At 40.8% G+C, this 72089-nt stretch overlaps 1 protein-coding gene across 4 annotated transcripts; it reads right to left on the bottom strand.

Moving 5' to 3' along the window:
- Nucleotides 1-38865: 38865 nt before the first annotated feature.
- Nucleotides 38866-61802, bottom strand: LOC140516101 (uncharacterized). 4 transcript variants are annotated; one of them, XM_072627054.1, is made up of 6 exons: nucleotides 61439-61526; nucleotides 60386-60524; nucleotides 59504-59574; nucleotides 56336-56462; nucleotides 55559-55654; nucleotides 38866-41779 (listed from the first exon to the last, which is right to left on the bottom strand). In XM_072627054.1, the coding sequence occupies exons 2-6, from the start codon at nucleotides 60417-60419 to the stop codon at nucleotides 39699-39701; spliced, it is 2409 nt and encodes an 802-aa protein (XP_072483155.1). In that variant the 5' UTR covers nucleotides 60420-60524; nucleotides 61439-61526; the 3' UTR covers nucleotides 38866-39698. The 4 variants fall into 4 exon arrangements, with proteins under 4 accessions (XP_072483155.1, XP_072483152.1, XP_072483153.1 ...); XM_072627051.1 differs by lacking the exon at nucleotides 60386-60524 and having other exon boundaries at nucleotides 61373-61802; XM_072627052.1 differs by lacking the exon at nucleotides 60386-60524 and having other exon boundaries at nucleotides 61439-61789.
- Nucleotides 61803-72089: the final 10287 nt, after the last annotated feature.

Genomic DNA, 72089 nt, shown 5'->3' with positions numbered 1-72089 from the left:
ATTCAGTCTTTTAAGGACTCTACAAATACATACTTTTAAAAAATTAATTTATTTGTTTTCAGTTTTCTACAATCAACTTCCTTAAGTCTTCAGTTTTCTCCCCCTCCCTCTGCCAGAATGCATGCAATCTTATATGGGCTCTAGAAATACATTTTTTTTAATAATTAGTGTATTTGTTTTTACTTTTTACGATCACCTTCCACAAATCTTAAGTTTTCTCTCCCTCCCTCCCCTCTCCCTTCCCCAGATGGTATGCAATCTTCTATTGGCTCTACAAATACATAGTTTTTTTTTTTTAAATAAATTTATTTATTTTCAGTTTTCTGCAATCACCTTCCATAAGTCTTAAAGTTTCTCCCCCTTCTTCTCCCATCTCTTCCGCAGATTGGCATGTAATCTTCTATTGGCTCTACAAATGCATTCTCCTTTTAAAAATTAATTTATTTGTTTTCAGTTTTTGACATTCAACTTCCATAAGTCTTAAGGTTTCACCCTCTCCCTCTCCCCTCCGTTCCCTAGATGGCATACAATCATCTATGGACTCTGCAAATACATACTTTTTTTAAAAAATTAATTTATTTGTTTTCACTTTTCTACAGTCAACCTCGCAAAATCTTGAGTCTTCTCCCCCTTCTTCTCCCCTCCCTTCCTCAGATCATAAACAATCTTCTATGGGTTCTACAAATTCTTGCTTTCTAAAAAAATTAATTTATTTGTTTTCAGTTTTCCACAATCAACTTCCATAGGTCTTAAGTTCTCTCTCTCCTTCCCCCAGATGGCATGGAATCTTATATGGGCTCTACAAATACATTCTTTTTTTAAATTAGTCTATTTTTTTTTACTTTTCTGCAGTCTACTTCCATAAAATTTAAGTCTTCTCCCCCTCCTCTCCCCTCCCTTCCTCAGGTGGCGTGCAATCTTCTAGTGGCTCTACAAATACATACTTTTTAAAAACATTAATTTATTTCTTTTCAGTTTTCTGCAATCAACTTCCATAAGTCTTAAGTTTTCTCCCTCTCCCTTCCTGTGAAGGCATCCAATCTTATATGGGCTCTACAATACATACTCTTCAAAAATTTGTTTGTTTTCAGTTTTCTACACTCAGCTTCCATAAGTGTTAAATTTCCTTCTTCCCTCTCCCCTTTCCCCTCAGATGACATACAATATTCTATGGACTCTACAAATACTTAATTTTTTAAAAAATTTATTTATTTGTTTTCAGTTTTCTTTAATCAGCTTCCATAAGTCTTAAGTTTTCTCCCCCTCCATACCCCAGATGTCATGCAATCTTATATGGGCTCTACATATATATAATTTTTTAAAATTAATTTATTTGTTTTTACTTTTCAACAATCAACTTCCATAAACCTTAAGTTTTCTCCTTCTCCCTCTCCCCTCTCTTCCTCAGATGGGATACAATCATCTATGGGTTCTACAAATATGTATTTTTTTAAAAAATTAATTTATTTGTTTTCAGTTTTGTGCAGTCAATATCCATAAGTCTTAAATTTCCTTCCCCTCCTTCCCCCACGTGGCATGCAGTCTTATATGGGCTCTACAAATACATAACTTTTAAAAATTAATTTATTTGTTTTCAGTTTTCTGCAATCAACTTCCGTAAATCTTAACGTTTTCTCTCCTTCCCTCTCCCATCTCTTCCCCAGATGGCATATAATCTTCTATTGGTTCTACAAATGCATTCTCTTTTTAAAAATTAATTTATTTTTTTCAGTTTTCTACATTCAAATTCCATAACTCTGAAGTTTTCTCCTCCTCCCTCCCACACATGTAATTCAGTCTTTTAAGGACTCTACAAATACATACTTTTAAAAAATTAATTTATTTGTTTTCCATTTTCTGCAATCAACTTCCGTAAGTCTTAAGTTTCCCCCCTCCCTCCCCCAGAAGGCATGCAATCTTATATGAGCTCTACACATACATGCTTTTATAAATTAATTTATTTGTTTTCAGTTTTCCACAGTCAACTTCCATGGGTTTTAAGTTTTCTCCCCCTCCCTCCCTCAGAAGGCATGCAATATTATATGGGCTCTACTCACACATCGTTTTTTAAAATTTATTTATTTGTTTTCAGTTTTCTACAATCAACTTCCATAAGTCTTAAGTTTCTCCCTCTCCCTCTTCCCTCCCTTCTCCAGATGGCATACAGTCTTCTATGGACTCTACAAATACATACTTTTTTTAAAAAAAATTAATTTACTTCTTTTCAATTTTCTACAGTCAACTTCCATCTGTCTTAAGTTTCTTCCCCCTCCGTCCCTCAGAAAGCATGCAATCCTATATGGGCTCTATACATACATACTTTTTTAAAATGAATATGTTTGTTTTCAGTTTTCCACAATCAACTTCCCTAAGTCTTAAGTTTCCCCCTCAACCCCGCTCCGTTCCCCAGGTGGAATGCTGTCTTTCATGCACTCTGCAAATGCATTCTTTTTTTAAAAAATTAATTTATTTGTTTTCCCTTTTCTGCAATCAACTTCCATAAGTCTTAATTTCCTACCCTTCCCTCTCCCCAGACGTCATGCAATTTTATATGGGCTCTACTCATACATACTTTTTATAAACTAATTTCTTTTCAGTTTTCTACATTCAACTTCCGTTAAGTCTTAAGTTTTCTCCCCCTCCTTCTCCCGTCCGTTCCCTAGATGACATCCAATCTTCTGTGGACTCTGCAAATACATACTTTTTTTAAAAAATGAATTTATATGTTTTCAGTTTTCCCAATCAATATCCATAGCTCTTACATTTTTTCTCCTTCCCCCACATGGTATGGAATCTTATATGGGCTCTACAAATACATTCTTTTTTAAAATTAATTTATTTGTATTTACTTCTCTGCATTCTACTTTCTTAAACCTTAAGTTTTCTACCCTTCCCTCTCCCATCACTTCCCCAGATGGCATGCAGTCTTCCATTGACTCTACAAATACATACTTTTTTTTAAAAAATTAATTTATTTCTTTTCAGTTTTCTGCATTCAGCTTACATAAGTCTTAATTTTTCTCCCCCTCCCTCTTGCATCCCTTCTCCAGATGGCATGCAGTCTTCTATTGGCTCTACAAATGCACTCTCTTTTTAAAAATTAATTTATTTGTTTTCACTTTTCTACATTCAACTTCCATAACTCTTAAATTTTCTCCCCCTCCCTTCCACACATGTAATGCAGTCTTTTAAGGACTCTACAATACATACTTTTAAAAAATTAATTTATTTGTTTTCCATTTTCTACAGTCAGCTTCCATAAATCTTAAGTTTTCTCCCTCTTCCTCTCCCTCAGATGCTATACAATCTTCTAGGGGGTCTACAAGTACATACATTTTCAAAAAATTCATTTATTTGTTTTCACTTTTCTGCAATCAGCTCCCATAAATCTGAAGTTTTCTCCCTCTCCATTTCACCTCCCTCCCTCAGATGGTGTACAGTCTTCTATGGGTTCTATAAATATATACTTTTAAATAAAATTGTTTATTTGTTTTCAGTTTTCTGCAATAAACTTCTATAAGTATTGTTTTTCTCCCCCTCCCTCTCGCATCCCTTCCCCAGATGGCATGTAATTTTCTATTGACTCTACAAATACATACATTTTTTAAAAATTAGTTTATTTGTTTTCAGTGTTCTGCAGTAAATTTCTATAAGTCTTAAGTTTTCTCCCTCTTTGTCCTCCAGATGGCATGCAATCTTCTATGGGCTCTACAAATACATACTTTTAAAAAAATTAATGTATTTCTTTTTAGTTTTCTATAGTCAATTTCCATAAGTCAAGTTTTCTCACCCTCCCTCTCCCGTCTCCCTTCCTCAGATGGCATGCAATCTTCATTGCCCTCTACAAACGCATACTTTTTTTAAAAAATCAATTTATTGTTTTCAGTTTTCTTCATTAAACCTCTATAAGTTTTTAGTTTTTTCCACTTCCTTCTCCCATCCCTCCCCCAGATGGCATGCAAGCTTCTATGGGCTCTACAAATACATACTTTTTAAAAAATTGATTTGTTTTCAGTTTTCTACAGTCAGTTTCTGTAAGTCTTAAATTTTCTCCCCCTCCCTTCCCTAGATGGTATGCAATCTTATACGGACTCTGCATATACATTCTTTTTTAAAATTAATTTTTTTTCTTTTCAGCAATCAACTTCCATAAATCTTGAGTTTTCTTCCTCTCCCTCCCCCAGAAAACATGCAGTCTTATATGGGCTCTACACATACATAGTTTTTAAAATTTAATTTGTTAGTTTTCAGTGTTCTACAGTGAACTTCCATAAGTCTTAAATTTTCTCCCCTGCCCTCTCCCTTCCCTTTACTGGATGGCATACAATATTCTATGGACTCTACAAATACGTACTTTTTTTAAAGATGAATTTATTTGTTTTCAGTTTTCTACAGTCAACTTCCATAAATCTTATGTTTCTCCTCCTCCGCCTTCCCTCCCTTTCCCAGATGGCGTACAGTCTTCTTTGGACTCTACAAATACATACTGTTTTTTAAAAATTAATTTACTTCTTTTCAGTTTTCTGCGATCATCTTCCGTAAGTCTCAAATTTTCTTCCCCTTCATTTCCCAGATGGCATGCAATCTTATATGGGCTCCTCATATACATTCTTTTTTTAAATTACTTTATTTTTTTCACTTTTCTACAATCAACTTCCATAACTCTTAAGTTTTCTCCCCCTCCATCCCCAAGATGGCTTGCAATCTTATATGGGCTCTACATATACGTTCTTTTTTCAAACTACTTTATTTTCACTTTTCTACAATCAACTTCCATAAATCTTAAGTTTTCTCCCCGTTCTCCTCCCCTCCGTCCCTAAGATGATGTCCAGTCTTCTATGGGTTCTAGAAATACATACTTTTTAAAAAAATCATTTATTTGTTTTCAGTTTTGTCCAATAAACTTCCGTAAGTCTTAAGTTTTCTCCCCCCCCCCCCAATCCCTTTCCCAGATGGCATGCAATCTTCTATTAGCTGTACAAATGCATTCTTTTTTTTAAAATTAATTTATTTCTTTTCAGTTTTCCACAATCAGCTTCCATATGTCTTAAGTTTTCTCCTCCTCCATCCCCCAGATGGCTTGCAATCTTATATGTGCTCTATATATACATTCTTTTTTTTAAAATTAGTTTATTTGTTTTCAGTTTTCTGTAATCAGCTTCCCTAAGTCTTAAGTTTTCTCCCCATCCTTTCCCCTGATGGCATGCAACCTTCTATGGTCTCTACATATACATGCTTTTTTAAAAAAATTAATTAATTTTTTTTTCAGTTTTCTACAATTAACTTCCATAAGTCTTAAGTTTTCTCCCTGTCCCTCCCCCAGAAGACATACAATCTTATATGGGGTCTACTTATACATAGTTTTTAAAAATTAATTTGTTTGTTTTCAGTTTTTACCTTCAACTTCCATCAGTGTTAAGTTTTCTCCCCCTCCCTCTCCCCTCCCTTCCCCAGATGGCATACTATTCTATGGACTCTGGAAATGCATGCTTCTTTTTTTTTAAAAAATTAATTTATTTGTTTTCATTTTTCTACAATCAACTTCCATAAGTCTTAAGTTTTTTCCCTTCCTTCCCCCAGATGGCATGCAATCTTATATGGGCTCTAGAAACACATTCTTTTTTTAAATTAGTTTATTTGTTTTCACTTTTCTACAGTCAACTTCCATAAGTCTTAAATTTTCTACCCCTCTCTCCCTGAGATGGAATGCCGTCTTTTATGGGCTCTACAAATACATCGTTTCGTAAAAATTGGTTCATTTTTTTCAGTTTTCTACAATCAACTTCCATAAGTCTTAAGTTTTCTCCCTCTCCATCCCCCAGATGGAATGCAGTCTTATATGAGCTCTACAAATACATTCTTTTTTTAAAATTAGTTTATTTGTTTCACTTTTCTACAATCCACTTCCATAAATCTGCAGTTTTCTCCCCCTCCCTGTCCCCTCCCTTCCTCAGATGGCATACAATCTTCTATGGACTCTGGAAATACATACTTTTTAAAAAATTAATTCACTTGTTTTCAGTTTTCTGTAATCAGCTTCCATAAGTCTTATGTTTTCTCCCCTTACCTCCCCCACATGGAATGCAGTCTTTTAAGGATTCTACAGATGCCTTCTTTTTAAAATTAATTTATTTGTTTTCAGTTTTCTGTAATCAACTTCCATAAGATATAAGTTTTCTCCCCCTCCATCCCCCAGATGGCATTGAATCTTATATGGGCTCTACTCATAGTTACTTTTTTGAAATTAATTTATTTGTGTTCAGTTATCTGCAATCAGCTTCCATAAATCTTACATTTTCTCCCCTTCCCTTTTTCCATCCCTTCCCCAAGTGGGTATGCAATCTTCTGTTTCCTCTACAAATCCATCAGTTTTTTAAAAATTATTTTATTTTTTTTTTCAGTTTTCAGCAATCAACTTTCATTAGTCTTAAGTTTTCTCCCCCTCCCTCTCCCAGCTGGAATTTGGTCTTATATGTGTTGTATACATACATTCTTTTTAAAAAATTATTTTGTTTTCAGTTTTCCACAAACAATTTCCATAAATCTTAAGGTTTCTCCCCCTCCCTTCCCCCTCCCTCCCACAGATGAACTGCAGTCTTATACGAATTCTACAAATACCTTCTTGTTTTTAATTATTTGTTTTCAATTTTCTACATTCACTTCCTTTAGTCTTAAATTTTCTCCTCCTCCGTCTCCCTTCCCTCCCCCAGAGCACACGCAGTTTTATATGGACTTTACAAATACATTCCTTTCTAAAATTAATTTATTTGTTTTCAATTTTCTAAAATCAGCTTCCATAAGTCTTGATTTTTCTCCCCTTGATGGCATGTGATCTTCCATGGGCTGTACACATACATTCTTAGGGTTTTTTCATTTAATTTACTTGTTTTCTGTTTTCTAGAATCACTTGCATAAATCTTAAGTTTTCTTCCCTCCCTACCCAAGATGACATGGAGATCTCATATGGACTCTACACATACAATCTTATTAAAGACATTTTCATATTAGTCACATTGCATAGAGGAATTATAAGAAGTTGGCAAACCATGAGAAAAAAACAGCATGAAACTTTATTATTTATGTATTTCTTAGCCCTGATTGATGGAGGGGCACGAGTGAAGGAGAAAATTAGGAACTCAGAATTGGAAAAAAGGTTAAAAGTAATGACTTTGCAAAAATATTTTAAATACAAAAATGTTTTACTAACTCCTTTCCTTTGTTATCTTCTCTAGGCTTCACCAGAGTCCCCTGAAGTTCCATGACACAGAAAAAGGTAAAAACCCTGCCCTAGTCCAGGCCAAGCTGTTAGCTCCTTTTTCTGAGGCAATTCCTCAACCAATCAGCAAACATTTACTGCACAGTCACTGATTTAGAGCAGTGTATTAGCATCTGGGGGTACGTACATAGACAGTATAGTTCCTTCTTCCCCGAGTTTACTATGTGGTAAGGGAGATGATGAACACATTTAAGTAACCATATAAGGCTGTGAATGATTATTAGTACAGACAAGTGCTAGACGTGTTGAGAAGATGGAGAAATTACTTTGGAGAAGCTGTCATGGAGAAAGTGAGTTTTTGATGATTCTCACAAAGAAAAGGAAACGTTAATTTAAGCAGAAATGAGCGAATGATGTAAGAAAAGACTAAAATGGGGACAGGAATGAAACCAGCTTGCATAGAAGTGAGAGTTTGTGTGGGAGATAAGATTGGAGAGCTTGGTTTGGCCCAAATTGTGAAGGGTCAGGAATGCCTGACTAATGTTTGGATACTTATTGAATCCATCGTTTTTATCCTGCAGTGACATGATAGGCCTCTCTCCACTTCCTCCCTCACCCCCAATCCTCCCTTTTTGGGATAGACTTAGTTGAATTGTATAGGTCTGAGGACCATTAAAGCTGGGAGATTTCAGACACTTATTCTCAAGTATAAAGAGTTAGCTTAAAGTAAAGACAGGAAAGCTATTTGATCCTTCCTTGTCCAGGGTAGCTAAAAGAGGTTGTGGGACTTGAAGTCGCCACTAGCAAGAGAAATCAGACTTCTCCAGAATTATGACAAAATAAAAACCTGAGTTGAGAAGGGATGAGCTCAGAGTACTGGACTATTGAATTAATGAAATTTCTTAATGAGACCTGTTTTAAACTAGACTATGTTGGACTCTGTAACGAACCCCATATTCATGTAATTTGTGTATCTGTATACGTACCTGTTTGTAGCCTGACTTTTCTCCTCCTTTGGTAAAATGCAGTTCCTTGTATTGTGTTATTCAGCTGAATGTGATGTGCCTCTCGAATCAAACTGAACTGGCACAGTTGCAGCAGATAAGGGATAAAAACATACTGCAAAACATAGCCCAAGAGGAAGATTCTGGAATCTTGGAGATAAGGAACATAAGTGATGAGAAGTAACAGCCAGGAGACAGTCATTTGTCCTTGGAATTCTTTCACACAAGTCAAACAAGAAAGTTAGACCTAGTTTGAACATAATTGGGCTCATTATAAATATTAAAGGACCATCAAAATCCGAATCTTATCCTAGTCATTTGTAAGTATTTTGAAAATGCTTGGATGTAATAATATAATACTATCTAATATTTATATAGCGATTTTAGGTTTGCAAAGCACTTTACAGTTAGTGTCTCCCTTGATCCTGACAGCCACCCTGTGGTAGCACCTACCACCTACCCATTTTACAGATGACGAATGAAGCTGAGAGGTCAGTCTGCTTGTCCAGGATAACACAGCTAAGGGTCCGAGGCCAGATTTGAACACCAGTCTTCCTGACTCTTATGTCCAGCATGAATCTCTGTTCTAGTGAAACAAATCAGTAGGCAAACTGCAACTCTCCTGTCTTTTTCTTATTTCCAACATAGATTTTAGTCATAGATTTCATTAAAATAACTGAATGACCTTAGGAAACATTCAGTTAAAGTGATGCTTAAAATGACTCCTTCCTAGAGAGTGCAATGCAAGGACATTAAAAAAAAATGGTCTCAATGCAAAATGCCTTCCACATCCAGAGAAAGAACTATGGAATTCGATCGCAGAATGTAGCAGATCACTTCTTCAGTATTATGTTTTGATTTGTTTTATGATTTCTCCCATTCATTTTAATTCTTCTATGCAACATGACTAAGGTAAAAATGTATTTAATAGGAATGCATGTGTAGAACCTATATAAAATTCTATGCCATCTCAGGGAGGGAGTGGGGAGGTAGGAAGGAAGTGGGGAAAGGAGGGGAAAAAGTCTAAGATATAGGGAAGTGATTGTAGAACACTGAAAACAAATTAAAAAAAGAATACCTGCTGGGCGTAGACTTCTGTGACTGACCCTGATTAATCCTTCAATTACTAATTGTTAGAACATCCATCTTGGTGGAAAATATAGAGACATAACCTGTGTGAATATTTTCATACACATGGGATTTGCTCACAGGTGCATTCCCAGTAGTGGGGTAGGAGGGTATGTGTGATTAATAAATCTTTCCTGATTTCAAATTGTTTTCCAGAAAAGTTGAACCAATTTATAGCTGTGTGGATGGTATGTTAGTTTGCCACGCTCTGACTAGCTTTTTTCAGCTTCTACTGACCAAGTGTAAATATTCAGATAAATCAGCAGGAACAACAGGAGATAAGTAAACAGACCAAACCATAAACAATTATAAATGATTTTCCATGTCTATAAACTATTACTTACAATTGTAAGAGAAGAAAAACACTCAGATGTGTTTATGTTGGCTTTAGCATGGTAGTAACCAAATTCTTGTTTTTCTGACCCTGAAAAGAGCAGTATTTCTTTTTTTTATGTTTTCTCAGTTGTTTTCAGTGTTCTACAATCACTTCCCTGTATCTTAGACTTTTCCCCCCTCCCTCCCTACTCCCTCCCTGAGACGGCGTGCAGTCTTATATAGGTTCTACACGTACATTCTTATTAAATACATTTTCACCTTAGTCATGTTGCATAGAAGAATTAAAATGAATAGGAGAAACCATGAGAAAAACGAAACCAAAACAAAATACAACACAAGAGAAAATATTCTGCTTCATTTTACATTCCAGTTCCATAGTTCTTTCTCTGGGTGGGGAAGACATTTTGCCTCAAGAGTCTATTGGGAATTTTTTAGGTCATTACATTGCTCGGAAGGACTGAGTCTACCAGAAAAATTCCTCACACACTGTGGTTGTTGCTGTGTACAAAGTTCTCCTGGTTCTGCTCCTTTCGCTCAGCATCAGATCATATAAGTCCTTCCAGGCGTCTCAGAAGTCCTCCTGTTTGTCATTTCTTACAGCACAGTAGTATTCCATTACATTCATACACCACAATTTGTTCAGCCATTCCCCAATAGATGGGTATAAAGAGCAGTATTTCTAAGGGGACTTTTCCATTAGTTTTTGTTTTACAGCCTAGTTTGTCTTAACACATAATCCTAAAATTATGGTTTCATTGTATTAAAATTTTTTTTTCAAAATTTTTCATTCTCAACTTAGTAACCAAATCATAATTATGTACTTTATATATAATTTTGTTATATAATAATGTTGTTATTATACTATAATACATAAATATGTATTTCATATATAATAATATATATTTGCTTTTATATAATGGTTTTACATAAAACCATTGTCTGCAAATTATAATTCATTTAAAATGTTTGTATTAATTTTCACAAAATAATAACAAAAAACGCCCTTTTTGTAAAACTTCAAATTAGAGAGAATATTGAAAGGAAGCCATAGGGTATAGAACAAGAGCTGTGGGCCAGGAGCCCTGGGTTTGAGTTAGAATTCTCCCAAGAATCATCTGGTGGGTGACCCTGGCACAGTCACATAAAGCTATAACATATGAAGTGCCTCCTAGCTCTGCTGTTCTATGGTGTGGGATTATTTCCATCTGTGCTCCCTTTTGTCATCTACTTATTAGTCTTTTGGAGGGTTTTATTGCCTTTTTTTTAATCCATAGTTGTAGTTGGTGTATAATCTGAATGTTGCATTTTTGAAAACATTCATAATCCCAAGGATACAGAGGACCAGGAAGAAACTGCCTGGAGTTATTGAAGAAAGTCGTTAGGTTTGTTCTTGTTCTTCCAAGGATCCGGAGTTGGACCGTTTGTGTTAAATGATGTCAGATAATGGTTGGTGAAGAAGGAACTGGTGGCCCCTGAGAGGTCCCTGGAGAGTTGCAGGGCAATAGTTGTAGTTGATGTGTGTGCTTACTCAGAAATGATAAACACTTGATCTTCAGTGCCATGATTCCAGAGCAAGAGGGATACCTTCCATGCTTAGGAACCCCTCAGTGAATGTTGCCCAAACTTCCCTGAACCTGCATGAGTAAAGAACGAGTCTTCCTCTTCCCTGGCTGCCACTTCTCCCACCTTCTCTTGGGCTGCCTGTCCACATCCTTGGAGTCTCTAAGAGGTGTGAGCATGAATTGGCAGAGGTCCAAAGCAGTCATATGTAGAGTGGTCCTACGTGTTTTCTGGGGCTGTAGAATAGCTTGGGTTGAGAAACGACACATTCCTCGCTGGCAGTCCATGGGGCAGCACTATTTGTTGCTTCTGGATCATCTTTATCCCCAACTGTTCTTAGCGTATGTGGGAGGTGCCCTTGGTGACCTCTTCTTCCTATCACTTGAACTTAGTAGAGAGCGACCAGTGTTCTCCTTTCCTAGAGCTGGTCCCTGCTCGAAATAAGGTATTAGCTAGCAGAGTTAGTGTAGAAAAAATATTTGCTGAGGAGTTGGGAAATTTACATTTTAGTCCTGGGTCTACCAGAGCACTCACATCATCTAAGAAGAACATTTCGAGAGAGCTTTGCACTTTCAAGATTGCTTTCCTTACCACAGCGTTGTACAGCCATTTTAAGGATGAGGACACTGAAGCTGAGATTTTGTTCCTTGCCCATGGCCCAGGCTTCTTTTCCGTACCCTCTTGGGTCTCAGTTTCCTCATCTGTAAACTGGGAGGATTAGACTACAATTCTGCTGTGGTTCCCTTATAGTTTACAGCTATCATTCAAGGAACTTGAATCCTTTAAAACATGTTTTTTAGAATTTAAAACTAATTTAAAGCAAACACTCAGTTTTCAAAGTAGGCTTTAATGTGGTTTGGTCACTGAGAGCAGTGGGGATCTTAGGTCTTTGTAGCGAGGAAGCCCAAGGCCAAGTTTGATCACACTCATGGCTCTTTTCACCTTCCAGAGCTCCATCTGCTCTGTAGGTTCTTATCCTTCCCCACAAGGGGCACACAGGAGACCAGGTGATGGCCTCAGGTGAGCTGTGGTTCCCTCCATCCTTCCCTAAGATTGCATTGCTACTCCCTGAGTGTTGGCTTGTCTCCTTCCATCAGCATCTCTCCCCAGCACTGTGCTATCCAGGGGCTTGAGCCCCAGCTTCCTCCCTAGGAGTCTGGGCTCTTCCTCCTGGGTGATAGACATGGGCTGTTATCCTTCCCATTTCAGAGGTGGGGAAAGTGAATTGTAGAAAGGTTGTGACTTGCCTGCAGTATCTTGATTGGTTAGCGGGAGGGCCCTCCTGATTGCTAATTGGCTGCTCTTTTTCCTGTGCCATGCTCTGTGTGCCTTCTTCCCTGCACTCTAATATCCACTTCTGCTCATATTATGAGCTGCTAAGCCTCACCCTTGCTGCCCATGTACCGTATCCTGGAGCCGACTTCTAAGATTGTCCATGGGGCAGTAGGAACCTGTTCTTTTAGGAGCCGGTGACATTTGAGGATGTTGCTGTGTATCTCTCAAAGGAGGAATGAGGGCTTCTGGACCCTGCTCAGAGGAGGCTCTACAGGGACGTGATGTTGGAGAATTATGGGAATGTGGCCTTGTTGGGTAAGAACCTCCACCCACCGACCCACCCTTGCCATCCACCCCAGCCCTGTGGTTGGATGGAGAAGAATCTCTTTCTTGATTTCGTCATTTGTTAATTACTGTGAACATGAGAGTGTTCCTTAGAATGCTATGCAACTGTGAATTGTTACAATGACATGAGCGCTCCTAAGTGTAGGATTTTGTGTCTGGACTGGGACATAATGAGACTTTTTAGGCCAGTGTGGTTGGTAATTGCCCTCTCTGTGTGGACCTCCCTAAAGTTACATGTATTCTCCAGTATCCTTCCCCTTCTTTCTAAAAGCTTTTGTACTACTGAAGGGGAAGATATTTAATAAGCAATTGTAAGTTAAATCTCAGTTCTACCTAATTGACTTCTACCGAGTTTACCAGGGTTTTGTGCTCTGTTGTTTGTATGCAGAATGCTGCATATAGTTCCTGTGATCCTGTCAGAAGTAAGGTGACTTAATCAAACCAGTGGCATTTTTTCCATCATCCCCCAATAGCTCTCTGTAGTTTCTGATGCTGTCGCCTACCTCTTCTTGAAACGAACTGTTCCCTGGATTCTCTGACTTCTGTGATCATTCTTTGTCTGTCTCTGCTCATGCCTCTTTCCATCCCTAAATTTAGATAGCCCTGAAGATTCTGTGCTCAAACTTCCCTTATAGTCTCTCTTTTCTCTGCCTTGGAGATCTCCTCTACTCCTACTATTTCCAGCTGCCATGTAGGTATTTTTACCTGGGGATCCAGTGCTGTTCATCTATAATTCCACATGTTTCAAACAACTCATTTTCTCCCTCAGATCACCTCTTTCTGACCCTGTTTGTGTGTCTTCTTTCCCTAGGTTCATTCCTCCCAAAATGTAGTCATTTACCAAGTCGTATTGATTCTTTCTTCACAAACATTTTCCCATCTGCTCCTTTCAAAGGATTGGGTTTCCTAACTGACCTTCCTGCCTCTGGTTAATTTCCCATACCAGTTTATCCTTTCTTCCTAGAAGCTATGTGATCATGTCATTCCCATGCTAAAAAACCTTTGATGGCTCCCCACTTCTTACAGGTTAAAGTGTCAAGTCAGCTTACATGCACAGGGAGGATCAGAAGGCCAGCTTCCCAAGCTGACCCTTCTCTTACTTTATTATCCCTCCACAGATCCCATGAGGAAGACAAACAGGACCAAATCCTGGGGTATGCTTTCTTTCTTCTCTCCCCATCCTAAGACCCACCTCTGACTGTCCACATCCCATTCAGTCTTCAAGGTCCCGATGACCCCAGCCAGAAGTTATTTCTCCCTCTTCTAAATTCCTGCAGCATTTTTCACCTCTGTCACTCCTCTAACAATGCATGCCATCTTGTATTTTAAATTCTAATGTTAGGCTTAGAAGTAGCTAGGATGCAGAGACTGTGTTGTCTATGCTAGCACAGTGCTTTGAATGTAGTAGAGATTCAGATGGTCTTGGGTGAAGTTGCATCATTTAAGTCTTCAAAGACTTGAGGGCAAGAGAAGATATTTGAAAAGTTTTATAGTCACAAGGAGCACAGACAGTGAGTATGGCTTCCTTCCCCAAACCTTCTATATTTCATGGTTGGCAAGTCATCTTGGGAGAAACAAAACAGTGTTTCTTTACTTGCAGGTAGTGAAATGGCATCATAACAAGCTCAGTCACACCAATGGCAAAAGTAATATGGGGGTTTTTATTTCATTAAAGCATGACCTAAATCAAAGAATTCCCAACTTAAAGGAAGCCTTTGCTCATGTTTTCTTCTCTCTGGTCTGTTGACACTGGCATAATGGCATCTTCATCTTGATGAATCCTTTTCACTTAGGACCTTTTGTGCCTTTCCTCTGAGGTGTGTGAAGCAGCAGTTAGGTTGAAGTTCAGAGAGCAGAGATTTTCAGCTGCTTCCTGGTGTTGATTTGTCTGTTCCGTGCACAGATAGGAATACGCAGCTTCCTGAAGCTTGCCCTTCGGCTGTGCCTTTCCCATCTTTGGGAGGCCCATGGCTTCCCAGGGTCCAAGTACAGATATGATCCAGTCCTCAGGAATTTCCTAAAATTGAAAAAAACTAATCATTCCATTCTAGATCAGTGTGCTCTTCAAATCTTCTACCCCTGAGGTGGGGAACCTGTGACCTCCAGGCCACATGTGGCCTTCTAGGTCCTTGGGTACAGCCTTTTGACTGAGTCCATACAGAACAAGTCCTTTTATTAAGGGGATTTTTTCTGGGAAGTTTGGATTCAGTCAAAGGGCTACACTTGAGGACCTACAGGGCCATGTGTGACCTCAGCTGTAAGTTCCCCACCCCTGGTCTATCTCAAGCCTTTGCTGCATCATCCTGTCTTTCTACTCAAGATATACCTATGAAGAAACATAAGGTTCAAAGAGATTCTGTCTCATTCTCTGCAGATGTACCACCTCCGGAATTTTCCTTTCCTTTCACCATTACCTGAACACAGTGACTGATTTCAGAATCCTCTTTTCTAAGGCACTATAGCTATAACCACCTTCTTTTCTCATGAGCAGGAGTTCCAGTTTCCAAACCTGACTTGATATCCCTGCTGGAACGAACGGATCTGCCATTGGTCCTACGTCTGCCTCAGACTGAGATTGAAGAGCTCCTTGATGGTGAGTGAGGCAAAAGGAATCAGAATTATGGGAGTCAAGGGTAGTGTCAGCCCTGCTGTTGAACAAGAAGAGGACAGGGTCTAGTTGTTTCTATGTTGGATGGGCACATTCCTCAGTGTCCCAAGAAGGGCTGTGGGAGCCGGCATGAGCAAGGGGTTCCCCTTTCTCCTCTCCCCAGACCTATCTGTTCCCTCAGTCCCGCTTGCTGGTTCCCCACACCACCTGCCCCTGCTGAGCCCTCTGTCTTAATACCGTTATTCACTGTTATTCCCATATTACAGTTCATGCCTGAAGAAGCAGCAGGGCACAATGCTTGGAGGCACAAAGGCTTGGGTTCAGATTTCTGCCTCAGGCACTTCAGAGCCATCTGCCCCTGGGTAAATCACGGAACCTCCCTGAACCTAATTTCCTCATCTGTAAAATGGGAATAAAACTAATACCTGTCTCCTGGGGGTTGTTTGAGAATAAACTGAGCTAAAGCATGTGAACGGATGGGGACTGGACCTGGGCTTTCACTGCTGTAGTTAGCTTGTGGTGAGGACCTCCTGCCAGGGCACTTAGAGTCATGGGGAGTTGCCCAGAGTCACAACTGTTATGTCCCAAAGGTAGAACTTGAACTTTGGTCTTCCTGGCTCTAAGGCCACTGTCACACTTTCTTTCATTGTATATAAAACATAACACTTGGCAACGCTTAAGGTGTTATAGAAATGTAAACTAAATTTATTAATACGCTTCTGGAAATAAGACTCCTTTATCATAAAACTTTTAAGAAAATCAATACAAAATTCTTCTTTAAGTCATAATGGAGCAGTGTTAGTGTATGACCTCTGGCTCAGCACAACTGGTACCAACTGTGTTCACTTTCTGAAGCTTTCCTGAAGCTATGATAACTTGTAGTTATCATAGACCCTAGAGCTGGAAGATCACCAATATCAAGTGCTTTCATTTTACAGAATAAGAAACCGAGGCCCAGAGAAGTTAAATAGGTAACTGGATAGAGCACTGGACCTGGAGTCTGGAAGTCCTGACTTCAAATCTAGCCTCAGACTAGCTGTTTGACACTGGGCAAGTTGCTTAACCATTCTCAGCTGTAAAATGGGGCTCATAGCACCTACTTCTCCTAGGTAAAATGGAGATATTGAGAACAGCTCTCTCCCCCAGGGTGTTATGGTGAGGATCAAATGGGATAAAAATTGCAAAGCACTTCACACAGTGCCTGGAACACAGTAGGTCCTGTGTGAATGCTATCATTATTATATTTTGCTTCAGATACCTCTTAGCTGTATGATCCTAGGGAAGTCATACCCATGCTACCTCACTTTTCTCACCTACGGAACGAGTGGGTTGGACTTGATAGCATCTGAGATCTTGAACAATTTGTTTCTTGGCTAGAAAACTTTAAGGGTTTCCCACTGTGGCAATGAATCGATGATGCGAATGATGAGGATATGACCAAATCCAGAGGCCTTTATTCAGGCCTCCTCCTCTCTTCAGCCTTTGATGCTTTCCACCACCCCTTTATTCTAAACAGATATTGTCCCTTCCCTTGGTTTCCCAGAAAACTTTTGTTTCTATGATCTTTTTATGCACTTTTCTGTCTCCTTCACTGTCTCTTTCTGCCCTCCCTAAATCTTTCACTTGCTTTTTCTCTGGCTTTTGGACCTAGCTCTTTCTTTTCAACATTGTCTCCTTTGGCATGCTCATTTATTGTATCCCTTCAGCTTTGGCTTTTTGCATAGTACTTTCAGACTTCACTTGGTCATTGTTTGGGCTCTGGTGGCTCTGAGTAAGTGTAGAAGACCCTGAGGGTCTTCCCCTCCCGGATTGGTGGTGGTTGTTGGGGAGTTTTTTGGGGGGGATGACTAGATAAAAGAGGCCATTCTTTTCCTCATTTCTTGGTAGCCTTTATCACTGAATGGGCTTTGCCTCAGTCAAACTGAGACCTGGGAAAGACCTTAGCTTAAAAGGGCCAAGGTCTCCCACAGCATCTAGGGTCATCTTCAGTTATCCTGATCTCTATCTGGCCACTGGTCCCAGATGACTCAGAAGGAGAGAGTAAAGCTAGTGACTTTGCACAGCCCTGCCTCACTTAAATCCAATTCAATTGCAAGTCATGACATCACCTTCCTGATGTTATGGTCCTCTTCAGGAACAAAAGACAAACAGTGATCTATGAGTAGTACCAGCTGTCCCACAGGGGACCCAACTGGCCAGTTCCGGTTGGGCAGTGCAGGTTCCTTCCTTCCTTCCTTCCTTCCTTCCTTCCTTCCTTCCTTCCTTCCTTCCTTCCTTCCTTCCTTCCTCCCTCCCTCCCTCCCTCCCTCCCTCCCCCCCCTCCTCCCTCCCTCTGTTAGAAACACACTTCACACTGAAAAGTATCAAGGAAAATTTATTAAAGTGGAGTTCAGAGGAATTGAACACTTTGACCAAAGTGAACTCCACCCTTCTTCCAAAGAGGGAAGAGGCAGATACAGAAGTGAGGGCATTTTTATAGTTAGTACAGGACAGATCCTCTCATCAGAGGACAGATTGGTCCATTCTCTTTCGGGTCACAATCTTTTGACAAGCCCACTGTGTATCATTAAGCAAATGCAGTTGGATTTTTAGGTAGCCCTTACAGTGACTTCAGCTGGTTTAAGTTGTATTAGTTCTGTCTTCTTGGGTTTTTTTTGAAAGCCCCTAACCGTTTTCTGATTGGTCAGGGCCACTTGCAGTTTTTATTCAGCAGCCTTAGGGACTAATGACCTTTGTGAACACTTCATTCTTGTTCTCTCTTACGAGTTTCTTTACCTGACTCTGCTGTGTCACAACTCTGATTAACTATCACCACTGAGAGTTTTGACCCTGTGGAAATGGAACTTTTTACTTTGTTTCCCATACCTCCTTCCCTCCCCTCTCCCTCTCTTTTCTACTTCTGTCCATATAGAGAATCATACCCTTACCTGTGAGTGCTCTGCCCAAAGGAATATAAATTTTGATCACTGAAACCTCACAAGATATCTTGGGGTTTACCAAGCTAGGTTTCTTTTAAGGGCTATGCCTTAAACCCAAATCACTCTGGCTCTGATTAACTGGTCAATAGTAGGTCCCAGTCCAAGCCTCCCCAAGTCTTTGTTTGGGCCCTGATGACTCAGAGTGATTAGAAATAGTTATTGTTTCTGTTTTGGTCAGAAACCCTGAGGGTCTTCTGCTCTGAGACTGATTTTTTTAGACTATCTTTACCTACCCTTAATCACTAAATAGGTGTTGCCTCAGACAAATAGGCCTAGGAAAGACCTTAGTTTAAAAAGACTGAAGCCTCTCACTGTATCTGAGGCCATCTCCAATCTTCTTGATCTGTATCTTGCCACTGGACCCAGATGGCTCCAGAGGAGGGAGTGAGGCTGATGACTTGGCACAGCCCTCCCTCACTTAAATCCAATTCACTTGCAAGTCTTGACTTCACCTTCCTAATATCCTCTTTGAGGGACAAACAATAAGAAACAAACTTCCATATCTTGGTCTCTAGCCCTGGGGAGATTCTCTTCTGAGCTCAGACTTTCACTCTTAATTGTCCTCCAGACATTTCCACTTTGTCATTACCATACTATAGACCTTGATTCCCAGCCACCTTCCATTCCCTTCCAAGCAGTCCTTTATACTACTGTCTGTATTACTCCCCTGCCTAAAAGATCTTCACTGATTTTCTGTGCCTAACAAAAATTCCAGCTCTTTGACTTGACGTTCAAGGCCCTCTACTATCTTACTCTCCCCTTCCAGACACTTGACAGCCTCCTTCTCTCTTGTCATCTCTTGATTTTCATACCCACTCTTTAAAGCCCAACTCAGATTCCACCTCCACCATTAAATCTCTGATCTATCTCCTCAATAAGGAACAACTTTCTATCCCTTGAACTTCACAAAGTATTTCTTTTCATGCCTCTCTAATGCACTTTGAGTAAATTATTTGCATTATAAATATTTGTTTGTCCCATTCCCTTGCTCTACTGAAGATTCCAAGAGGGCAGGGATTATGTCTTCCACAAATTTTCTGTCTCCAGGACCTTGCACAATACTATGCATACAGAAGTTTCTCAATAAATGTTTGCTGATTTGTACTTTTCTCCATCCTGTTTTGGAGCTTGTACTAGTCTGGGAGATCCTCTGGCTCTTCTCATGACTATCACCAACAAACTATGATTAGGGGCTTCAGTTTTCCCAGTTAGAGACTATAATTTCTAAAGTCTAAAGTTCCATATTTCTCTGAAATACTGTAGAAGCGAGTTGTAAGCCAAGCCACTGAGGAAAGTGATTGATAGGATCACAGATTTGGAGTTAGAAAGGGTGGGGTCTAAGAGGCAGCTAGGTCAGCTGTCTCATTTTGCCCAAGAGTAAACCAAGGTACCAAGAGATTTAGTGAATTGTCCAAGGTCACACAGGTGACAAAGTAGAATTTGAATCCAAGTCCACTGAGTCCAGATCAAGTGCCCTTTTTGTTGTGCCATGCTGTGGCATAGATGGAAATGGCCCAGATAGTCCTCTAGTCCTCTTTGAGGGCTCTTAGAATTCCTTAACATTACTCAGGCTTTAACAGAATCAAATCAATTCTTGTCTTGGCAGAGAAACTAGACATCACCTTCATTATGTCTCCCAAACGTCCATCTGACGGTAGTGGCCCTTCAGAGAAAAAAATCCAGCGCAAATCTATCTCTTTGGAACAGAAAGCAGAGATAATCAAGAGAGTAGAAGCTGGAGAGTTAAAGAGCGATGTGGCCCGTTCACTTGGCCTGGCACAATCAACCTTAAAATCCATTTTAAACCAAGCCGATAGAGTGAAGGCCTCTGTGCACAATTCCACTAACCTCACTGCTTCCAAGGTGACCCGAATCCGAAGTAGCATCATGGAGAAAATGGAGAACATGTTAAGTATCTGGGTGGACAGCATGATGCAGCATCATATGCCGCTGAGCCAGACATTGATAATGCAGAAAGCTCTGAGTCTTTTTGATAATTTGAAATCCCAGGCAGGTGAGGAACCCAGCAAAACATTTGTGGCTTCCCGTGGATGGTTTGAGAAGTTCAAAAAGCGAAATAAATTTAATAACTTTCGCATCTTGGGGGATATTTCCACTGCAGATATTAAGGCAGCAGCAGAATTTCCTGGAGTGCTCAAGGCTGTTGTTGAGAGAGGGAACTATTCTCCCAGTTTAGTTTTTAATGTGAGTGAGACAGCGCTATTCTGGAAACGCTTGCCTCCCAGAGCTCTCTCTGAAGAAGAGAAGGATGTAGTTGGCTGTAAGGCTGCTGATGACCGTCTGACCATTCTTTTAGGCAGCAATGCCTCAGGAAACATTAAGTTGAAGCCTCTCCTTGTCTACCATTCTGAGACTCCTAAACATATGAGAGGTTTTTCTAAACTTAATCTGCCTGTTATCTGGAAGTCCAATAGGAAGGCCTGGGTGACAGTGGACATATTTAACGACTGGATTGTTAACTATTTTTGTCCTGTTGTTCAGTGTTATTGCATAGAATATGGTTTTGAACCCAAAGCATTATTGGTCATAGATAGTTCCATGGGCAGCTTGTCAAATTTTAACTCGCTTCAGACCTGTATTCCCATCGAGATCTTGTTTATTCCCCCAAACACAGCCTCAATTCTGCAGCCCATGAACCAGGGTGTCTTTGCTGTATTTAAAGCTTATTACCTGAGGTGCACTTTTAGTCAGCTACTTGAGATTAACAGTCATAATAAGAAACTTTCACTTGGGGAGATTTGGAAAGAATACAACATTATGAAGGCAATTGACAATATCAAAATAGCCTGGGCAGAAGTGACTAGCCATTGCCTAAATGGTGTTTGGCGAAAGGTGTGGCCTGATTTAGCAAGTGACTTCTTTGAGATAGAGTCAGAAATTTTGGCCATTACCACAGATGTTGCACATGTGGCAAAGCTAGTAGGCTTTGAAGAGGTCACCCTTGATGATGTGCAGGAGCTGTTGGATAAATCTGAAGACACAGTGAATGAGAACCCGAAGGAGCCATCTAACCAGAGCAGCCCAGAAGAAAAAATCAACATCAGGAATGACAGCAAGGAAGCTGTCCCCAAGCGAATGTTAACGACCAAGGTTCTGTCTGATTGCTTGGCTGAGGTCTCACACGCATTGGAGGTTTTGTCAGAGAATGATCCTGACTGTGAACGGAGCTATTCAGTGAAGCAGACAGTGTTACAAGCTCTGGAATGCTACTCAGAGATGCTTCAGGACAGAAAGAAGGCATGCCCGGCTGGGTTGGAAGTCATCCTAATGAAAGCTAGCCCTCAGCCACAAGAAGCCCAGCCAGGTCCATCTACCGCCCTGTGCAGCTCATGGCCCCTCAGCCAATGCAGGGCAACAAGACCGGAGTAAAAGCTGCTTTATTGAATGTGTGTGTGTGTGTGTGTGTGTGTGTGTGCGCACACGCGCATGCTTGTCCTTATGTGTGTGTGTGTGTGTGTGTGTATGTGTGTGTGTTTAGTGAAATGTACTTTGGGAAGTCTACATTAAATTTAAAACCTTGTGTTAATGTGCTTTTGTACAGCACATATTGTTGTTTCGGAATGAAATGACATTGGCATGTCAATTCCCCCCTTGTGACAACCTGAAACACTAAGCCTAAACTATGGGATAGGATACTGTGTACAGAGCTGTACAAGGTGAAAATTTCCCTGCCCTTCTAGGCTGAAGCTTTTGCTCTTAGATGGTGTGGTTGGTTGCTGAGACCTGTAATTCAGGTTTTTCCCAAAACGAACAGTGATCTTAGAAGCTGAGATTACTCACTAAAGGAAAACTGAATTACTACTATTTTTCTAGATATCCATAAAGACTATGAGAAAAGATACGATTTTAAGGAGTGGGGGTGGGGGATCGGGGTGGGGGCTGGGCATATTGATCTAGGGAATTCCAAGGGTCTCTATCAGTGTCAAGTGACTTGCCCAAGATCACGTAGTCAGTTTGTGCCAAAGGTAAAATTAAAACCCAGGGCTTCTAGGCTTTAAGGCCAATTCTCTATCCATTGGCACCATTTGAAGCACGATATCAAATGTGCATCTTCATACACTTGGATGAGCTTCATCTAGATTTTTCTTACTTTTAGTTATTTTAACAAAAATTTTGAAGATCCCTATCCTCCTTAGAAAATCCTATAACTTCCAAGTACCTCTGAGCCTCATTTGTTCATTGATTGAATATACAGTGGCTGAGTGTTTCTACATCTCTTCTAATTCCTTTGAGTTTCCAGAGTCATCTGTGGAAAGCGGTTATGTGAGCAAAATTGTCTCAGTCCTTTCCCTGGGTCATCATATCCACTGAAGACTCAAATGGTGACTCTGCCATCCTAATTCCCATGAATTATGTACTCCCCAAGTTGGGGAGAAATTAGTCAAAGAGCAAAGTATGGGATACCTTGGGGTCCTGCTAGGTCCTCCTTGGATTTCTGCTCTTAACGCCCCCTCCATTCTTTGGGAGCACAGGGCATCCTTAAGGTTTCTTTACATGATTATCAAGCCCCTTTACTGGGAAAAACATTTGCCAGTCTCTTGGCTGCCCCATAGCCACTCTCCAGATAATCATCTTTTATAGAGTATCAGACATTGTTAAGTAGTGGCATTTTCCATTGCCTTGAATGTTTTGGTCTTCAGCAATGGCATTTCAAACTTTGTAACAGTATATTAAAAGTCTATTAATCAGCATTATGTGGTATCGTAAGATGCTGATTTGAGACCAGGTTCCACCACTTGTTATGGGTTGCTATCGATATGTTATATAGCCTTTTCAGTCCTTAGTGTCTTGACTGTTAAAATGGGAGTATTACTTGTCCAACCTACCTCACACTTTGAAAATTAAAATGTAGAAATGTGAGCTGCTATTATTACTATACCTTAAAGTTTAAAGCCAATAAATCAATAAACAAACTTTTGTTAAGCAGCTAGTTTGTGCCAAGCATTGCTTGATGTTGTCTTACACCTTTCTCTCCTACTCCTGATTATTCTGGTGTCCTCTAGCCTGGTTCCTTTCATAATTCTTCATGGTGTAGGCAGTGGTGTGAATGGATTCAGAATCTAAAGCCTAGATTGTGGATCTTATTAGCTCTTTGACCACTCAGCTTATCTGAGCCTTGATTTCCCCATCTGTAAAGTGAAGATAATACCTTCAAAATTTATCTCACGGTATTCTTGTGAGCAAAGCCCTTTGTAAATGGTACAACTCTATACAAACGAGTCCTGTTATTTGTCACAGTGAAGGCTCATCAATACAGTCGATCTGTATTTCCGGGCAAGGATATTTAGTGAAAGGGTGAGCCCAATTCTCAGGTGACCTCTGAAAGCAGCACTGGATTCCAGTGAAGGCACCGCAGTGAGAGTCTTGGGGAGATGGGGTGGTAGGGAACATTTACTACCATAATGGCTATGCAAGAAGCAGAAAAGCTAGGTGCACCACCAGATGCAATATGGATTCCCTGAGCAGTTTTCTGATGCTGAAATAACTGGTCTGTTGTGATGCTTTGCCAAATTGTAAGTGCTATAGCAAATGAAGTGCCCCATGATTTGAACAGTACCTTGCCTTTCTGAAATCCAAAAGGAAAAATAAGTTGGGTTAGAAAATTCAGCCCTGGCAAAGTGCTTTGTGGGTAATGCAGCTGTGTATCCATCAATCTGTCTTCTCAAGAAGGATGCAGGTGACAACACAGTAGAAAGTCAAAAGTCTAGGATCTCTCTCTTGAGATTAGTACTACTTCAATCCTAGGTTCCTTTTATAGTGGTTGTTTTTTTTAAGGGGGCAAAAGAATCTATAGAATTGTGTAGTACAATTTCTGTATTATGCTCTGAAAAAATAGATGTGATATGGCTACACCTAATTTTTTAAAACTTTAGAAAACAAGATTTAGGACAGTATTAGTAAATTTCAGGTGATATGATAATGGTTTCATCAACAATTTTTTCCCAAGTTAATTAGACACGAGGGATTTGGGAAGACAGTCGGAGAGATAGCTCCCCCTATACTTAGTGCACTACTGTAGAGGACATCTCAAGCACTAAAATTTGATAAGAGAAAGGTCAAAACAAAGATTTTTAAATGGCACACAGACCTGAAGAATAAAAAATGGAAATGTGCTGGTAACTTCAGTTTGTTAGTAGTTTTGTCAAATCTATTTTTGATTATGGTGCCATTTTGGGGGGAGTTACACTTGGGATGTGGTTAGAGGCAAGGCAGTCACAGAAGTCTCAGTCAGGTGGGGAACCTTTGGCCAGGAGGCTACATGTAGCCCTCTAGGTCCTCAAGTGCAGCCCTTTGACTAAATTCAACTTTTCACAGAACAAATCCCCTTCATAAAAGGATTTGTTCTGTAAAACTTGGACTCAAGTCAAAAGGTTGCACCCAACAACCTAAAAGGCCACATACGGCCTGAAGGCTACAGGTTCCCCACCCCTGGTCTAAGCCATTAGGAATGTCTGTCTCTGCAGTCATATGCCCATATTGTGATTTGTGTTCTGCCCCACTGATACTGAATAAATGGGATATCAGAGATCACCTTTGGTATGTGGGCTTCCCTGCTTCTTTCTCATACCTGAGATCCTAGGTTTTGTCATACTAGGGATATTAAAGGTACAGTTTGACACTCTCTCAGGCCAACTTTCATTTCCTGTGTGATTTTTTTTCAGGGTGGAGTTCAGATTGTTTGCCCTTTTCCTGATTGGTGCTAGGCAGTTTCCCAGTTCTACTCCACCTATAACAAATCTTTTTATAAATTACTTTTAATAAAAACTCCTGTTGGTAGGTTGGACTCTTAACAAGAATAATCATGGCAATAGTTGCTATGAATTTATAGATATTTCATTGCAAATCAAACTTAATACTTGATAAAAGCATAGGGACCCTAGACATTTGCGGAGCATAGATTTCATAAGTCTGGAAATAAGGGACTCTTCAAGTACCTACCTAAAGGAGAGGGAAGAATTTGGAGAAAGCTGACTTCAAGAGTGACACTTCAAGAGTGTAAATCTGACTTATCCTAGGGTTGGGGCAGCTAGGTGGCACAGTGGTTAGAGCACCTGGCCTTAGCATCAGGAAGACCTGAGTTCAAATACAGCCCCAGACATTTACTAGCTGTGTGACCCTAGGCAAGTCACTTAACCCTGTTTGCTTCAGTTCGTCTGTAAAATGAGCTGGAGAAGGAAATGGCAAACCACTCTAGTATCTTTGCCAAGAAAACCCTAAATGGGGTCACAGAGCGTTGGACATGACTGAAACAACAACAAATATCCCAGAGTATATGTTTTTTCTCTTTCCCATTTCCCTAATTCCTGTTTAGTCCATAGCAGATCTTTCAGAGTTCCTGGTGCTACTGTATAAATAGGGAATATTTGTGTCCCTGATCTCAAAGAATGAGTTGGAAGGGATCTCAGAGGTGGAAAGTGAACGAGGGTGAGCCATTTTGAAGCAGAAGTTGGTTTGTTGCTCCCACTGTTTCCAATTTGGGAATGAAAAATCAGAATTTTTGGAAATTTGTGAAATCACAAGTCATTCTGGATTTTTCAGAACATTTATTTACAATGTTTTAAAATAATAATAAGTGACCATGATAATAAACAGCAAATAATTTTACATAATAGCTTTAATAAAAGTTTCAGAGGTTTTCTATTAAAAATTAATAAATGCATAATTATTATTAAGAATCAATATATTGTGCCAGTGATTTGAAACATATCTGGCAATGAACTAGCTGATTTCTTTCATGTTTCTTAAAAATGCTTTCAAGCTTCTTCATACTCTTTACTTATCATGGATATAAACAGCAAGTTTAGTAGTATGTACAAAGAACTGTAGCCTACAGTGAATTTTCTAACACTGGAAAACACCAGAAAACATTATTGGGCATAGAATTTGAATAATGTAACATTCAGATGTAACAGCACCACAAAGAATCATTGCCAATTAAAGAACTTACTTTGCTTCCAAAATTTGTTATTTCTTGTACCACCTATAGAATTTGTATAAAGTAAGTATATTATGTGTGTGAACTGATTAATATATATTTTATTTGGAAGAATGACTTATTTAACAGACAAAGTTATGAACACACCAATAACACAGCAATAGTTACAAGCCAGACTGATCCAGGGGTGGGGAACTTTCAGCCAGGAGGCCACATGTGGCCCTCTAGGTCCTCAAGTGTGGCCCTTTGACTGAATCCAAACTTCCCAGAACAAATCCCCTTCATAAAAAGATCTGTTCTATAAAACTTGGACTCAATCAAAGGTCCTGGGGACCTAGAAGGCCACATGTGGCCTCGAGGCTGCAGGGTCCCCACCCCTGGTAGACCATGCCTACTTCTCTCCTATCCTCCTGTCCTGGTTCTTGGAAATGTTGACCTTAACCTTTGACTCTGCATGTCAACATTTCCTGCTAATGCTTTTTACTTGTATCCCTTTGAACCAGTAATGTCTCTTAAGTTGATGAACCTTTAATTCCCGTAGGAGAATCACAATACTTTCCTCTAATTTCTTAACTGATTTTTCTTATGAATTGAGATTCAGAAAAACAGAAATTTTCCAAGAAGTTCTGGGAAGGAATTCCCACACTAGTTGCCCCTTGCTGAATTCAGCAAACCTTGATATCTATCTGTTTCATGCCAAATACGACCCAAACCACTCCACTAGGAAATATCATGTATGGAATCAGTATGGTTCAGTAGTAGAACAGAGTAGTCACCACTTATCTAGTTGTCTCGAATTTAGTTCCCCAAGCCATTGTCTGTTTGCACCCTTGCTCTGTTGTTAACACCTCTCCTCACCCCTCCACCATATCCTTTTCCAACCAACATCCTTGACATCTATTTCTTCACAGTAATGGAAATTCACCTTTGCTCTGAGGACACCACCTATTCTGTAACACTGTGTCAGAATTGGAAGGGGCTTCAGAAGCAATCTAATGAAACCTGTACTTGGAGGAGGGGAACCCCTTCTACAACATTCTTGACAAGTGATTGGTTATCTAGCCTTTTCTTGAAAGCTGAGGTCTCTCCTTCCTTTCCCAACAACTCAGAGCCAGGAGGAAGTGTCTTTGCTCCCCAGTACTCTACCAGCATCCCTCAAAGACCAGTTTTAAGAGCTATGCAATGTCTTAGTTCATGATGCTGCTTTCTAACCCGTGCCCTATACTGTTATTCTTGGGGGTTTCAATATTCATGTTTCTAATCTGATCACATAAGTCCCCAAATTCATGTTTAATGACCTCACCCCCTCCCCACACACAGCATAATCATACTTTAGGTCTCATAACTCAGAACTGTACCAGTTCCAAGATCCAAAACTTTCAAATTCCAGTCTGTCCCCACAACCTTATCATCAGACCTGTCCCATTCTCTTTCACATAGACCCATCCAATCTGTGCTTCACTCCTACCATCCCTTTTGACCCCCTGATTTATCTGCTACTTGAATGTTTCACTAGCTATTAGCTTAAGCTTCCTTCCACAGCCCAACCTACTCCCCTCTGCCTCCCAGCCTGCTTAAATCAAAACCTCCTTCTGCTATGTTCTTGTTCCAGGGCTGCTGGGAATTTAGGGAAGGTCCCAAAATTGAGCTTTCCATAACTCCTTGGACCCTTAATGTAGCTCAATAAATCCTATTTCATCCTTATGTACTTCTTTTCTCATTTCTCAATGACTGTTTCAGCTCTTTTCTTACCTCCCCTACTTCTACAGAGTTTATCCTACTTCGATGCATCTAATTTTACCTCTCTCCACTTCTCTCTTCCACTCTCCATTGTGTCTCAAGGGTTGCCTTCCCTGTATCCAGTTCACTCCTCTCACCCAGTACCTTGCTCTACCAGTCATCTCTCATGTCTTCAGTCTCTCTAAGTACTCTTTCACACTTGCCTACAAACAAGATCAGGTCTTCTTCATCTTAAAGAAGCCTTTCCTTAGCCTACTGTATCTAACTAGCATCTCATCTTCTCCACCCCCCTGCTAAACTTCTTGAAAAAGTAGTAGACATTTTGGAGACTTCCTCATTGCCCACTCTATTCTTGCCCTTGCAGTTAGGCTTCAGCCTCCAACATTCTAACTGACCTCCTAATCAACAAAACCAATGGCCCTTTTCCAGTCCTCCTAGACTCCTCTGTAGCATTTAACATTGTTCACTTACTCCTTCCTTTAGCTTCAGAGGAACCATACTCCTGAAGTTTCCTTCCTGTTTCTGTAGTCTTTTCTACAACTGCTTGCTTCTCTCCATCTTCCCTGTCTCATTAACGTGGATATTCTCCCAAGGGTCTGGCCTTGTCCCATTTCTTTTTTACTTACTGCTCCCTTGACAAATTGATTCACTCATGCAGTTTCAAATAGTACACCCTATGAACTCTGAAAAGCTCTATCTCCAGTTCAGAACTCTGCCCAGATTTCCTCAAATTCACCATGTCCCAAACTGAACTTATTTTCTGTCAAATCCCCTCCTTTTGATTTCACTCTTTGTTGTTGACAATGTTCACTCAGTCTCTCCTGTTCAGAATCTTGTGGTTATCTTGAACCCTTTTCCATACCCTCTGATCAGTCAGCCATGTTCTGTTACTGTCATTTCTGTGAGTAACAACATTAAGGACAGTTGGCCTAAACTAATCAAACTTGGACAAATATACATATACAAACACAGGACCTATATTTGGACAGAATATTGAGGCTTAAATTATATATATATAATTACCACTTGGATAAGTTCTATATGCCATTTTTTCTGTTAGAACATAAAAACTTCCAGCTGCCAGCAAAATGTAACCAGTCTATAATCTGCTATACCATTGCACCATGGAACACCCTTCAGTTGAATCTGCCAGTTACTATATGTAGCCCATATCATTAGGACTACATTTGGACCCATCTTTTCACAAAGGACACTGTTCAAAAACTATTCCCTGAGGGAGTCATGTAATTAGCTACCCTTGCAGGAATGAAAGTTCTGGGAATACAGTGCTGTAGTGTTCCATCTGTCAGGCCGTGTTCCCAATATAAATGGTATCAGGAATTGCTGTGCCACACCTATAGATTCTTGTAGCAACAGTAAGTAGAACATGAAGTTTAGGAGAGGACGTTAAGGCAGATAATTGCCATAAAGGCAAAATTAAAAATATTTGGACTTGGCCATTGTATTGAGTTCCTGTTTCATCTACCAGGCATTGCTGTTTTCCTTCCAAATTCAGCTTCCAGCCAAATGTAACCAGACCCTTAAGCACCCTTCAGCTGACCTGCCACTCACTATGCACAGCCCACTCATCTTTTCACACAGTACATTCACAGTTCAAAATAAGGTGGAAATTGCAAAGAGGCAAGTTTGGGCTTGATGTCAGGAAAAACTTTCTCACAATTGGTTGCCCATAAGAGAAATGGGCTTGGGAGGTGGTGGGTTTCCCCTACATGGATGTCTTCAAGGAGAGGCTGGGTATGTCGAATGGGAGGTTCGTTGTCCACTGAGGTCCTTTAAAAATCTAAAATTCTGTGTTTCCCTTATTTGGTGAACTGAAATTATACTGTGACCAGTATTCATTTGCAAAAGAGAAGTTCCCTCATGTAGTTCCATCCTTTTGACAGCGCACTTCTGAGAAGGAATGACTAGATCCAATATGGTTTTTTAACAAAAGCCATCACTTCAGAGGGATTAAAAATACAAGAGTGCCTTATACCCAGTAGCATCCCTCTCAGAAAGGTATAGGAGCTGAAGAAGCTGTCATCAGGTTTGAGGCTGAATCTCAGCTTTGGGGGAAGGTTTGCCACCCTATGTGACATACTGCAATGAAGATTCTAGGGACAGATGTAGACCCTGAATTGGCACATGACAGGCAAAGGCTTCTATAATGTAGAGAGGATTCAACCAACCCACCCTTCCAGGGTCAGTGCTTGACTGGGAGGTGTTAGGCCATTTTCTGGACATTAGTTTTGCCCTCTGTAATATGGGGGGATTGGGTGGGATCACCTCTAGGATCCTGGATGCTGGTTCTGTCTACTGGCTAATTACTTGGAGAAGTCACCCTCTATCCCATATCCAGGAAAAGCTAAACAATTCCCAGAAATCTCAGTGACACCCCCCCCCCCCAGGTATAGTTATTTGGACAATGTGGAAAGGATGAGCAGAGGGTAAGCTCCCATTTGTATTCCCCTTGAGATTCTTCACAACTTTATAAGGTTAGGTGGTGCAAGCCTCCCTGTCTGCACTTTACTGATGAAACGGAGGCAGAGAACACTTAAGTAAAATATCAGAGGTGGGATTTCAACCAAGGTCTTCCTACTCCAGTCCAAAGGAATCTTACTAAGGCAGAGGGCTGACCATGTCACCACTACCTCCCCTTCCCACTCCCTAAACAAACTCTGGTGTCTCCTTATTACGGTCTGGCTCCAAACTACCTTTCTAGCCTTATTGAACACATTATTCCCTTTTGCATATTGTCCTTCATGCTGTTTGTGACACAAGATATTTCATGTCCTTTTCCATGTCTTTGTATGGGCTGTGCTCCATGCCTATAATGCCTTCCCTCATCTCTAAGAATCTCAAATTTCCTTCAAAACTTAGCTCAAGTCCCAGCTTCTCCATGAGGCCTTTCTAGGTGCCCCTTCCTAGTTACTAGTGCCCTTATGCCACCCCCATCAAATTATCTGGTCTCTATTTTGTATTTTCTTATTTGTGTACATGTTGTTTCCATCAGTACAATTTATCTGTGCTTTACCCTAGCCTGAGAGGAGAAGTCCCTTATGGGACTTTTATGGGAAAAGCCAAAGCCCCCCATAGGCCCTTTGACCTCTTTGAACAAATCAGCCCAGTCAACTTGGCCTTGCTGTCACTGCCTTTTATCCTCCTTAAGAAGAAGGGGAGTTCTTAGGTGACTTCAGTAGAGGGACTCTCCCTTCCTGGAATAGGCTGGCCTCTTCTCCTGCCAGAGCTCAGCAGAGACCAGGAAAAGGACTACTGAAGAACTTTTCTAGGCTGCTCCCACAATGTGAGGAGGAAGAGAGGAGGAGCTGAATTCCTCTCCCTTTGTGGAAGCCACTCTAAGGCTTCTCTTTTGTAACGGTAATCTGGAGAGGGGCACCCTTCCCCCATTTCTTGGACTGGGACACCTCCTGTGGAATTGATTCAACCCTGAAGGACTTGAGTTTGGGAGTGACAGAGAAATTTCCTTACTGGGCCCCATGACTAGAAGGGGGCATAAATGAGCCTCAAGTTTCTGAGCATGTCACTTGAAAGTCACACAGTTGCCCCCACCATAAGGGGCAATGGCAACCAACCAAACGTGCTGACAATCATGAGACTGCACCTTAACTTCAGCTGCCTCTTCTGTTTTGTGACTTTCCCTGAGCCCTGTTGGTAACCTGTGAGCTCAAGAGGCTGAGGTCAGGTGCTAGCTGCCCCGAAATCAAACTTTTAGCAATGACTGCCACCAGAAGGGAGCTGAAGTCAAAGGACCAGGCAATGCCACACCATGCCCTTACTGGCCAAAAGAGCTGCATTTATGCGCAGACTCAAGATGAAGGTGAAACATTTGTTGAGTAGTCCTATCATGGTGCCTTTACCTGTCAGGAAAGTAAAATAGATGAGGTGTTACTGTTTTCAATGTTTTAAATATTTGTTAAGGTGAACTTATGCTTTTATGTTACCATTTTGTTTGTGGTGGAGGAAATAAATATAGATTTCCTCTACTTAAGATCTATACTTTGTACATTATACATTGAGTATCTACATTGACAATCTGTTCATTCCTTTTAGGGGAGACCCTAGACACACACCATACCTGAAACTTTAAGATTGTCCCACTGGGGGCAATGAACCAGAGTGTAAGGGGGAAAGCTGACTCCCCTCTTCTAGGGTTTGGGATCCTCCCAGGATTGGACTCAGTCTGTTTGGGCCGAGTTCCAGCCCCTTTTTTGGGAAAAGGTCAAGTGGGCTTCAGGGTAACATGTGGAGAAAAATTCCGTTTGCATCACTGGAAGTCCAAGGGAGGGAGTGCTTGAGTACTGGTTTCACACTCAAAAGAGAGAAAGAGAAGCAAAATCTTAGTTTTTCCCTCTTATAGCCTCTTCCCGACTTGGTCACCAGATACCTTTGGCACAGTTTCCCAGTCACAAGGACCAATGAGGAATTGCTGCATCTCCCCAAAGTGCAAAGTCCTTCAGGGATAAGCTAGAGCCAGAGAACATGCTCGTGTTTAAGGGAGGTTCCCCCCAACTACCTGCTAAATGTTTTAAAATGTTCATTGCTGGGGCAGTGAGGTGGCGCAATGGATGGTGCACCGGCCCTGGAGTCAGAAGGACCTGAGTTCAAATCCAGCCTCAGACACTTACTAGCTGTATAACCCTGGGCAAGTCACTTAACCCCAATTGTCTCTAAACAAAACAAACAAAAAATGTTTCTCATTGCTATTCTTTGTTATTATATCAGCTTTTTTATTTTTATAATTTTTAATCCATAAAAATCTGCTTTTTCTCCCTCCCACCTTTCTCCCCCCTCCCCACCTACTCCTACCAAGTGAGAAAAACAAAACCCATTGCAAACGTGTATAGTCACTAGCAAAACAAATTCTAATGTGGGCCATAATGAAAAAAAATTCTATCTATCTGCACTTGGAGTCTGTCATCTCTCAGTTGGAAGACATCACCTTTTATAAATATAGCTCTTCCTCTCCCCTGCCCAGCAAGTCATCCCTTAGAATTGTTTTTTAAAAGAGAGAAAGAATAATAGTTTAACAAAAGCAGTCAACACACTAACGTACCTTTTATCTTCCATCTCTACAAAGAAAGTAAATGCATTTTCTCCAGACTTCCATGGCCACCCTCCTCGGTCATTACAATTAGCGTTGAGTTTTATTTCTTGTTCTTCCATTTACGTTGGTCTAGTCATCGTGCACATTGCTTTCCTGCTTCTGCTTACTTCGCTCTGGACCACTTCCTAGTCTTCCAATGCATCTCTGAATCCTGCATATTCATTGTTTTTTATGACAGTTTGTGAGTCATTCCCCAATTGATGGGCATCGGCTTTGCTTCAAGTTCTGTTTTCCCACAAAAAGTGCTGCTAGGAGTATTTCCATGCACGTGGACCTTTCTGTTTGTCTTTGCTCACCTTGGAGTATGTGTCTATTAGTGGGATTACTGGGTCAAAAGGGTAGGATTGTTTTTATTACTTTTCTTTAGTACAATTCCAAATTGATTTCTGGAATAATTGGATGGTCAGAGTTCTCCCGATGGTGCATTTACTGTAGCACGATGTTGGCAGAACTGAAAACTGGTCCAGCCATTCTGGAAAGCAATTTGGAATCATGCCCCACAAAGTTACCAAAGTGTGCCTTTGACCCAATTATATCATTACTAACTGTATACCTCTAAAAGACCAAAGGCATAGGAAAAGGATCTATCTGTACAAGAACACTTATAGCAGCTTCTTTCCGTGGTGGTCTCAAAACTGAAAAATAAGGGAATGTCCTCCTATTGGGGAATGGCTAAACAAACAAACTGTAGTATGTGCTGAGGGCTATTATGGTTTTTTTATTTGTTCATTAAATGTGTGGGGAGTAGGGAGTAGGAGAGGCAGATGAATAAAAACATTCTTGTTAACTGAACAAATAAAAATAATAAACTTTTAAAAACAGTATGTTAGTGTACCTGACCTGCTTCCAGCTGAGCCCCAGGTCAGGACCAGTGGCTTTGGGAGCATCACTTGTGAAGAAATCTGGCACCGGCTTCCACTGGGGCTGCAGTCCTCACCTGTTCACCTGCTATAGCTATTCAAGACCCAGAAAAGAAAGTTCTCACCACCAAATTCTTTGGCCCCATGAAACTGTTCAACAGTTTTGTCAGTGGAAAAGACACCAGAGATTTATTACCATTTGCTTTATCATCACGCCCCTGGGCCATAGGACTTTGCAGCTACAACTTCCTATGTGTGCTGTCTCCCCCTATCATGAGAGTTCTTAACCTGGGGTCTGTGAACTTTTAAAAAAAGATTATAACCATATTTCAGTATAATTTATTTTCTTTATAATCCTATATGTTTTATGCATTTAAAAATATTATAATCACTCTTGAATTATTGTAGTAACCTCTTGGTGGGTATGCCTGCCTCAAGTTGCTCCCCAAAGTCCAATCTTATTATTGGCCTGCTCAAGGAACTGCAGTGGCTCCCTATTGCCCCCAGGAGCAAATACATATTCTGTTTGGCATTCAAAGCCCTTCCTAACTTAGCCCTCTCCTACCCTTCCAGTCTTCTTACACCTTACTCCCCGACATATACTCTTCGATACAAATTCTTAGATTCAGTGGCAATGGCCTCTTGACCGTTCTACCAAGACACTCCATCTCTTGGTTCCCAGCATTCTCTCTGAGTTGCTCTACCTCCTCTACTCTACCTGCTGACCTTCCTGACTTCTTTTAAGTCCTAACTAAAATCCCATCTTCTCTAGGAAGCCTTCCCCAACCCCTCTTAATTCTGATAATTACTTCCTGTTTATCCTGTATGTAGTTTGTTTGTACTGATTTGTTTGCTTATTGTCTCTCCTGCTGGACTGTAAGCTCCTTGAGGGCAGGGACTGTCTTTTGCCTCTTTGTGTGGCCCCAGCACTTAGCACAGTGCCTGGCACATAGGAGGCACTTAACATATGATTTAAAAAGGTGTTCAAATATTTCATCAGACTACTAAAGAGGTCCATTACAAACACACACACACACACACACACAGAAACACAGAGCTCCCTGTGCTATTAGAACATGAGCTCCTTGAGAGCAGGGACTACTTTGTTTTTCTACTTTTATCCCCAGCACTTAACATTGCACTTGGTATGCCCTCTCTGCCTGTGGCACCAACACTACCCATCCATTGTCCGTCTCTCCAGATGAGGAACAGAAGCACTGAAAGGACCAGAATAATCCAGATCTAGTGCTGTAGTACCACCCACTGCCCACTCCACACCCCCATCACAGGCAGAGCAGGGAAGAGAGACTAAAGCCCTGCACCTCTGATCCTTGACTATCAATACCCCTTTGGAGATTTGGAGCTTTAGTTTGCATCTGTCACCCATTACTACCCCTACGGTGAGCAATTCCCCATTCCACCTCCCTCCCTATCTCTATATTAACCAATCACCAGGCACACAGGAACCAACTACCTCCAACCTCTCATCTCCATCCTCTCTAACTCTACTCTACCCATATCCTACTCCAAGCCTGCCCAGCCCTTCCATTGTGCCCTCTGGAATTCACATTCCATAACATATTTTCCTTGTTCTGGGACTTTTCTTTCACTCTCCTTCTACCTGCCAACCCTCACTGAAAGCTGGCTCCTCCCTTCCAGCCCCCTAACACTACATCCTTGGACTTCCTTTCCACCACTAGCTGGACCTTTAGCACCTTCCCTCCCTAACACACACATATCCTTCTTGCTCCCACTCTGTGTGTGAATTTTGTTCTTTTTACAGAAGCAGAATGGTCTAAGGGATAGAAAGCTGGCCTTGAAGGCAGGAAGCCCTGAGGTTGAACCTTGCCTCTGACAAATACTGGTGTTTGGACAACTCTCAAAAACTAAATTGTATCAAAGGTGGCAGCCTGCAAAGGTGGTTTTCTTCCCTGAGAATGCTCTAAACCAGGGGTGGGAAACCTTTGGCCTGGAGGCTACCCCTATGCTAAACCAATAAAATTACAGGCCAGTTCCTGTGTCTCTTGATATTTATTGCATAGATGTACTTGAGGTCTACCGGTAAGAATGTAATCTCCTTGGGAGTTTGGATTGTTTCTTTCATTGTATTTGTTATCTCAAGCTGTTATTGCAGTAATTAACACAGAGAGACAACATTCGATTAATATTTATTCATTCATTTTTGCCCACTTATTGGTTTTGATGTACCTTTCTCCAATTAGGAGTGTTCTGGAGCCACTTTTCATATGGTTTACAGTTCTTTTGGGAACTAGCAGCAATGGGGTGGACATTGCAAAGAGGTGGATTTAGGAAAAGGCAAACCTTTCTAAGCATTAGAGTTGCCCCCAAATGAAACTGGCTGACTCTGGGCTTGGGATGCCTGGGGAGAAAGGGAGGAAGTGGGTTGACAGTTTCTATTCTGCCAGGTTTTTTTCTATTGCCAATGGAATATACAAAAACTATTTACATCCCCTTTACTTCTCTTGATTTTTTAAAAAATCTCTTTACGCTGTTGAGGTGAGAACAGCTTCTTCTTCTTCTTCTTTTTTTTTTTTTAATGTAACTGGGGTCAGGGAAGCCATGGGATAAAATGAAAGGTTGGTGGTGTGGGAGCCCAGAGAAATAGTGTGAGTGGAGAGAATCAGGAGATTCACTCAATACTTTCTCTCCTTTCTCCTGCAATGTCATCAAAGCTCCCCCTCCCTCATTATGGTTCATTGTTTGAATAAAATTGATTGAATGCAGTTACCATGTCATGAAGCAAGAATATGACTGTATGGGAAAACAGGAACTATATAGAAATGATATCGAAGATCAAGATCTCTGATATTTCATAAGTAAAATTATATTAATACAAGAGAAAGGAGGGAATGATGTGGTTTGAGGTATAGTTCTTAGTTCCATTTATTTGAAATGGCAAGAGCCTAGAAGCTGTTGAGTCCAAATGATCCCAGGATACTCTGTGAAAGTCAAGGACAATTTTGCACCAGACAGCATCCAAGGGAATTCTACTAAGGCAAAACAGCCACTGTCAAGTGGATTTACATGGAGTAGACCAAGACAGGGGAGAATCAGAGGTACAAGACACGGTGTATAAGAAAAGGGAAGTCCTCTCCAATCCTGTCACTAGGTATATCAGTGGCTTTGAGAAGTTACAACCACAAGGACCTGGAGAAAAATATCAGCTTCTGGCTTTCACATGGGATGGCAGCTCAGCAGGAGAGACTTAGGCCAACATCATTTAACTTGGCTTGCATTTGTTATGCAATGCATCCTAGGGACATCTTCTGAGGCAGAATTACAGCCCCATATCCCTACCTCTCCACTCACCTGCAGAATGGTCTGCTGTAATGCTGAAGGAGAATGTGATGTAAGGTTCCTTCATTGTCTTGTCCTAAAGAGGATGTTCCTTCCTGAAACTCGATTCCAAATTTGAGTTCTGATTTTGTCAGAGACAAATTATAATCCCATAAATCCTGTTATAGACACAATAGTAGCTCCAGCCAAGAGAAATCCACTGAGTAGGTGCTATGGAATGTTTTCTGGTGTCATGATCTCTGGCACAAAGAGTCCTTCAACTAACTTATCTAGGAGCTCAAAACAGCTAAGCAAAGACCAGGTCAACTCAATTGCCACCATATTTTGCATGATATAAAGTCCCTCCAGCACCACCAGAATATGTAGCCCTCAGGGAACTTTAAACTTCAATACCACTGATACTTCATTATGTGGAATAATTTCCCCCCAATGAATTCAAGCTCACCCTCTTAGATTCCCTTAAAAATCAGTCAAATCTTCCCCATTCCTCTCCTCAAAGCTTAACATGGCAATCTGTTCCCTGGTCAGTTGTTCCCCTCTTCACAACGAATGATATAACTCAGGGAAGAGTAACTAGTTTGGTAGATTCTCAACACTAAAATAGTTTGGGGATGACACCATCCAGTGGCCAACTAGGAGAGCCAAGGAAACAAAGGCTGTTTATGGGAGCTTACTGGGCCTATGCCCTTTACAAAAATCTGAGCCTTCCACTAGGTACCCACAAAAAGCAGCATCTCCACAATGGCATGGAGAACAGACCCAGTTAAAATATTATTAACACTTCTCAGGAAGTTCCATTCCTTCCGATACAACCAAGAGTAGATTAACAGGCAACACACACCTAACAGCTCTTGTTTCCTCATGCTGAGTCAGGATCAATGAGCATCCTGTCACTAACGCTGCTTGTCCTGTCTGTGTCAAACTCCCACTCTAGCCATCCAGTCCCATTATACCTGGGGCTCTGGTTCCTGCTGACTGACCTCTATGAGCCTGGGTTCTGACCTCCTACTAAGAAGTCTTTTTGTGTTTATGTCCCTTCTACAAGTATTCTCAGTCTGATCTCCTTTTCCCTCCAGACCCTAAGCCAGCCTATTTGGGAACTCACTACCTGACCTCTCCTAGCTTGGGCTAGTTTTAGATTTCTGGACCAAATCTTTCTATTACTCTTCGACCCCACCCACAGTGATACCACAGAATTTTGTTTTCCTACACTTACAGTATGCACATGACCACCCTCCATATCCTGATACCTTGCCTATACCCATGAGACCCACCAGACCCCTCTAATCTACCTGGCTGCCTGGTCCCAATCACCCCTACCCTGCTTCACGCTGTTGCCATTCAAAACCCAGCACTATGGTACACTGAGACAATGGAATCGAGTGCTCTGGACGCCAAGTGAAAGAAACATACTGTTTATGTAAGTGAATCTCAATAAAGTTTACTTCAAAAGGTGAGTTTCAAAAATACACATATAGCAGATTTTCCACTAGTTAGTATTAAACTTAGGATACAAGGGAAACTGTTATGTCTGTTTGAGCATGACCCAAGTTAAGGAACATAAAGATAATCAATTACAAATCCAACATTTTCCATTCTCAATGTTACTAATATTTACATATTTTAATTTTTACCACTTGAATCAAAGTTCTGTGACTTTTTTTAATATAAAGTTTATATAATTTCAAAAAGTGTGAAAATCCCTGAACTTAATGACCTGTAAGTTCCCTACCAATGCTTAGAATTTTCTGATTTTCTCCATGCTCACATGAGTCTCCTCAAAAGTGCCTTTAGAGTTTCCCAACTCTACCCCATGAGCATTAGCCCACTTGGCAGAACCTCTTGGCACCTCCCTCTCCATTGCAAGGGATTTCCAGGGATTCTGAAGCTCAGATACACATTAGCATGTAAAGGATATACTGCTTTTGGAAATTCCCATTGTCTTCCATTACAATATTCAGAAATATACTTAAGACTCCACATTTACAACATTTAATTGTTTAACCACTTAACTCCAGCCCCCCTCCCACCATCTAGGGTCATCCCTCAATCCACGAGAACTTCTGGAGGAGGGAAATATTTTTCCAAGAGTGCCTAACTTTGTGTAAATTACTCTATGTAACCTTATGTACATAGTAAGTGCTCAACATACATTTGTATTCACTCAACTAAATAAAGCAAGATTTCCAATACTGGATAAGGACTGAAGGATCATCCAATCATGAGACAGAAGACTTTTCCACATTCTTTAGATACAATATTCCTCTCCGGCATGAATCTTCTGATGTTGAATAAGAGATGAACTCTGGCTGAAGGCTCTCTCACAATAACAACATTTATAAGGTTTCTCTCCAGTATGAGTTCTCTGATGTTTTGTAAGGTGTGAGCTCTGACTGAAAGCTTTCCCACATTCTTTACATTTGTATGGTTTCTCTCCAGTATGAGTTCCCCTATGTTCAATAAGGTGAGCACTCCGGCTAAAGGCTTTGCCACATTCATTACATTCATAGGGCTTCTCCCCTGTATGAGTTCGCTGATGTTGGATAAGGCCCGAGAGGCCACTAAAAGCTTTACCACATTCATCACATTTAAAGGGTTTCTCCCCAGTATGAATGAACTTATGTCTAGTAAGGGATGAAGTGTCACTAAAAGCTTTTCCACATTCATCACATTTATAGGGCTTCTCCCCAGTATGAACTCGAAGATGTTGGGTAAGGTGTGTGCTCCTAGTGAAGGCTTTCCCACATTCATTGCATTCATAAGGTTTCTCTCCAGTGTGAATTCTCTGGTGCTGAGTGAGATGTGTACTTTTGTTGAAAGCTTTCCCACATTCACCACATTCATAGGGCTTCTCTCCAGTGTGAATTCTCTGATGCTGAGTGAGGGATGAGCTCTTGCTAAATGCTTTCCCACATTCATTACATTCATAGGGTTTTTCTCCAGTATGAGTTCTTTGATGTTTAGTAAGGGATGAACTCTGGCTGAAGGCTTTCCCACAGACATTACATTCATAGGGTCTCTCTCCAGTGTGGATTCTTTGATGGTCAATAAGGGATGAAGTTCGACTAAAAGCTTTGCCACATTCTTTACACTTGTAGAGTTTTTCTCCAGTATGAATTCTTTGATGTTCAGTAAGGTGAATGCTCTGGCTGAAAGCTTTCCCACACTCATTACATTTGAAGGGTTTCTCTCCAGTATGAGTTTTTTGGTGATGAATCAGGGATGAGCTCTGGCTAAAGGCTCGATCACATGCATTACATTTAAATGGTCTCTCTCCAGTATGGAATCTCTGATGTTTTGTAAGGGATGAACTTTGGCTGAAGGCTTTCCCACATTCCTTACATCCATAAGGTTTCTCCCCAGTATGAATTCTTTTATGCTGAATAAGACTTGAGAGGCCGCTGAAAGCTTTGTCACAATCACCACATTTATATGGTCTCTCTCCAGTATGAATGAACTGATGTCGATTAAGAGAAGAAGCATCCTTGAAGGCTTTCCCACATTCAATGCATTTATAGGGTTTTTCTCCAGTATGAATTCTTTGATGCTGAGTAAGGTGTGTGCTTCGGGTAAAGGCTTTCCCACATTCAATGCATTCATATGGTTTTTCTCCAGTATGAGTTCTCTGATGTTGAGTAAGATGTGTACTTTTGTTGAAGGCTTTCCCACATTCAGTGCATTCATAGGGTTTCTCTCCAGTGTGAATTCTCAGATGGTCAATAAGGGATGAACTCTGACTAAAGGCTCTATCACATTCATTGCATTTAAAAGGTTTCTCTCCAGTGTGTGAACGCTGATGTTTCAAAAGGGATGAGTTCTGCCTAAAGGCACTTCCACATTCTGTACACTTAAAAGGTCTATCTGAACTATGAATTCCCACATGAACAATAAGAGCGGAGCGGTTCCTAAAGCCTTTCCCACATTCACCACATTTCCAAGCTTTCTTCACTCCATACAGTTTCTGAAGTTTGGCTAGGTCTGAATTCTTTTTGAGGCTTTTTTCATGTGCATCACAATTAAGAAGGTTTTCTTCTGTAGGGGCTTTCTGCTGTGTAACAAGGATTGACTTCAGACTGAATGTTCCCTCAAATTCATTACATTCATGGCCTTTGTCTCCAGTGGAGGTTTTCATGTGTGTGATTGTCATGTGGTTCTCCTGATGACCCTGTTCTCTCTCTAGCTGGCCCTTACAGTCCCAGCTTTCTAGAAACATAGAATCCCAGGGACCATCTCTTGTGAATCTTTCTATTATCTCCCCATGGGATGATCCTTCTTCAGAAAAGTCGTGCTTTGGAGAAGACTGCTTGATCTCGGGCTTTGTCTCCCAGTCTGAAAGACATACAAAATAACAAGGTCTCCTATTTCCTATGTGAGAAGCCAGGAAACTGCTAGAGTGAAAATGAGATAATGAATTTGGAAAAAAAATACCTTCACAATGTAGGCAGTTTTAACATCTCTAAGCATAGCACTGAAACTGGAAGGAAGGATAAGTGGGCAGGGAAACAGCAGTTGTAGGAAGCAGAATTAACAAAATGAGCTTGAAAATTGTAATACAAGAAATTAAACATGATTTCACAGATATCATTGAAACTGGTTATGGACTGAGCTAAAAAAATGGAAGCAAATACCTTGTTCAAAACCAAAAAAAAAATAGAAGGGAAGGTTAGTATTAATGTACATTTGAAAGGTATACATGTGTAGAGAAATCCATGAAGCTGGCTGTACAAAAATGATAAAAAGCATTGGTGGATCTTTCCAATAAGATCGGGGTAGAGCAAGGATGTCTATTACCACCATTACTATTCAATTGTGCTAGAAATGCTAGTTCTAACAGTAAGACAAGAAAAAAATTGAGAACCATCACTGGCAAAAAGGAAACAAAATTATTGCTTTTTGCAGATAATATGATGGCTTATTTAGAAAACCCTAAAGGCTCAACCAAAAAATCAAACAACTGAAACCATAACTATAGCAAAGTTGTGTGATATAAAATGTACCCATATAAAACATCAACATTTCTGTATATTGCCAACAAAACTCATCAGGAAGAAAGAGAAAGAGAAATTTCATTTAAAATAACCTACAGACAGTATAAAATACTTGGGAGGCTACCTGATGAAACACACACAGGAACTATAAGAATACAACTATAAATCCCCTTTACACAAATAAAGACAGATTTAAATAACTGGAGAAACTGGGTAGACTGAGTCAATATAATAAAAGTCACAGTACTACCTAAATTAATTTATTTATTCATGCCAAACCAATCAAACTACCAAAGGATTACTTTATAAAACTAAAAAAAAAAATCCTAAGAAAATTCATATGGAAGAACAAAAGGTCAAAAATCTTAAGAGAAATGATGAAAACACTGGGAAGAAAGGGGGCCAAGTGGCACACCGGATTAAGAACTATACTATAAAGCTGTAATCATCACGATAATTTAGTACTGGTTAAGAAATAGGTCAATCAGTGGAACAGATTAGGTATATAACATACAGAAATAAACACAATAGCCTAGTGTTTGATAAACCCAAACAGCCTAGCTACTGGGGAAGAACACTTTTTGACAAAAACTGTTGAGAAAACTAGAAAGCAGTGTAACAGAAACTAGGTATACAGCAACACCTCACACAATATACCAAGATAAGATCCAAATGGGTATGTGACTTAGACATAGAGTGACATCATAAAAAAATTAGAAGAGCCAGGAAAAAAATTACCTGTCAGATCCATGCAGAAAGGAAGAGTTCATGTCCAAACAAGGTGCAGAGAGTATCACAGAAGGTAAAATGGACAATTTCAATTACATAATATTGAAAAGTTTTTACACAAACAAAATCAGTACAGCCAAAATCACAAGAGAAGCAGGAAATTAGGGAAAAGAAATCTTTGTGTCGTTTCCCTGACAAAGGTCTCATTTCTAAGATACACTGGGAACTGATTCAAATTTGTAAGAATAACAGCCATTCCCTAATTGGAAAGGGGTCAAAGGATTTAAACAGGCAGTTTTCAGAGGAAGAAATCCAGGCTAACATAGCTATACGAAAAAAATGCTCTTACACAACACAAATAGAAACAGATCCCTGTGAGCTGCATATTGACTTAGAAAAATCACATGCTAGCATTATCTATGTTGTAATGTATTTTTATTTCTTTTGTTAAACATTTCTCAAATACATTTATTATCTAATTTGTGTTGCACTGCACCTTTGCTCCTAATCACTAGTAATTAGAGAAATGAAAATCAAAACAGCTCTGAAGTACCACCTCACATCCAGCAGATGGGCAAAGTTGACAGAAAAGGACGATGACATGTTGGAGGGATTATGGGCAAACAGGGACGTTAAGTTCCTGCTGGTGGAACTAAGAATTGGTCTGGTCATTCTGAAAAGCAATTTGGAATGATGCCCCCAAAATTACTGCAACTGTGCATACCCTTTTACCCAGCAATAACATTACCAAGTCTATATCCAAAAGAAAGAGGAAAGTGACCCGTATGTCAAACAATGTTTATGGCAGCTCTTTTTGTGTTGACAAAGAACCAGAAACTAAGGAATGCCTATCAATTAAGGAATGGCTGAGCAAGTTATGATATATGAATGTGATGGAATACTATTATGCTAAGAAATGAAGGGGACAAAAAAGGGGGGTTAGCTAGGTGGCACAATGGATAGATAAAGAGTATGGGCCCTGGAGTCAGAAGGACCTGTGTTCAAATCCTGCCTCAGATAGTTACTAGCTGTGGTAACCTGGGCCAGTTATTTAACCCTAATTGCTTTCCCCCCACAAAAAAAAAGCATTTGTAGAGAAACAGGATTGATATTACTATTCAGATTGTTTAGAGGAAGGCTGCAGATAATATTTTCCTTATACAGATCATAAAACTGACTTTAAAAGACAAAGTGACTTAATGGATAGTGGCCCAGCCTTGGTGTCTAGAAGACCAAGTTTCAAGTTCTGTGTGACCACAGACAAGTCACTTAACTTCTCAGGGCCCCAGGCAACTCTCTTTAATTTACAAGACTGTAAATTAAAGCAGCTAATTAAAGGTAATCTGTATTAGAGGAGGGAATTTGTACACTGGGAATTCTCTATGTGGATGAAATCAAAAGGTCAGGACTTTCTCCCTCAAAACAAGAAAACAACAATACCCCAAACACCATCACAACCAAAACCACACAGAGGTTAAGGAAAAGGGATGGAGGATTTCCATTCTGACATTCTAATGAAAATTTGCAAAAAGTAGTCATTTCAAAGTCTCACCTTCCTGACAACTTCATCTCTTAAAGACAGAAGAATCAAGGAGAGGAACTGTTACCCCAGACCTAATGCTAATCAGCAAGGAAGAAGTGACTGAAAGCTTTCATAGGTGATCTCAATAAATGGTGGGCAGGGAGGCAGCTAAAGGAACTGCTGAGCTCTTCTCTCACATTCCTTTCTTGTATCTACCATCTGCCCCATGCCCCACCCCATGATACTGAATCCTTGGTGCTCTCCTGCCATTCTCCTATACTTGCTCTCGTTCCCCATCCCTCACCTCAAAGATATTGGAGGGGTCTCTCTCAAACTCCAACCCAGACTACAGATCCCTGATGGGGCTGTTGTCTTATAGTCGCTATGTTAGTCTCCCTCCTTTCTCAAGTCCAATTGGGTTTTACTCTTTATCCCAACTCTTGCTCTCATTCCAGAGGTTTTTATCATATTAGGGTTAGGGTTACAGCCCTAAATGTGAGTGGTCCTGGGTGCTCTGCTCTTTGTACACTTTCTCCGTTGGCAGGGGATGGGGAGTGAAGGAATAAGTATTTATTAAACACCTACTATGTGCCAGGTATTGTTCTAAGTGTTCCTCACAACCGTGGGAGGTGGGTGCTATTATCATCTTCGTTTTCTTGTTGAGTAAAGTAAGGCTGACAGAGATGAAGTGACCTTGCCCAGGATCCTAGAGCTACTAAGTGTGTGATTTTGAACTCAGGACACCCTGACTCCAGGCCCAGCACTTTATCTACTGCAGGGCCTAGCGGCCTCTTTGGTGACCTCATCAGCTCCCAAACTTAATGATCACCTTTCCACAGATGATCCTTTGCCCCTTATGTCCAGCCCTAGCCTCTATCCTGAATGCCAACGCTGCATCGCCAACTGCCCAGTGAACACTTTGGAGTGACTATCCTCCAGGCACCTCACCTTCCCCTTCCCCCAAACAGACTCGTCTTGATGAGCTGTCCATTTCTGTCAAGGGCCTTCCCACCCTTCTAGGCTCCTCTTTGCCTCCTCACCCCACATAGCTACTCACTGCCACATCTTTCCTTTCTGTCTCCCAAGAATCTTCATCTTCTTCTCCTCACCACTCACAGTCACCACCTTAGTTCATCACTTCTTAAGATTGGAAGCCTTTCCTGATCCCCCAACTGCTGACTGTTCACTGACTCACTGAACGGATCAGATCATTTGTGTCTCAGCACCCAGCACCCCAGAGCCTGACACATACAGAAGCTTGAGAAATGTTTGCTGACTGACTGAAAGAGGACATATGCAGAATAGCAAGCACTTGCAAGAACAGTATCAGGAATAATAACAACTAACATTTATATGGCACCTACTACGTGCCAGGCATTGGGTGTTGAACACTTCATAAATATTATCTCATTTGATCCTCACAACCTGGGGAGTTAGACACTATTATGATCCCTGTTTTATAGATGAGGAAACTGAGGCAAACAGATTCAGTGACTCTCCACACAGATAGTAAATAATCCAAGCCTGGATTTGAACTCAGGTCTTCCTGACTCCAGGTCTGGCACTCTATCCACCTAGGAAGACTAAAGACCAGGACGAGCCAAGACTTGCAAACAAAGATGGGTATTATAATTAACAATAAGGATGACAGAGAGAGCAAAGCTGCTTAAATCCCATGGCGGCTCCAGGGGAAAAAAATGGTCTCCATGTTATAAAAGGGTCTAACAAAATAAATAAGAAATTGTAGCACAAAATAAAGAGAGATTAAGACAGGCCTAGTTGAGTTCTGTTCTAGCATGCCCATGACACCTACAGATATGATCTAAGAGGCTTGGAAAAATCATGGATTATGGGAGTAGACCAGAAACTTGGACTTCGGGAAATACCCTGGTTTTCAAAAAGAGGAAATGGGTGGGTCCTGGAAAACTACATACTGATAATACACACTGATGATTTAAGTCCCCAACAAACTGATCTCACTCTTTTTTTTTGAAAGTGCTGTTAGATTGCAAGAATGTTATAATCATTCAACATACTTCAGAGAGAAAGACAGACACTAGTGTTAGGAGCTACAGAAGATAGTTTCTAAACTGTCCAAAACCTATCATGATAACACACTCAGGGTCTCAGAGGATACGGATGGGAATTGTTAAAAGATCTCTCATTTGCCAGTAATTGGCATGTCTTCCACCAATGGAGGGTTTCTATCTTCCTAGTCTTCGAGGGTGGCTATTGCTGAAAAGCCATCATCCTGTCTGCAGCCTGCTGGTGAGCCTCCCTCCACATAGCTAGGCTGGACCTCAGACAGCAGACTCCCTAGGACCCTGCCTGGGATCTACTGGTCTTCCCTTTTTACAACACAAGGTCACTCCTGAACTCACTGATGTAAAGGCAGGCCTTTAGAGGTGGTTCTAGTTCCTATAGATAAGCAGGTAGAATGTGGGCGGAATAACGGCAGAGTGTGCCAAAGAGAATGCCACTGCACTGCCATCATCTCATGCTTGTACATATACTACTTCATTTGATCTTCACAAAAACCCTGTGGGAGAGGTCAAGTAGACCTTATCACCTTTCTTTTCAAGATGAAGAAATTCTGCTTCCAAGACATTATGACTAGTACTGGGTACTTTGAGAATGATTAATCCCTTAATATTAAAAGTCTAATGGAACATTATCACACTAGAAGCCTCTTTTCTTAGTCCCATCCTGTTCAAGATGTTTCTCTAGAGACCTGGAAAAAATAAAGTATGCTTATTAAATTGTTGACCACGAAAATCATTGTGGGGAGGGCACAGCCTGGACTTGTAATCTCATTCATGTGGCTAAGTCCCACTGTTGAAGCTTTCTCCACAAACTCGATCAATAACTCTTCTGTAACTAATGGTCATAGAGAATTGGCTGGGTCACATAGAAGTTAAGGCAGCACTTGAACTCAGGGCTTCTCAATTCCAAGGCCAGCCTTCTCTCTATCCACTTTGTCATACTGCCTCTCTAGCTAATAACATATCAGAAGCAAAACCCAAAATGATCTTGATGGGCTGGCATGCTAAGCGAAAACCAAAAGAATGAAATTTAACAGATAAATGTAAAGCCATGAAGCAGTATGGGATAGTAGAAAGAAGACTAGGCTTGAGTCTCAGCTCCACCATTTATAAGCCATGTGAACCTAAACAAGTCCCTTAAGTATTGGTTTCCTCATCTGTAAAATGGGTGGACATAGGGTTGTTATGAAGTTTAAATGGAAACATTTAGTGAAAACGCTAAATGATAAGGTACTATAAGTTATTATTAGCATTATCATTAATAAACCCCCATATTCAGGGTGAAAAAAATCAGCTCCTCAATGACGAGTGGGTCCTGGCTTGTGTTGGTTAACTATGAGTCCAACAGATATCAACAGTGTCATGGGGCTAAAAAAAGTTTCATTGCTATGGTCTCTTTACCAATGCAGCTCCCACCTCCCTTCTTCCTAGAAGACAGAATATCTTTGGGAGTTAACTGTGGCCTGAAAATTCAACCCTCTGAAGTCAACCTGGTGACTGGTCCTCAGATAAGAGACAGAGTCTGCTACTGAGCCCTGAGACCTGCTGCTGAAGCCTTTCCAGCTTGGCAGGACCTTCCAGATCTTGTGCTCTATTAGCACAGCCTCCAAGAATCCATTGCCACATGCAGGGAATAACGAGGCATCCTAGAAGGATTTGGGTAGAAGGATGAAATCTCAGGGTACTTTAACAGACATCAACACACTGTCCAGATCAAGACCATAAGAATGAACTGTTCCATTTTATTATGTGCTTTTCACAGCAAACATAGAGCACTGTGTTAAATTCTGGAGGCTCAGTTTACTTAATGTCTTAATAATATTTTTGGAACTTTTATTGATGTCTTTTGTTTGTATACCAGTCATTTGCTGATGTTATAGAAGAACCTCAACGACCCCTTCTTTGTAATAAGGAAAAGTGTGTAAGCAAAACCAACGGTCACAGCAATTGTATATCACATCATGTGCAACCTTCTTCACAGCATTAGTTTCTGACTTCTCTATAAAGAGGAGGGAAGAATCGTACATTCCCTGGACCAAGAATAGTCATTATCATTGATCACGAACTGCATGAACATGTTCAACGATGGGAAGGCTATTCCTTGAAAAGGCAGCTCGTTTTGCTGTTGCCTACCCGCATTAGAAAGTTCTTCCTTTACCCAGGGTGAAGAATAAGACTTACATTTCTGGACATGGACAATGGGGGGATTTGCTTTGTCTTACAATGCATATTTGCTAGAAGAGCTTTATTTTTATTATTTTTAATGGGGGTCCAGGGAGGTGGGAGGAAGAAAAAATGTATTTATGCTCATTAAAAAAACTGAATTAAATTAAAAAGCAAACAAACAGAAAAAGAAAAGGTCTTCTTTATGCTTACTGGAAATCTGGGAAGTCCCGATTTGATAGCAGAAGTGGTGAGAATATTTCTGGGGGAGGCAACCAGGATGGGGGGGGGTCTAATGAGTATACTGTATTCAGAAACAATGGAAGAAACCAAGAATATTAGGCCTTGGAAAAAGGCAATTAAAGGCATGCATGAGAGCAATCTTTAATTATCTTAAAGGCTTTTATGTAGAAGAGAGTGTAGACTTGTTATATAATGCTCCAGAGGGTAGAACTAGGGTCGATGAGTGGAAGTTACTAGGAAGCAAATTTTGGCTTGATCTAGGTAAGAATTCCCTAATAGTGAGCCAACAATAAAAGTGAGCCGCCTCTTAAGTAGTGATTCTTGCGTCACTGGAAATGTTTTGGCAAAAGCTGGATGACCATGGATGATCAAGGATGTTATAGAAATGACTTCTGCACCTGGTGGAAGATTGGACAGGATAACCTCAAAGATTCTCTTATTCCAGTTTCTAAAACACCCCTTTCTTCCTGTCACACCTTGGTCAACAGTCTCCAATGGCTCCCTACTGCCAAAAGGATGACATTCCAATTGCTTAATCAAACCCTGTGTCTACTATTCCTCTGGTCCTCATCTCTACTGAGATGAGGAAAGGGCCAACATAAGGAAGGTGGAGACTGTAGGCCAAGTGGGAGAAGTAGGATTAGGATGAGGTAAAAGTAAAAAGCCATGTAATCTGGATAGGACAGATTCAGTTTGTCCGACATTCTTAAGTCTGAGTGGATCCTGAAGGGATAAAGCTAACAGGAGTCAAGTTTTGGCAAGGCAAGGACACAAATCTGAATGTAGCTGCTAGATTAAATTAATCAGTTGGGCATTTTGTAAACACAAAAGAATTGAAAGCACACAAAAATAATTATAAAACTGAAAACTGGAATGTAAGTGCTGATATTGGCATTTAGTACTCATGGAACAGATAAGAATAGTATGTTCGTTCTATCTAAGAGTGAACCTTGAATAGTATGTACCTCCTGAATGGGGATGGGGGGTGTTCAATCCTTAAAAGCAGTAAGGATTTGCTCCCATTCTACTGGGAAAACTTGAGCCTTGGTGGGATTCCTCGACACAACAGCAAACAGCAGAGGCCAACTGGGAAAGGATCTGGAGCAGGCCATCTTGATGGTTCATGGTGACTTGAGCAGAGAGTGGGTGGTTTGGGGTCTTCCCAGCAGTGGTATCAGTTGTCCCCAAATAAAGTAGGTCTAGCCTGAACATGCAACACTCACAGCTTCTGGCCATTCTATTCTCCACACCCAGAATTCCTTTCTGCTTCTTCTTCATCTAACCAAATCCTTCAGGGCCAAGGTCAAAAATCCCGTCACTCTCACAAAGTCTTCCCCAACTACTCCAGCCAACACTGCTCTTTTTTCTCCAAAATCTTATCCTAATAGCTGTAGTTTTCCCTTTAGCACTTATATATATCACTTTGCACCATTATGAATTTTCCTTCATCTCTGTATAGTTTGTCTACCTAAAGAGACCATAAAGATCACATCTTAAGATTAATTTTGTCTCTCTCATAACTATGGTTAGGAAAGGTGAGAGAGAATAACTGGTGGGCAAAATATGATCACGAAACAAATGGGAAAGAGCAAAGTTCTCACACCTGCCTGGCATCTTACAAAGCAAACAGATAAGTATTTCCTGAGAGCCTGTCTTGTGGCCATTTTGTGGAAGACATCTTATACTCTCTCTGAATCTGTATTATATGGGAAAGAGTGCTACATCTGAAGTTAGAGGACATGGTTCAAATGCCAGTTCTGGTCTTGGGTCAATTACTTAACCCCAATGGGCCTCAGTTTCCTCTTTTGTAAAATGGGGTTGCACTAGATGATCACTAAGATCCCTTCCAGCTCTAAATCAATGACCTGATACGAATCACTGCTGGGAGGAGCTTCCAATGAAGACAGGGATATAAATTTCACACATGAAACAATTATGAAGCACCCCACTGTATGCTATACACAAGTGCAACAGGAGTATGGAGAAAGGTACATTCAACATGCTTGGGGTGGCAGATTCACTGTGGAGGAAGAAGAAGAACTGAAATGACTTTAATGGAAAGACAAAAGGCACTAGTCAGATGTAATTTCAAAAACTGGTGGAGTGGAATGCCCATTTTGACCTCAGGAACCAATGACCATGCTGAGATTGAGAGGAAACGGTAGAGTCACTACAGGAAAATGGCACAATGAAACGAATAGGTTTTCGGGGCACAAGAACATGACACCAGCGATCAGTAAATAAGAGAATCTAGGAGGCTGTTACAGCAATGCAAGCCTGTAGTAACAGTCGTCTTCACTAAATGCTGTCAGTGAAAGTGAAGTGCCAAATCAGACATTTCAAAGGAAGAATCAAGAGGACTCAGTGAATGATTATATCAGATGAGGAGGAGAGGGAAGAGCCAAAGGTGACTCGATGGAAAAAAGAGCAACAAAAGGAAGGGGAACTAGTTTGGATACAAAGATGAGCACAGTTTTGAATGAGAAGAATGTGAGCTAAGTGGGAACTATCTAAGAATCTCTAAATAGATGGAAATAAGGAATTGGAATGCACATGAAAGGTCAGAGCTGGAGACCTAAGTTGGGGAGCATGAAAAAAATCTGTCTTGGGCTTATAACATGATGAGCTCCTGAGGATGGTCTGATGAACATCTCACCCCTCTTTGTTGGGGGGAAGGTGTATGTGTGGAGGGGGACAATAGATGATAAAAATATATTTGATAGATATAGTCACTGTGCTAGCTGGTTTTGCTAAACTGTTTTTCTTTGTTACAAGGGAGGATCCTGTTGGCTGAAATTGGGGGTGGGAGAGTAGAATAGTATATGGGAAAACCATGTAGTATAAAAAACAAAGAAAGCATTAATAATGCCCCCCTTTTTCTTAATATCAGATTCCTCTGAGAAGTCAGGCTACTGAGTTAGTTAACTAGAAAATCAGTTCAGACACATGTGCCTTAACTAAATAAGGAAAATGGAAACCAGACTGAGGAAGGCTGCTGAACAAGAGAAACAACACAAGGAGGAGAATGTTCCAGAATGACAAAGTCAAGCGGAGGCTAGCTGTTGTGATAAAGATGAGAACCAGAAGACAAGAAGCTCTTAGTGAAGGGTAAAATGTTATTTCACTTATCAACTGAGGATCATTTGAGCAAGGGGATCAAAGGGCGTGATGAGGCAAGAAAGAAGCCATAGATGAGTATGAAGAAATAAGAAAGTCCACCTTTTGAATTTGAAATTGTTCTTGGTTTCATTTGGTATTGTCCAATTTCTCCTTTATTTCAAAGTCAGTAATTTTGTTCTTTTGCTCCTGTAAATCCTTATTTTTACAAGAGCTCTGGCACTTAATTTTCCATGTGCATTTCTAAAGTTCTGTTAACTATCTGGTGACAGGGAGTAATCAGCACCGTAAAAAAGGCAGCAGTGAAAAATGAGAGCAGAAGAGAGCCAAAGATACCCTTGAGAGATAAATGGTGAAGAGACGAATGAAAACACTATTGAACTTTTGCTCTATAGCTTTAAGAGAGTAAGCCCAATGGGATTCAGGCCAGAAGAGCCAGCATCTGGGCTGCTGTGCTTTCCCTGGGCAGCCCAGCAAGGGACCAGTGGGTAGCCACAGCCATTGCCTTCACCTAAGTAAAAATGAATGCTGGAGCTTCCCATGAGGGAAAGCCAAATACCAGAGCAATGGTGAGCAATGGTGAGCAACGGTGAGCAACGGTATGTGGCTCACATTTGCATCAGGAGTTGGATTGCTTTCTATTGTCTCGCTCACTGCTCCCTTCTTCAGGGTTCCTGTTGCTTGGAGCTTAACCAATCCCTATCAGCTGGGAAGGTATGTACTACGGCATGCAGTAAAAAGAACACCTTTTGGAAAGAGTGAAGCTAGACTGTTAACTCATTCTACTTTGGGACAAATTTCCAGAACAACCATGGTCTTATCCACTTCATCTGAAACATAGCTCCTCTCCCAAGGGTGCTGATGGCCCCAAGCACAACTGCATGGTGTCTTAATCTCTGATATAAGTAAGTGCTAATGGATTCATCCTGACTGCCACTTTATGTGGTCACTGCTGCTTCTCTGACAAAGGTATAGGTGACACACACTGTGCCATTTATACTGTAATGTACAATGGGAAACTTTGACATTCAAGGTTTAATGACTGCTTCTTTGTGTGCTACCTGAAAAGCAGGCAGTTTTTTTTTTAAACAAGAAAATGGCCCTAAGTATTTGACACAGCTAGAAAATGTCTTTTTTTCTCTTTTAAAAATTTGTGTATGTCTCTTGTTTTCTACATAACCATAATGTCTACATCGATATCTATCTCTCATGCAATATACCCCCCACCCACCTAGTAAGCCTTCTCTTGTGACAACTAATATAGCGACCAATGACATAGGAGTCTTGAGAAGAGAAGTAGCTTACTTTATAATAAATGTGTGCTACCCTCAAAAGAATTATCTCATCAATCACAGTGAAACTGAAATACATTTCTATATAATTAGAGCAGTTATGCTTTTGAAAAGAGAGCTGATGTCCTATTCTGAAGACCTCCTGTGATTTTATAAATAAACCTTATATTCATTTTCTTGTCTCAATGTTTTTTAACAGGATGTGATCAACTGCAGATGTATGAGGGTAAGGATGTGCCTGGATGATGTACTTTCAGGCCTCATTAGACACAAGTGTCTTCTTTCTACAGCTTCCTATTCTATCTGTTCAGGCTTCCAACATTTGCGTGGGGTCAAGAAGCATTCTGATTTTCTCAATGGCTCCTAGATGTTAAAAAAAAAAAAATATTCCAAAAAGTTAGAAGTACATTGCAATGTGTAGTTCTGGTATGTGATGTAAATTATTTTGGTTTTTGTAGATGTAAAAAAAAAAGTACATAAACTTAGATATGGGTCTGGAAGAACTGAATTCTGTTCTGTTTTTGCATACCTTGTTTGCCAGGAAGGTTGCCTTTATTAATTTTCTGCTTTGTGTCATTCAACACAACATAAATAGTAGCTGATTTAACAAAAAAATAAATTTGTGATAAACGAATAGCTTTAAACTTGAAGGGAAGCTAGAGCTGCTCATCAGGAACTGAATGAAAGGTCAGGAGCACTTCTGGGCCTGGAGGCAGGAAGACTGGAGTTCAAATCCTGCTTCAGACACTTACTAGCTATGGGACCCTAGGCAGATTACATAGCTGCTCTGGGCCTCAGCTGGCTATAATATGAGGGTGGTAAACTACCTGACCTTTAAGGCCCCTTCCAAACCTAAATCTATGATTCTATGAATGACTATGGTAATCTACTGTCACCCGTTGACAGCATTTAAAAACTTTAGGGGTAGTCACTAAAAAACTTTGGAAAAAACCCTATATTGTTTTCCCATGTAACTGGAAAAAAAATACCATTAAATAAAAAAGAAAGAAAAAACTCTACAACAAAAGCCATAAAATAATTAATTAACAGAAGCATCAAGTGTTGTCAAGCTCCTTCCACTTGGGGGGGAGACACAGAAGAAGCTGGAGGAGGCTGGAAAGAACCAGGATCTTGCAAAGCAGAAAAGTTTGAATTCAGAGGGGTGAGCTGGGCATGGAGGCGCATGTCTATAATCCCAGCTCCTAGGGAGGCCAAGGCTGGCCAATTCTGAGCTACACTGGGTTATGCCAATTCAGATGTCTGTATTAAATTAAATTAGGCCTTGCTATGCTGAGTTTCTGGCAGCAGGCATCACCAGGTTACCTATGGAGTAGGTCAAAAGTCCCCTGCCAATCAGTAGTGGGATCAGGCCTGTGAGTAGCTTCTGACATCCAGTCTAGGTGACATAGGGAGACCCAGTCTTTAAAAAAATAAAAGAGGGGTGGTCCATAATATCAAATAAGGCAGAGAAAAGGCACTGGACAGGCTAATAGGAAACCAATCGTGACCTTCAAGATAGCAGTTTCACCACAGTAGCAGGAAGTAAGGCAGATTTTAGTTTTTCAGGGTGAAATATATGTAGCAGGTGTAAAGCACATGAAAAGAGAGATGTCTGACAAAAGCTAGAAGAGGGAACAGGGTAAAAAAAAAGTTTGTTTGAATTGTTTCAAATAGAAGGAATCTATATAAGTTTGAAGGGAAAAGAGCCAAAGTCTATGATAAGGGAGTAGGGCAAAATGCTGGAGAAGGTAGGAAGGCTAGGGATCCAGAATCCAAGTACAGGAATGAGCTTCAGGGAGAAAGCACTACACTTCCTTTGAAACTAGAGGACAGGTGACAAAACAATAACATGTGAAAGTGGCCTGAATTCTATACATCTATAAGTCACACCAGGAGACTTCAAGCTCCTCCGTAGGCCTATGGGGCTTTGAGGTGAGGCCCTTCAAAGGTGCCACCTCTCAATGACCAACTGGTCTACTGCTTCCAATGACTGTCATCTCTCTGTCACTCACCTGGATAAGTATCTCTTGAGACTTCCCTTTCCAGCATCCATGGGTCTTCTTTTCTCTCCAACTGTGAGATTACATCAGGTTTGGAAATTGGGAGCCCTGTTCATGGAGAAATAAATAGGACCTCACTATATGTGCTGAGGACACAAAGGCATCTTGCACATCAGCCTCCAAGAATGATTTATTAAATACAATCAAGCATAAATAAGAATTCTTTTTCAAATAAGGACCAGAAGCCCACTTGGTTGCTAGGTGACAGAACAAATACTGGAACCCCAACTTCCTAACTCACACTCCATGGTTCATTCTGCTATCCCAAGCTCTTAATCTTCAGGGAAAGGGGGAACACCTAACAAAAACTCCCCCAAGAGGTAAAATAGCCCCCAAAATAATGCTTGGTGGCAAATTCCCATAAAGAGTGGGTGGGAGATGGGTAAAGGAGTTAATGTGAGTTCAGAAAGATGTCAGTCTTCAGGCTGGAAGGATAGGAATTTTCTACTATGTAGCTATATGCACTGGGATCTTCTGGGAGAAAGCCTTGGTTGGCTTGGGGAAAAAGAAGGTGTGGAAGCTACAGTCACTGCAGCTGCCTACTTTCAATTCAAACAAGTGTTGGATTTTTCGTTAGCAACAATGAACAACAATGAGATTTCTAGGCCCAAAACAATTTAGAAATAGTGACTCCAGAACCCCAAGACAAAAGCCCTCATCTATATTAACAAATGAGGACGTAAAAGGATCCAATAGGAAGACTCAATTATAGAGGGAAATCATCCTTACCCATTGAGACCAAGTGCCTATACTTTTCCAATATCACATCTCTGTACATGTCCTTTTGAGTAGCGTCCAGTTGGCCCCATTCCTCTTCGCCAAAGGCCACAGCCATATTCTTGAATGTCACTGATTCCTGAAAGAAATATCATGAGAGGCTTTGTCAAGTGCTTTAATGAAACCAAGAATTCATGAATTAATAAATCCTTACATTTTGAAGATCTCCAATACTTAAAAAATAGATCTAGGGAATGAAGAAAGCAGAGGCATTACAATTTGCCTGAGTATATTAACTGATGCTATGTTTTATCTTCTAGCTTGAGGCTATTTCTTAGTTGCAGAAGCAATGTAGTGCAAGGGTAAGTGCACTGAACTTGAAGTCAGAAAGCCTGGGTTCAAGTCTTGGGTCTACAACCTAATTGCTGTGTGATTACATTAAAGTCACTTAACTTTTGTGTCTCAATCTCCTCATCTGTAAAATGGACAGAATATTTGTGAGGATCAAATGAGATCAAATGTGTATCTTACTTTGCAAATGTTAAAGCAGCACCAAAATATTGGTCAGTCAACAAGTACTTATGAAATACTATGTGCTAAGCATTGTGCCATGAGCTGAGGATAGAAAAGCAAAAATGAGAGTAACTGTCTTTGAATTTTATTGGAGGAGACAACATATAGATAGGCAGATCAATAGAGATTACAGATATATATGATATATATGATGTAGATACATATGATATATATGATATAGATATATATCTATATATGATATATATAGATTATATATATGCATGTATGTGTGTGTGTATGTATAAGCATGTACAACATACATACAAGGTAGTTTGGGGAGGGAAGGCGTTGGCAGATGTGGAGATCAGGAAACAAGCAGTGCTCGAGTTGAGCCTTGAAGGAAGGTACATCAAGGCTCAGAGGTCAGTAGGGAGCACATTCCAGAGATGGAGGACAGAGCGTGAAAAAGTAGAGAGATGGGAGATGAACTATTATATTCAAGGGCAGTTTGGCTGGACAATAGAGTGCATGTAGTGCATGAATATATAATGAGGTTGAAAAGTGGGTTGGCATCAGATTATAAAGGACTTTAATTGCCAAACAAAGAAGGTGACATAAATGTACATTATTTGAAAGTATAAGGATAGGTACCCTGAAAATGTCTGGAGGCAGCATTTTGATTTTTCTAATGGATCCTCAACATGAAACAGAAGTTCCCTGTAATTGTGAGGCAGCGTGGCACAGAAGACAGAGAACTTTGGAGTCTGGGATATGTCAGTCTTGCCTCTGACACATGCTGGTACCCCTGGGATTTAACACTTTTTACTCCAGTTTGTAAGGTGCAGAGCAGAAGCTGAGGTAGAGGAGGTCCTCCAGAAAGTGCCCTACATACTAACCTTGGAAAAAACAGGCCCAGACACACAGATACATGGGTATGGAAGCCCATCATGGCTAATGCTTTTCCTCTCCAACTGTCTTGTGTTGAACTAATTTGCCTTCCTTTTCTTCATATTTATTCTGTTTAGACTTCAATGTGTACTTGTCTCCTCCATTACAACATAACGCAATGTTCCTTACAGCTACAGAATTTTCATTCATTGTACTTGTATGCCCAGTGGCTACCATAGAGTCTAGCACATAGTAGGCACTTAATAAATACCTGATGATTGATCAATACAATTGAACTAAGATCTGCAAACGAAGCCAAACTCACACTGACATTTCTGATTTGTTCCTAGGGCACTAACAGAAAACAGGTCACTTATTAAGCAGCTACTCCACAGCAGATGAGGGAGTGTGCTGGAGGGCTGATATAAAGCTAAGATGAACCATGGGCCCCTACTCTCACGAAGCTTATGTAATCTACCAATACAGAGAACTATAATACATAATGCTGAATAAGCAGACTTGAGAAATGCAAAACAAGTTGTTATGTGATATCTGAGGGGGAAAAGAACATTGTCAACTAGTCAGGGTGGCAATCGGGGAAGGCTTCATGGAGGAAATGGTATCTGAGTTGGACTTTAAAGGCTAGCAAAGTAGGATGGCACCAGCTGTTGAAAGGCTTTGAAGGCCAGGCAGAGGAATATGAACTCTGCTGGGCAGACTCTGGGAGCCACTAAATATTTTTGACATGACTAGAACCCTACCTAACCAACCTATTCTGGCACTGGTATGAAGAATGGATTGGAGGAAGAGAGCAGAGATGGGCAAACCTTTAAAAAGGACATGACAATAGTCCATAAGTGGTAATGAGGGCTGACACTTGGGTAGCATCAGTGGGAATGGACGAGGGGATGATGTGAGTGAGATTATAGAAGTGGAAATGGCAGGACAGAAGAGAAGTATGACAGAAAGCTGGGAGTCTAGGAATTCTAAGGTCATAAAATGGGAGGGGGTGAATGTTGGCACCACAGACAGAAACACTGAAGTCAGAAGAAAGAGCAGGTTTAGAAAGGGAAATGATGAGTTCAGCTGGGGCTATGTTGAGTTTATGGTGCCAGTGGAACATCCCAAGAGATCCTGTAGACCAGAGGGGTCAAGCATGTTCATGACACTACAGGGAGCTGCTGAACCAGACTAAAAATGTAACTGGGAAATACTGAACAAAATAAATAAATATACAATAGACAAGAACGTTCATCTGAGGTTTTCTAAGTCAATAGGGGGCCTCCAGGGATCCTTATGTAGAGTTCAGTGGCCCCTGTGTCTATCTGAGTTTCACCCCACTGCTCTAGGAATCCGAATATAGATCTCCAAAGTCAGGATGAGAAGTACAGATCTGAGGAGTCATATTTGTGGAGGTGGCAGCTGAAAGTTGTGTAGGATGTAAGTGCAAAGAAATGCCAAGAAGGTCCAGGACCTTCTTCAGGCTCGCCCCTTCATGAACATAATGTCCAAAAGGTAGGAGGAGAATCTAAAGAGTGGCATCTCTTAGGCTAACACAGTGAACAACTTCAAGGAACAAGGAGCTGTTATCTGTATCAAATGAGACACAAAAGATGAGGGAGAAAAGAAGTGGGAAAAAAAGGTGGCTGGACTTAGTAACCCAGGGCCCAGGCTGCAAGGAGAGGGCAGGGAGGGCTAGGCCACAAAGCTGCAGGATGAGAGTAGTATCTGCTGAGAATGAAAATGGTATTTAAAGAAGGTGACTTGAGTCTGACTCACCTGGGACCCAGCTGGCAAGACCACAGCAGCCATCTCCTCTTCTGGGTGATTCTCATCCTGAGAAGGCAGAGCTGGGAAATAACAGGGGGCACGAGAGGAATTAGACTTATCTTGAAGCTCCCAGATCCACCCGTAGGCTAGAAATCCCCACACCCCAGCTGGGTGTGCTCCTCCAATGGACCATGACTGTGGTAATACCTGCCTTGAGAGGCAGTGTGGTGGACCTGGGTTCAAATCCTGCTTCTGACACATAATGACTTTGGGACACTGGTCAGGTCACTTAACTTCTCAATTCCCCAGACAACTCTCTAAGACTAGAAGTCACAAACATGTTACTTATCTGCATCAGTGGAGGAATTCCACACCAGAAATTCCTATACTAATGAAATCACAGGCCCCGACTCATACCCCTTCTACCCCAAAACCCAACCTGCCTTATTAGCTCTAAGGCCAAAATGAGATCACAAATTTGAAAAGGCTCTGAGAAATGAACAGTCTCAATGTAAAGACGTATTGATTTAAGAACCCTCTGAAGAAAAAAAAATGACTTACAAGGAAATAATCGGCAGTCCTCACCATAGGTGCAACAACTGCAGAATGCATTTTCCTAAACAGTTTCACTGCCTTGAACCTAGTAATAATTGTTTGTGGAACTAAATTCAGGGAGTACCTTGTTGGGTACAGCAGAACTGGAGGAGAGGATTAATCTGGATGATGGATAGGGATTCATGATGAGCTCCCAAATACATTCACTGAGCCTACCATGGAGCCCTAATCCATATCCAAAGTTTCAACCTCCCACCAGGCTTTCCAAATATCTTTTTCTTCTTTTCTGCCTTGGAAAGAATGATACCTCTACTCTCACATCCCTGCAATTCTCACCTCTCTCTCCAATCATTTGGGTCAAATCCTCCATGGTTAGCCCTTCCTCACTGTCTTAGAGATGGTCAGGAATTGCAAAGGCGCCAGCAGTCCCAGGATCTGTTCCTCTGTATCAATCTCCAGCCTCAGCCCTGAAGCTCTGGTTGAGAGATCTCTGGTCAGGTTTGTCTCCTGCTAGACTGGATTCCTACTCCCTGGGATGGGGGGGAATTCTCCTCCACTTTCACTCCCAGGAGCCTGAGAGGGTCCTGGTGAGCTGGGATCTGGGGGGCTCAGGAGCAACGTCCCTTAAGCAGGGATGGTGGCTCTGGGGCTCCAATTTCTGTCTCCCTCGTGGGCAGCCCACCCTCTCGAGTCCCAGGGTGGGTTCCTGGAGACTCTGTGGGCAGAGACAGGCTGAAGTCAGCACGAAGACCCCAGAAGCCTTAGTCCGACCGAGGGCCCTGTAAAGAATGCCCAGCGATCCTGGAACACAGGAATGGTGATAGGGTGAGGACCAGCCGACAGGCAGGCGGGTAGACAAGCAGAAACAGAACTGGTGGAGCTGGCTCCCACAAACAGGGACACAGAAGCTCTTCTCTGACGCAAAGAGATCTGCAGGGACTTGGCCCCTGTCCCACTAACGTCAGCCAAACCCAAAGATCCACAGCCTGGCCCTAGCTTCTTACGGCTCAACAGGCGGAGAGGCTCAGTCACACAAGGGAACCACACTCAGACACCCACCCACATACACACCCACGCCTACACCCACACAGATGCAAGGATCGGAAAAGGGGAAAGGAGAGCCCAGCCGCGGCTCCTCCGGCTTCCCCTGGGTGAGGGTGGTACCGTGGGTGCGGTCGCAGGCATGCAAGTGAGAGCCGCCCCCTCTCCATTCCTTACGCCCCCATCCTCTACCCTCCCTACCCCGCACACTCCCCAAACCCCAGGGTCGTCCGCCTCCCCACAAAAGGCAAGGACATCTGCACGCGACAGGCGAGCGGTTACCATGGCGACCTCGAGGCTCAGCCTGAAACACCCATGGGCGCCGTGATCCCTCAGGCACCGACGTACCTTCCCCCGAGGTCTGCAAGCCGACAAGCGCTGCCAGCGAAGAGGACGCATCCGCCAGGCCAGACAGCTTAGTGCGCCTGCGTAGACTGGGCTTCCGGACTGCCTGTTCAAGACGTCCGCGAGTCCAAGACATTCCCGCTCCTAGACTCCATTTCCCAGAATGCCGCCTCAACAGAGGCTCTTAGCCCGTTTACCGCTACCTTCCCTGCTTCGTAACCCCTAACCGTGTGGTCCTGCAAGTCAATAGAAAAGCGCCCCTGCTAGATCACAGAATTCTGGGAATCGTAGTTCCAAGGAGCGGCTAACGACCGCCGAAGGGGAAAAGCGCGGGCCAGAGCCCACTTCCGGAAGGGTCCCTTAGCTCTCAAGCCCCAGCCTCCTTTCCCTCCCAAGGGTTTAGGTGTACATAGTTGGGTCGGGCTGCGCAGGCGCATTTGCCTAGGCCTGTCCCCACGCAGCCTGACACGAGGTGTGAGGTGACTGAGGGTCTAAGTCGGAAAGGAGAACAAGGGAGTGGGATCTGTGGGAAAAGTGGCAAGACACCCAGGAGCCTCCTCTCCTTCCACCCCGGCCCCCCAGCTCAGGAATGTCACTGCTGTCCACCTCTGTGGAAAATTGGCGCCATTGTGAGCGAGTGCCAGCAGGGCCTTCTACCTTACTGCGCCAAGCGCCTTATACGTAAAAGTAGCCTTCCTTAGCCGATTTTGCCTTAATAATAGCTGACATTTATTAAACGCTAAGCATTGTACTAAGCACTTTACAATTATTACTTCATTTGACCTCCCAACATCTCCAGGAGTTAGGAGCTATTATAATCCTCATTTTTCAGATGAAGAAACTGAGGCAGACAGAGATAAAGTGACTTACCCAGACTCATAGAGCTGCTACGTGTCTGAGGTGGAATTTGAATTCAGGTTTTCCTGACTCCAGGCCCATACCTTCATGGAACTTCTACGCTTCCTACATTCATAACTGTTATAGGACTACTGAAATTCTTTAGTTCTCAGGTTCATCAGTTGTAAAGTCAATAAATCAGTCAATAAAATTTATAAAGCACCTGCTATATGTCAGGCATTGTGCTAAGCACTGGGGATACAAAAAGTGGCAAAAAAAAAAAAAAGTCCCTCCCCACAATGAGCTCACAATCTAATTAGGAAGATAATATGCAAATAAATATGTACAAACAACCTATATACAGAATAAATAGGAAGTAATTAACAGAGGGAAGGCACTACAGGTTGGGGACAATTTCCTGTAGAAGATGGGATTTTAATTGGGATTTAAAGGAAGCAAACAGAGGAGGGAGAGTATTCCAGGCACAGACAACAGTCAGAGAAAATGTATGAACAGAGAGATGGAGGTCTTGTTCCTGGAACAGCCAAGAGACTGCCAGATTCACTAGATCAAAGTATATGGATTAAGGATTAAGGCGTAAAAAGACAGGAACGGTAGGAGGTGGCCAGATTTGGAAGGGTTTTGAATACCAGACAGAACAATTTGTATTTGGTCCTGGAGGCAATAGGGAACCACTGCTGTTTATCGAGTTGGGGGAGTGTGTGTGTGTGTGTGTGTGTGTGTGTGTGTGTGTGTGTGTGTGTGTGTGTGTGTGTGTGTGTGTGTGTGTGTGTGTGTGTAAGTGATAAGATGTTCAGATCTACACTTCAGAAAGATAACTTTGGTGAATTGGAGAGGGGAGGGACTTGAGACAGACCCACCAGTAGCTTCTGCAGTATTTGAGACACAAGGTGATGAGGGCCTACACCAGAATGGGAGCACTGTCAGAGGAGAGAGGGGGAAACATTTGAGAGATGTCACAAAGGGAAAATCAACAGACCTTGGCAACAGCTTAGATATGGGGGAGGAGGTTAAGAGACAGTGAAGAATCCAGAGGATTCCTAGGTTGTGAGCCTGAGGGACTGGGAGGATGGTGTTGCCTTGACAGAAATAGGGAAGGTAGAAGGTGGGGAGGGTTTTGGGGGAAAGAGAATGAATTCTGTTTTGGATGTGTTGACTTTAAGATATCTACTGGACATCCAGTTTGAGGTATCTTAAAGACAGTTAGAAATGCAAATTTGGAGGTCAGTAGAGAGGCTGAGACAGGATAGGTAGATTTGAGAATTGTCACCACAGAAATAGTAATTAAATCCATGAGAGCTGATGAGATCACCAAGTGAAATAGTATAGATAAAGAAGACAAACCGGCCAGGACAGAAACTTGAGGAACACTTACAATTACAGAACATGATCTGGATTAGGTTCTGGCAAAAGAGATGAAGGAAGTCTCAGAAAGATAGGAGGAGAACCAGGACAGAAGGGTGTCCCAGGAACCTAGAGAGGAGAGTATCCAGGAGAGTATGATCAACTGTGCAAGGCTGCAAGAGAATTCTGAGCATTGTGAACAAGACATTGGATTTGGGAATTAAGAGATCATCACCAGTTTTGGAGAGAACAGCTTTAGTAGCACAATGAAGTAAGAAGTCATATCATAAGGGGTTAAGAAGAGAGAGAGGAGGCACCTATTGTAGAAGGCCTTTTCAAACAGTTTAGCCATAAAGGACAGCAGAGCTAGGGAAATGGAAGGATCAAATGAAGGGTTTTTTTTTTTCAGGATGAGGGAGATATGGGCACATTTGTATGCAATAGGGAAGGAGCCAGTAGGAAGGAAGAGACTGAGTATAAGTGACAAAATGGGAATGACAGAGGGGGCAATCTGTTGGAGGAGATGGGATGGAATGAGATCGATTGGTCAGCTTTGATAAGAAGTAAGGTTTCCTCTTCATGTGAGAAAGGAGTGAAGGAGGAGAGAGTGGCAGAAGAAATCTGAGTGAAATGAGATGAGGAAGAAGAAAGAAGAGAGAGCTCACGGAAATAGCCTTGATTTAGAAGCCAGTGTGGGTTCCCCCCTGCCCCCCCTCCCCCCATTTTATAGAGAAGGAACCTGAGGCACAGAGAGCTGAAATGATTTACCCTGAGCCTCACAGGTAGGAAAGAGTACAGCTAGCATATGAACCTGAGTCCCTTACTCAGTATTAAGAAACCAGAGGTTTCTAAACCCTTCCAGAGCTTGAGGGTATTTGTGTTCCCTATTTCCACATGAAAGGTTGGAAATGGGCAGTTTCCTTATGCTTTCTTTAAATTTGCATCTTCTGAATGCACTTCCACACCCCTGGGGAAAGAGGACCCTTTCCTGCAAATGTTCAGGTGTAGACTATTTGTCTTCCTAATGCAATTAAGGTAAAGGGCTTTGTGACCTGCTGTCTGGTTTGCCATCCTCTATCTTTGGAACATAGTCCTGAATGTCCTTTAGCAGTCCCTCACATCTCCACTTGGTATTTTCTATCATGTCCTCTGGATGTTTTCTTCCTCTCTGCAGACTGTAAAAGCCCAGAACTTAGCCGTCAAGGGTGGCACAAATAACCAAATCTCATCTCCTTTCCATAAATGTGATGCTCAGTTTTTATACCTGAAATGAGCTCCCCCATGGAGTTTGAGATGGTGAATTTAAACAGAATGGAAAAGAGAAGAAAACCCAAAGTCTTGCCCACTTGAGTAACCGATCTACACAGATGGGAGTCTTTGGAAGCAGAAACCTAACTAGTCATTTTGATGAAGGCATCTTTGAAATCTTCCTAGGGATGAAGTCAAAGCTTCCACATGACCTGAGATGATGGTTGCCATAGAAACAGACAAGAAAGATTCTTTCCTTAGACAAGAGTGTTTATTTGTTGTAAAGACCTTTCCAGTCGCCTTTCAGAATCCTCAACTACCCATCCTTCCAAAAGGTTCTGTTCCCATGGTTCTCTCTTCTTGACTCCACATCCTCTGTTATGTTAGCTCTACCCCATCACTTTTTTCTCATTTGATTTCTTTATAGTTGTTGCAATAATAATATTTCTATTCCAGTCAACAGATACAAAGGACTTTGCATACTCTCATTTGATCTTCACAACTACATATGGTAGTTAGGGTAAATTGTTTTTAAAAATTTGTATCTCATTTTTGTTGATGCCTTTTTTGTGTGTTATTAACATAACATGCATTTCTGATATATTCTTTCTCTCTTCCCTACCTAGTGAGCTGTAACAAAGATTACAAAAGAAAAAGAAAAAAACACTAGTTCAGCAGAAGTAATCAGCACATTGATCATATATGACAATATATGTGATGTTTCACACCTATAATTCCCCACCTCTGCAATGAGGGGGTGGAGGTACATTTGTTTAACCCTTTTCTGGGGCCAACCTTATAAATTCTAGTTATCTATCCCCCGATGACTTTTCTCTACTTTCCTGGATAAGTTTGCAAGGTGCTTTACAGACATTATCTCACTTGGTCATCACAACAACAACCCTATGAGGTAAATGCTGCTGTTGTCACCCCTTCTACAGATGAAGAAACTGAATGAAGCTCGGAGGGGTTCAGTGACCTGTCCTGATCAGACAGCTGGTCAGGATCTGAGTGGGATTAGAACTCAGGTTGTCCTGACTCTATCATGCACTGTCTTGCTTGTCAGTAGAGATGAATTTATTACACTGTAGTGATATAGTCATTAACAGCAGGGCCTGAGACTATGGGAGACACACAGAACAGTGAAATAACATATAAGCAAACAGAGGGGATAGGAAAGGGATGGGAATAGTATACAGGAGTTTGCCATGGAAGTTATTGAGTCCTCAGTGAAGGAAGCCTTAGAACAAACTGCGAAAAATACATGCATGTATCTGGCACACCTGCTTCCATTCCCCATACATCACTGTTCTAGGTAAATCATACTGTCCCCCTTTACCCTCCTCTCCCATTAAAACTAACTCAGTTCCTGTTTACATGTTTATTAATGGCAATGTCTAAAAGTACTCGCTACGCTTTCAGTCTCTCCAGAAGATGCTGTCAGAATTCTTTGTTAATTCATTCTGATTTACTTTTCCACAAATGACTGACATTTTTATACCCCATTGTTTTTGTTCTGTCCTTTTCACTTTGCATCATTTCATAAATTTTTTCCAGATTTTTTTGTTTTCCTCATGCTTGTTGCTCTTAAATGTATTATACTATTCCCTTATGGATATACTGCAATTTATGTAACCATTTTCCTATCACTGGATGCTTAAGCTGTTCCAGTATAATGCTTCTATGGCAAGCTTTGACTACTTGCTTTCTTTTTTCCTTTCCCCTTTTCTTTTCCCAATGCCTCATTCTCTTTCCTTCAGTTTTTATTATTGTCCTTCCCTGGTCCTCAATCCATTGCTTTGAGGGATGGGGATTGGAAAAGGAGGTCTGGGAAAAGGAAGAGGTAAGAAAAGAAAGGCATTGGTTCTGCTTCACCAACAGATGTCAGAGATATAGGCTATTTCCTTCAAACCAGAGAATTCAGGGGAAATTGAGCCTAGTAAGAAACCCCTATTTTGTGGTCTTGTTTGAGTGTCCCAGAGTTCTTGAAACTCCTGAGACCCTTAGCTTTTACACAGTCTGAGAGACTCTGAATACACAGGTGGAAAAACTTCAGAAAATGAAGGGGCAACATAAAAAAAGCTATCAGGAGAGAGAGTTCAGGTCCATTGAAGATGCTTGAAAGGAAGGTGGCAGATAAAAATCTGAAACAGATATAGCCGGAGGAGGCAAAAAGTAATCATTCAAGCTAATCTGTAGATCAAGGAACAAATCAGTTATTCAGAATGAGGGATTAACGTGGGCTCAAGAGATCTTGGACCTTTTGTTGCTGAAGATTGAATGCCCACATTTCCATTCCTCCCTGACCCTACTTTCTCCTCTACTACCTCTTAGATTTCTTCTCTGCCAACATTCAAAGTACTACGGATACAAGAAGAGAGGGCTTGGGCCTTAATTAGTATTATCCCCAAAAGAATTCAAATCAAATCTACTTCATATTCAAATCAAAGAGATTGTCCAGTGGGGGAAGGATTAGACATTTTCTCTTTGGACCCAGAGGGGAGAGTCCATTGGTGGAAGTTTCAAAGAGGTTATTTTAGACTCAGTCAGGAAAAATTTCCTACCAAAGTTGTCCAAAAAAGGAATGGCCTGCCTCAAAAGTTGGGGGGCGGGGGTGCTCCCCTTCAAGTGTAGACTGGACAGTATGTTTTAGTGGGATTTCTTTTGGTGTGGATTGGCCTAGACTGCTTCCAGCTCGCAATTTCTGAGTTTCTGTGAAATCAGATTTTCCTGGAAGAGGTGGGTAAAGACTACAGTGTTCACCCAAAGGAGAAGGGAATAGAAAAGTAGCTACAACTATGTTCTATAAAGAATGTTTCTCACTTCAGCTACATCCATCTTCTGAGTAGCTGAGGGTTGATCGTAACACCCATGCCATTGCCTGAGATACACTCCTTTCACAAGGCTGACTGTGTAAGAACCACTCTAGGCAGGGTGAAATTGAATGGAAGTGTCCTTACCTCTCCACAGATATCAAGTATCCTCTCATTGGCATAGTATTTTAAATTCTTACCATTAGAGATCTATCTCTAGGTTAAGCCTTTCTGGCATAACCTTTTCAAATACACATTTATTACCTAGGAATAATGAATAACTCGTTCTCCCCCAGAGCTATACTCTAGCCCTACTTAGACTCATAGGATCTTAGAATTGTAAGGCACTTCAGAAGTCATCTAGCCCAAGCTGTACCTGAACTGGAATCTCCTCTATAATATCCCCAATAAATGGGCATCTGGACCCTATTTGAAGACAGTCAGTGATGAGGAAACCCACTACCTCCTGAGGTAGCCTATTTCATTTCTGTTTAGCTCAGTTTCTTAGGAAAATTTTCCTTATATTGATCTGAAATCTTCTTCCCTATAGCTTTTATACACTGCCCTCTGGAGCCAAATAATGTCTAGTTCTTCTTCCACACTTAAATACTTGATAGCTCTCCAAATACTTAAAGACAGCTATCATCCTCTCCCCCTCCCCCCCCCACCCCGACAAATTCTCTCTAATCTAAGTTACATATTCCAATGTCCTTCAACCAGTCCTTATATGGTGTGGTTTTGAGTTTCCTCATCATCCTACTTGCCCTCTTCTTGGAGGTATTGCAGCTTGTCAGTGTTTTGATGGAACTCTGATCTCATCAATGTTTATGCTCCTCCAACAACGCAGATTGTAGCCCATTCATAGATTTTAATCTGGAGCCACTTCAATGTCTTTCCTACGGTGCCCCAAACTGAACATGATGTTCCAGATGTGATATGGTCAGCAGTGTACCATAGACCCACTATCTCCCCTGTTCAGGACACTGTGTTTTTATTCCTATGGGCTAAGACCACATTCCTGGGTCTTTTTTTCATGTGAACTGCTTTCTATTCTTGTAAAATTTCAGACTAGTCACTAAACAAAGAGAACGGCCATAGAGGAGGGGAAGGAAAAGGCATAAGATCATGAGATAGCAGGCTTCAGTGAGAGCATCTTTTGAGGGGTTGTGGTGGGCAGGGAAGTTCCCTGCAACAAGGCATAGAAGGGAAATAATATGAGAGTAACTGACCTTCAACCTCCCTTTATTTCAATCTCTAAGGAGACTCCTCAGAATGGTGATATGAAGGCACATTTCTGCAACCTCAACAGGCTACATAAAATTAGTTCTCCCTTTTATGGTTTCCTTCAGAATTTCCAGAAGTCTCGGCATTACTTGACATGCAAGAAGAACATTATATAATATCTATTCTCTTTCTTCAACCTAGTCTTTTTTTTGCTGTGTATATCCTGTTCTTTTCTCCTATGGGCAAGGGTATGCTGTTAAATGTTTAACAGCTGACTATACAACACACTTTTAATTTTAAGTTTAATCTACACTATTAATATTTTCTCTATTCTGCTTATGGGACATGAAGAAGATGCTCCGTCTCTCCCAATTCTAGATACAGACCTAGGTCTTACTAGCTTAATCCTCTGCCTTCTCCTCTTTGGTTTTGTTTATGCTTTTGATTTATTTTGTATCATCACTGTCACTAACATTTCTACAACTGATAAATAATGGTAGGAAAAGGAATCATCCTTGTTTTACTTCTGTATTTTGGGGAAGAGCTTCTTAGTGTTTTCCCATTATATGATATTAGCTCTTGGTTTTAGATATATATTTTTATCATATTAAAAATAGTCATTTGCTTTAAATAGTCTATGCTTTATAGGTTCTTTAACCATATGCTTTTGGACGTTTCTGGTTTTACTATGATTAATTGTTTTGTTTATTTTCCTAAAGTTGGACTATTCCTAGTATAAACATGAATAATTTTTGATACATTTTATAGTGTTTTGCCAGGATTTTATTTCAAAATTTGATTAAATATTTTTAGTGATCTTATGTATCTTGATGGGTTCCCAAATACTTGATAAATTTTGTTATTACAAATGGTTTTTCAATCGATTTCTCTTAATTTCTTTTGTTGGTTGTATATAGAAATGCCAATGATTTTGTGGGTTTTAATTGTATTCTGCTACTTTTTATTTTTTAGCTCAGTTAATTGGCATTTTAGCTCAGTTCTGAATGGCTTGAGATTTCTAGATATACAGAGGTATTTTTATATCTTTATTGTCAATGCTTATTCCTTGACTTCTTTTTCATGATTTATTGATATTACTAATAGTTTTAGATGGGAATAATGAGACTGGACAGTCTTGTTTTGGTCAGAGTACTTCAAATATTTCTCTAATCTATTGTACATAATATTAACTCATGGTTGAGACTATATAAATTTTTGATGTTAAAGAGAGATGTTTTTAATCTTATAGTTAGAAATAAATGAATTCTGCGTTTTAACTTCACATTTACTGTCAGCCTTGGTTGATGTGTTGATTTGTTTGACTGAATTGCTTTTTTCTCTTATTTGGAAAGGAAAGTGATGTAAGAGCAGAAGGTAGTAATACATTTTTTTCTTTGCTGCTCCAGAAAATGCTGCTATAAATTGTTGGATGTAGATGAGACCTTTCTCTTTATCATAGACCTCACTAGGATATATGCATAGCAGTGGGATCTCTGGGTCAAAGGGTATGGACATTTTAACTACTTGCTTAGCATATTTTCAAATTGCTTTCCAGAATGGTTGGATGAATACATAGCTCCACCAATGGTGCATTAGTGTTCCTGTCTTCCCATACCCACTTTACCATTGGCTACTCTTATCTTTTCTTATTTTTGCCAATTTGTTGAGGTGAAAACTTAGAAATGTTTAAATGTGCATTTCTCTTATATGTCATTGGGAGCATTCTATCATATTCTTTTGAGAACTATTTATTGGAAAATAGTTTTTGGTATAACATATTTCTGTTAATACCTTATTAATTTTGGATATTTGACTCTTATCAGAGATACTGAATGCAAAGTTTCTGGTTTTTTTTTTGTTACTAATTGACAGCTTTCCTTATAGTATTTGTATTGATTTGATTCATGTGTTACCTTTCCAATTTCATAGTATCAAAATTATCTATTCTATCCAAATTTCTCCATTTCAGTCAGTTGCAACAATTTTTTTCAGTCCCTCAGGCTAGAAACTTGTAGCTTTCCCCCCATTTTCATCCTCAGTACAGCAGGGTTAGCACTAACTGGCCAGTGATTTTGGTTAAGTGACACAGGCTTAAAGGTCATGAAAATTTAAGTACTCAAAGCATGATCCAGCAGACTAGATTGATTATTACATATTCCATGTACATTGAACATAAAGGCATATTACTATATCATTTATGAAACTTAATTTGGTGAGGATTATCATTTTTATGGTTGGATCCCACCTATCCACAAATATTGAAAGTCTTTCCATTTCTTTAACTCTTCCTTTAGTTCTGTCAGTACAGATTTATGATTATCTTTATAAAAGTAATGTATATGTCTGGTTAAGTTAATTCTAAACTATATAATGTTTCTTCTTGTGTATGAGATTGTTATTTTAATGATGCTTTTGTAATTTTTTGTAAGCATATAAGAATTTAAATTGAGTTTTATGGGTTTATCTTGTATTTTGCAACCTTGCTGACCTCTTTTGTTGTCTCAATTATTTTATTGAGACATCTAGATTGTCTAGATGAACTGTTGTGTTAAGTCCAATGATGATATTCTGAACTGTGTTTTCAGTGTTAATCTCTCATTTTTCCTCTTTTATTATAACTGTTAGCATTTCTGATACTATGTTAAAACAAAAGTGGTGAAAATAGCCTCCTTGTTTTCTACCTGTTTCTATTTGGAATGCTTCAATGGTTTCAAGCAGATACTTCTTATTGTATTGAGTACAAATATTTCTACTACTGTTTTTAAAACTACTGGTTTTATTGTGAATGAGCATGAATTTTGTCAAAATCCTTTTCTATGTCTATGGATACACCTGCTCTAGATTTTTGAGGTTTTTAAAATATGTGTCTATGTGTGCATGCATAAAGTCTTTAATTATTTTTCTTATATTGAATCAGCTTTGCATGCCTGGTTTAAATCTCTTTTTGGCCAGGATGAATAAGTTTGTTTAAACTATATTATTATATTCTCTTAGCTACAATTCTACTTAGTATTTTTGCATCTGTTTTCAATAAAGAATTTTTTCTTGAATTTTCCTTTTTAGTGCTACATTTTCAAAATCACATTTATAAAAGGTATTGGGTAGCCTTCATTCTATATATCACATGAATAATCTATATAGTAAAAGAATTATTTCCCTCTTGAAAG

The sequence above is a fragment of the Notamacropus eugenii genome, chromosome X, assembly GCF_028372415.1.
Source record: "Notamacropus eugenii isolate mMacEug1 chromosome X, mMacEug1.pri_v2, whole genome shotgun sequence".
Lineage (NCBI taxonomy): Eukaryota > Metazoa > Chordata > Mammalia > Diprotodontia > Macropodidae > Notamacropus > Notamacropus eugenii.
The sequence above is the reverse complement of the archived record's forward strand: the minus strand, read 5'-3'. Positions and strand labels throughout refer to the sequence as shown.

What these genes read in the sequence shown, in the direction of transcription:
- LOC140516101 (XM_072627051.1), bottom strand. Translation starts at nt 61,571, where the DNA reads ATGTCTTGGACTCGCGGACGTCTTGAACAGGCAGTCCGGAAGCCCAGT. An exon ending in TGAGCCTCGAGGTCGCCATG is followed by an intron (nt 59,575 to 61,372) that starts GTAACCGCTCGC and finishes GTTATTTCCCAG; the next exon opens with CTCTGCCTTCTCAGGATGAG. An exon ending in TCTTGCCAGCTGGGTCCCAG is followed by an intron (nt 56,463 to 59,503) that starts GTGAGTCAGACT and finishes TATTTCTTTCAG; the next exon opens with GAATCAGTGACATTCAAGAA.